Source organism: Mesocricetus auratus, unplaced genomic scaffold, assembly GCF_017639785.1.
Source record: "Mesocricetus auratus isolate SY011 unplaced genomic scaffold, BCM_Maur_2.0 Super-Scaffold_100015, whole genome shotgun sequence".
NCBI lineage: Eukaryota > Metazoa > Chordata > Mammalia > Rodentia > Cricetidae > Mesocricetus > Mesocricetus auratus.
In genome coordinates, this window is record NW_024429198.1 from 64,871,504 (window position 1) to 64,941,117 (window position 69,614).

General features: G+C 48.4%; 5 protein-coding genes and 2 non-coding genes across 10 annotated transcripts in view; 3 read left to right on the forward strand and 4 right to left on the reverse strand.

The window, feature by feature from the left end:
• The window catches only part of Dnajc18 (DnaJ heat shock protein family (Hsp40) member C18), a 36,708-nt gene extending 19,379 nt beyond the window's left edge, over positions 1–17,329 (reverse strand). For 2 of the 3 annotated variants that reach the window (XM_013124791.3, XM_040758101.1), the window contains exons 1-4: positions 17,181–17,329; positions 14,845–15,782; positions 12,550–12,736; positions 10,097–10,242 (exon numbers count right to left, since the gene is read on the reverse strand). In XM_013124791.3, coding sequence (XP_012980245.1) covers positions 10,097–10,242; positions 12,550–12,736; positions 14,845–14,884 — 373 coding nt within the window. In that variant the 5' untranslated portion in view covers positions 14,885–15,782; positions 17,181–17,329. The remainder of the gene's footprint in view (positions 1–10,096; positions 10,243–12,549; positions 12,737–14,844; positions 15,783–17,180) is intronic. The other variant, XM_005065272.4, reaches the window with a different exon arrangement.
• Positions 17,330–22,388: 5,059 nt separating this feature from the next.
• Ecscr (endothelial cell surface expressed chemotaxis and apoptosis regulator) lies at positions 22,389–31,894 on the reverse strand. The gene is given in 11 exon segments (XM_013123109.3): positions 22,389–22,778; positions 23,348–23,444; positions 24,720–24,756; positions 24,928–25,026; positions 25,612–25,725; positions 26,453–26,545; positions 26,906–27,052; positions 27,642–27,701; positions 28,343–28,381; positions 31,785–31,866; positions 31,868–31,894. Coding segments are annotated over 11 exon segments (804 nt in total). The 3' UTR covers positions 22,389–22,769.
• A 5,796-nt stretch (positions 31,895–37,690) lies between these two features.
• On the forward strand, positions 37,691–37,763 carry Trnak-cuu. The gene has a single exon. It is a non-coding gene; the product is annotated as a tRNA-Lys (tRNA).
• A 913-nt stretch (positions 37,764–38,676) lies between these two features.
• LOC121144435 lies at positions 38,677–38,738 on the forward strand. Its single transcript, XR_005881787.1, has one exon. It is a non-coding gene; the product is annotated as a U7 small nuclear RNA (small nuclear RNA).
• A 1,760-nt stretch (positions 38,739–40,498) lies between these two features.
• On the forward strand, positions 40,499–43,535 carry Smim33 (small integral membrane protein 33). Its single transcript, XM_040758102.1, has 2 exons — positions 40,499–40,835; positions 42,276–43,535. The coding sequence occupies exons 1-2, from the start codon at positions 40,827–40,829 to the stop codon at positions 42,663–42,665; spliced, it is 399 nt and encodes a 132-aa protein (XP_040614036.1). The 5' UTR covers positions 40,499–40,826; the 3' UTR covers positions 42,666–43,535.
• Positions 43,536–45,352: 1,817 nt separating this feature from the next.
• On the reverse strand, positions 45,353–51,287 carry Sting1 (stimulator of interferon response cGAMP interactor 1). Of its 2 annotated transcripts, XM_021234368.2 has the most exons (9): positions 51,084–51,287; positions 50,524–50,672; positions 50,193–50,288; positions 49,274–49,500; positions 48,983–49,166; positions 48,591–48,699; positions 47,661–47,899; positions 46,652–46,838; positions 45,353–46,267 (listed from the first exon to the last, which is right to left on the reverse strand). In XM_021234368.2, the coding sequence occupies exons 2-9, from the start codon at positions 50,656–50,658 to the stop codon at positions 46,074–46,076; spliced, it is 1,371 nt and encodes a 456-aa protein (XP_021090027.1). In that variant the 5' UTR covers positions 50,659–50,672; positions 51,084–51,287; the 3' UTR covers positions 45,353–46,073. The 2 variants fall into 2 exon arrangements, with proteins under 2 accessions (XP_021090027.1, XP_005065328.2); XM_005065271.4 differs by lacking the exon at positions 51,084–51,287 and having other exon boundaries at positions 50,524–50,761.
• A 6,124-nt stretch (positions 51,288–57,411) lies between these two features.
• LOC101825044 (mitochondrial import receptor subunit TOM6 homolog) lies at positions 57,412–57,697 on the reverse strand. Its single transcript, XM_040757721.1, has one exon. The coding sequence runs from the start codon at positions 57,695–57,697 to the stop codon at positions 57,473–57,475; it is 225 nt and encodes a 74-aa protein (XP_040613655.1). The 3' UTR covers positions 57,412–57,472.
• Between the last annotated feature and the right edge of the window lie 11,917 nt (positions 57,698–69,614).

Genomic DNA, 69,614 nt, shown 5'->3' on the forward strand with positions numbered 1-69,614 from the left:
TGCTGGGATTAAAGGTGTGCGCCACCAACGCCCGGCTTCACCTAAATAAACTTAAATTAAAAAAAAAAGTCTTGGACTGGAAGCTGTAGTGTGTCACAGCGAGTCACACGGTACACCCTTTAGTCCATACATCCTTACTTGCAAGTGTTCATTGCAAGGAGCCGTTGGCCTAGTTTGAGGTCTCTGGTGTCTGCTACGCTATCAATCCTGGGCCCTCACGGGGACTCCTCTTGGATGTCCTGTTGTTGGGTTGTGTCATGGAGATCCTGCAGCTTTGGATCCGCAGGGCCCGCCCCTTCACGTGCTGCAGCAGATCACAGACGGGGTGGATGCTGGGACGGGCCAACTCACAGTCTTGTTTCCGGGTCTGGGTGGTTGCTGGGTTGGTTGGTCAGCCTGCCTGCTGTCCCTCGTCCTCACCACCAGGGGGTGCTCTCTAGTACTGCCCTGCCTAGCCCACCCAATGCCACAGGCAAGCAAGGGGCAGGGCCGGCTCACCCATGTCTACCCACAGGGTCAGCCCCATTGTGCTGTCCAGGTGAGGTGCAAGGCATGCACTCCAGTGAGGGAGGGGCAGCGCCAACTCTATGCAGCCCTTGGATATCAACATGGTTCCAGACCAGGGACAGCAACAAGGCCTCTGTTGGTGGCATGGGCCTTGGCCATGGACACGAACCCCTGCTGCTGCATGGTCATGGACTCAGACATGGCCCTCAACAGCAGCATGGGCTGGGACTTCACCGTAGTCTCGGGTGGCTTCGCAAGGTGCTCACATCAGGCTGTTCCTCCCTACGTTTCAATCTTCAGATCTGTCTCTCTCTATAGCGCTCGAACAGTTCTTTCTCTCCCATCTCTTGCGCATCTTAGTGGCTCATGCTGCAGGTGGGCCACACGCTGGGTCTCTGGGTATCTTCTTCCCGCCCACTCTGCATTGCGGTGGGCGGGGCCTCTGGGCGTCTTCAAGGGTCTGTCCAACCCAAAGCTCCCAAAGCAAACAAATCTCTGGCCAAGGTTAGCACGGTAAAACTGCAGTTCAACATGGAGTCACCCAGTCTCAAGGCTGATGGGCCAATGATGAGAGGTAAGCCCAGCAGGACACGTCCCGTCAGTTGTGGGTCTCCATTCTGCAGATAACTGCTCTTCTTCCTGGGCTAGGATGAGGCTCCGGAAGTTGCTGGCTCAGTTGATGGGCAGCGTAATTCACCGTTCCCCACGAACGAGAAGGGGAGCTGCCCTCACCACTCCAGGTCCGCCTCACTTCACAGCATGCAGGCTGCTCGCCCTCCATTTCTCCACCACTTATTGGCTTGCTTCTTTCTCTCCCATCATGCCACAGTGCTGACGCTGTGCTTCCTGGAGCGCCTGCCCTCTGCCCACATGAATGGCAGCATGGTGGGCTTCCCGACTGATTAATTTCTTCGCATTACATTGTTACCCTCCACTAAGAGCTAGAGATTTTGGTCAGTGGCATCGCCACTGGCTTCAGTCCCTAGCACAGTAGCCCAAGCAGGTGACAAAAAGCTGATATTCAGCCGTCTCTATAAACGTTATCACGCTGATTTTCTTAAGATTGGACCAGTATTCTTTTTGTATGTTCGTTTGTTTTTTTTTGAGACAGGGTTTCTCTGTGTAGCCCTGGCTGTCCTGGAACTAACTCTCTGTAGACTGGGCTGGCCTCTAACTCAGAGATCTGCCTGCTTCTGCCTACCAAGTGCTAGGACTAAAGGCGTGCACCACCACCGATCAGCTTAGATCAGTATTCCTGTAGAATGTTCTGTATCTTGATAGCTTTCCTTATTATTGTATTCAGGTTAAAAGCATAGGCACAGCACCACCTGATGTCAGTTGTTCCAGACCTACGATTTGAACTTGGATCCCTGGGTGACATCCAGATTGCTCCATCATAAGGTTTTTCCCTTTCAAAATCAGTATTTGGGGGCTGGAGAGATGGCTCAGAGGTTAAGGGCATTAACTGTTCTTCCAGTGGTCCTGAGTTCAATTCCCAGCAACCACATGGTGGCTCACAACCCTCTGTAATGAGATCTGGTGCTCTATTATGACACACATGCATACATGTAGGCAGAATACTGTATGCATAATAAATAGATTTTTGGGGAATAAAGTTTTTTTAAAAATCAGTATTTTGTGAGATAATCCATGTAATAACAATCATGTACTGGGTGGTTTTAACATCCATTGACGATTTTTGCTTGAAACCATTACTTCGCTGTGGGTGCAGCCCTTAAGATTTTACTCATATGTACGGCTTAAAACATGATTTTGTTTTTTTTTTTTTTGGTTTTTACGAGACAGGGTTTCTCTGTATTGTTTTGGAGGCTGTCGGTCCAGCCCGGCCTGGAACTCACAGAGATCCGCCTGCCTCTGCCTCCCGAGTGCTGGGATTAAAGGCGTGCGCCACCACCGCCCGGCTCTTAAAACATGTTTTAAGAATATATTTCTTAAGCCGGGCGGTGGTGGCACACGCCTTTAATCCCAGCACTCGGGAGGCAGAGGCAGGCGGATCTCTGTGAGTTCCAGGCCGGGCTGGACCGACAGCCTCCAAAACAATACAGAGAAACCCTGTCTCGAAAAACCAAAAAAAAAAAAAAAAAAAAAAAAAGAATATATTTCTTCTGCTAAAAAGGTGGCTCAGCAATTAAGAGCACTTTCTATAACTCCAGATCCAAGGGTCCAAGGAAACCAGACATGCATGTGCTCCTATACCTACACACAGACACAATTTGAAATAAATTTTTTTGTTGCTTTTTTCATCACAAAGTTTCTCCCTGTAGTGTAGCCCTGTTCTGAAACTCACTCTGTAGAACCAGGCTGGCCTCGAACTCACAGAGATCCGCCTGCCTCTACCTCCACAGTGCTGGGATTAAAGGCGTACACCACTACCATCTGGCGACATGGTGTTTTCTTATAAGCATGTCAGTAACATGACAAGGAGTTCCCTGATCACAGACGTTTGGAAGTGCTGCCTAGGACCCATGTGAAAGTGGTTCCCAACCTCTAAGTCTCACAAAGAACATGCCAACTTCATTCATTCATTCTGATCTCTAGAAGGTCACCTTAAAATTTTTTTTCTTTAAATTTATGTGTGTGTATGTGTGAGCGCCTGCGAAGCCCAGAAGAGGACAAGGGATCTCTGGTGATGCCCAGCATCCTGAAGGCGCTACTTGACAAAGCCCCAATGCTTAAATAACTTGGACTGACCCTTCACTGCCCTTGGAGGAATTTGCTGCACAACTCTTGCCTGTGTCTTTGACGTGTTTAATGCTTGAATTCCTTGCTATTAAGGGCCCCTCCTCAAAGACTAGAACCAGGATAATGTAACAATTCTTATAGAAGCTGATGTCAACAAGAATAAAACTTATGGTGGTTCCCTGGGAGAATCAGCTATGTAAGATTGAGTCTTCTATAGAACTTATTGCTTAAATGGTGTTAGTAAGCATGAGACACAGGATCTGGGGGGAAAATCATTAAAGAAGAAAAACAGGGAAACCCTAGAAGCTGACAAACTATAACTGAATCATTAGCCTTTCATGTTTTTCCTCAGAAACACGGAACTAGCATGGACAAGGAAAAGATTTTGATTATAGAATTAATGACAAGCCTTGATACCCTCCTGAAGGCCAAGTAAGCAGTTTTAGGAATCTCAATGTCCTTTTACTCTTTGCAGGATTGGATTGTAATAATGATAGAGGCCATATTGAAACAAGAGCTTATGACAGACACACAAAAGGAAACGTTCTGGCTCAGGGAACTGCCTGGCTTCCTGAGCAGGCCTGTCAGAGCAGAGCTTCTCTGATTGTGGGAGGGATCAAGAAATGAGCTCGGTACTTCAGAGGTCAAGGGAAAGGGTGGTCTTATGTCAGCCATAACAGACAGAACTTAAACAAGGGATTGAGGAATTCGAATTCTGTAAAAAGATCAGATGCTCATTATAGTAGATTAATAGGATAATACAAGAGAAGCTTGATATAACAGGTAGTAGGGAATAACTTCTGACTATGAACTTAGTTAAACTTAAATAGAGATATCTATTTCTGTATTTCTGAAACCGCAGAATTGACAACACCAATTCTATGGAAAAAGACATTGAGTCAAAAGAATTGATTTTATCATGTTAGATTTCTGTTCTCATGACATTTGCCGTTTGCTTGTTTCTTCTACTTCGATAAGCTTATGTGATCAAGGAAGACTTTAGAAAAATTGTGCACCATGAAAAGACTTTATAACCAATGACTAAAGTCTATGAGGACGTGATTTTGTGTATAAATACAGCTTGTGGGAGATGCAGGTGGTCAGAATAGGTCAAGCCATACCGCGATAACGCTTCTTCTCTGTCCATCTCCTGTGAAACGAAACTAACAAGTGTCCTGTGTCTGATTTCTCTGCAGCCACTCTTGCATCTAACCCACTTCAGACCATGAAGCTGGACTCTGGCAACTAGTGTCTGCACACAGGATCTGAGGACAGGGTGGGTCTCTCCCTAACTGTTCCAGTGCAAGAAGGACCTCACCAAGGGTGCTGCAAGACTCCCATGTAACAAAAGGCTAGGTAAGAAGAGTGAGAAGTTAAGTATAAAAATGGGACCTTTGAGAGACAAATGTGTGTTGATATCCTTAAAAGCTCATAAAAAGCAAGGTGTTAGCCGGGCGTTAGTGGCGCACGCCTTTAATCCCAGCACTCGGGAGGCAGATGCAGGTGGATTTCTGTGAGTTCGAGGCCAGTCTGGTTTACCGAGTGAGTTCCAGGACAGCCTCCAAAACAATACAGAGAAACCCTGTCTCAAAAAACAAACAAACAAACAAACAAAATATGTTAAAGTCCAGGAATACATTTTGTCAGAATTTTTACAGTGTGTGCAAGAGACTAGTCCTTGATTTCCAGATCATGGAACTTTAGACTTAGAAGTTTGGGAAAAAGTTAGGAAAGTTAAAGATGTTGGTACACTAAACATGGCCCTGAAAAGGTGCCTATTCAAGCACCTTCCTTGTGGGGACTTACTAAACAAACCTTGTCTGCAGAAGAAGAGACATATCTCTCCCATATGTTTCTGAAAGAATTTCACTTGTTGAAGAGTAACTAAGATTGCTGTTACCATAAAAAATTTCCTTCTAAGCCTCCTTTATTAAAGCATGAAGACTGAATTGATCTGTTTAATAATGGTTCAGAGGAATCTGACCCTGAGGATGCGCCCAAGGAGCCTTTGGATCCTCATGATTTAGAAGAAGCTGTGAGCTATCATGATAAAGATTGGCCTCCCCCCTTATATTAAGCCAAATGCTCCTCCTCTTAGAAAAAGAAAAGTGAGGGAGACTTAAACATCACAGCTCAGGACTCTTGGCCATGTCTGGCACTGCCCGTGAGGCAGCCTGGTCTGGAGACCCTCTTTTCAGAGGCTCCGTTATTTATAGGGACACAGTGATGAGAATAACAAACCTTCATGGGGGCCACTGCCTGACAAGCTCATTAAAGAATCAAAGGCATCGGGTGCCAGTTATGGTACCACGTCACTGTTATATACCACTTTTGGAAAATTTCAGTACTTATTGGATAACTCCTATGGATTGGCATCAAGTGGCTAAGTGTGCCTACTCGGAGGACACTTCTTATTATGGAAGGCAAAATACAAGAAAGAAGAAAAAGAGGAAGCTGGCATCAGGAAGAAAGGAGAGGATACAGGTCTCTGTGCTATTGGGAGTAGCCCAAAGGATTGATCCTGGGCAGCAGCTAAAAACACCGAAAAAGATTTGCAGTTAATTCCTGATTGGGTTATTGCTGCTTGGAGAGATTTGCCTGCTTCAGATATTGCTTCCCAGGGGGTAGTTAATATAAAACAAAAAAGGGATGAGCCTTATAAGTCATTTATTTCTCGGTTCACTAATGTTGTAACCAAAATCATACCTCAGGAACAGGCTACAGAAATAATTAAACAACTGGCCTATGAGAACGCCAAAAATGCCTGCAAGACATTGTTAAAATCTGCTAGCATGCCGGACGGTGGTGGCGCACGCCTTTAATCCCAGCACTCGGGAGGCAGAGGCAGGCGGATCTCTGTGAGTTCGAGGCCAGGCTGGACTGACAGCCTCCAAAACAATACAGAGAAACCCTGTCTCGTAAAACAAAACAAAACAAAAAAATCTGCTAGCAGACTGTGGACTATTTCAGATTATCTGAAGGCTTGTGTTGATTTCACCCCCTTTGTTCCCTCAGGACGTAGCAATTGCCGCTGCCCTCCAAGGTAAAACAATTATGCAATTCCTCAGAGGTAGCCTCCCACCATCCAGACCAGGGGATATGGGGGCTTGTTTTTTCTGTGGTCAGAAAGGACATATAAGCCAACAGTGTCCTAATGAAGATCAAGAAGGACCTGTTTGGCCTTCCTCTGGCTTCCCTCTGGCTTCAGTGACAGAAAGGATTTCACTGGCAAAGAGATTCTGGCGCTAAACTTCATAGAAATGGGATTCCGACCACTGCCACCTCAAGGGCCTATAACTCAGGGAGGTAATTTAGCACAGCCTCCTGCTTCTCCCTTGGGAAACTTCCAGAGAGGCCAGTCCCAGACCCCACGCCCAGCAATGGGGGTAACAATGACCAATTCCTTCCTTCTTGCCCCAGGACACCAGACAATCCGAAGTTACTCCAGACAACCTCAGGGAATGGAAGACTGGATCTCAATTCCACCACTTCTGTCGTATTAACCCCAGACATCCCCAATGAAACTGTCCCTGCAGGGGTATACAGACCTTCACTCCCTGGTCAAGTGGGATTAGTTTTAGGTAGAAGTTCAACTTCTTTACAAGGGAACCATGTCATTTCTGGGGTCTCTGATTATACGGGGGAAATCAATTCAAGCACCAGTGAAAACCATACAAATTCATTCTGGTCAGAGAATTGCTCAGTTATTAATCTTACGCTACTTTTCTCAAGGCCATTCAGCTTCAAATATACCTTGAGGTAACCAAGGCTTTGTCTCACAGGATCATGTATTTTGGTTACAAGAAATAAAGAGTTCAGGCCTTTTAAAACCTTAAAAACACAAGGAAAAGAGATACAGGGGCTTATGGATACAGGAACTGATGATAGCAGGAAAGGGTTGGTCACAAAATTGGCCTGCTACCACTACCCCCTCCATTTTATGTAGAATTGGACCCCAAAAGGGATTAGGAAAAAATAGCCAAGAAAGATTATATATATCCAATAGAGCCAAAAAAATAAACAGGATATATATGGCCTAGGGTATCAGGATTTTTAACTGGGGACATTGAAAAACAATTTTTTGTTGTTGTTTTGTTTTGTTTTTCAAGACAGGGTCTCTCTGTGTAGCCCTGGCTATGCTGGAACTAACTTGCTCTGTAGACCAGGCTGACCTCGAACTCACAGAGATCTGCTTGCCTCTGCCACCTGAGTGCTGGGATTAAAGGTGTGAGCCCTAACCACCACCACCCAGCCGCAAAACAATTCTTAACTTGGAAATCTGATGATTCTGTCTAGGTAGAGCAATGGCCCCTAATACAAGAAAAGATTCAGGCACCCAAGGCTCTAGTTTTAGGAACAGCTGGACACAGGTCATATTAAGCCTACAAGTCCTTGGAATACTCCAATTTTTGTTACTAAAAAGACATGAGGAAAATGGAGACTATTACAGGATCTCATAAAAAAAATAATCAAACTATGGAAACCATGAGGGAGCCCTTCAGCCTGGTCTCCCTTCTCCTGCTGTGATTCCTCAATGGGTACAGATCTACAGGACTGTTTTTTTCTCTATCCCCCTTGCTCCTAAAGACAGAAAAAGATTTGACTTTAATCTTCCCTCTATAAATTTAAAGCAGCTTTATAGATGCTTTCATTGGAAAATTATTTCCCAAGGAATAAAGAATACTCCTACACTGTGCCAAAAAATTTGTTGATTTGGCCCTTACAAAAGTTAGGCTCACTTATCCAGATGTTTATCCGGTCCATTATGTGGATGATAATCTTTTAGCTCACCCAGATTGAGCTTTCTTATAAATGTCTTACAAACTATTTTTAGTCAAGTCACTGAACCAGATTTCTCTGTCACGGCTCTTGCATCTACCTACTTCAGACCCTGCCCTCATCCGGAGCTGGACTCCAGCAGATCTCCTGGAACTGGAGTTACAGGCTGTTATAAGCAGCCTGACATAGGTTATGGGAACCAAACTGCTGTTCTCTGCAAGAGTAACAAGTGCTATTAAACCACTGAACTCCAGCCCCTAGAGATAATTTAAGATTTATTTATTATTTCATGTGCATATGAGTTTTGCCTGCATGTTTGTAAATATACTATGTGCTCATCTGATTCCCTTTGAGGACAGAAGGGGGCATTGGATCTCCCGGGACTTGAGTTACATGTGGTTGTGGGCCACATTGTAGATGCTGGGGATGGAGCCCAGATCCTTTTTTTTTTTTTTTTTGGCAAAATATACTAACTTATTTATTAAAATGTTACACATTCTTCAAGGAAATCCAATTTTTATTAATGAAATATAAGCAAACTTTGAGTCATACTAAAATTCCAGAGTTTTGGGGGCTGGAGAGATGGCTCAGGGGTTAAGAGCACTGACTGCTCTTCCAGAGGTCCCGATGAGTTCGATTCCCAGCAACCACATGGCAGCTCACAACTGTCTGTAACTCCACTTTCAGGGGCTCGACACCCTTGGCAAAACACCAATGTACATAAAAAAGAAATAAATAAAATGAAAAAAATCTAGAGTTTCTCTTCTCTCCACGTTACAGCAAAGATATTTAAAGCACATCTGTAGATCAATTTTTGAAACCCAGTCTGGGAAAAAACAAAACAAAACAAAAATCAATGTGAATAGATGAGGGCAGGAAAGGACGGCATTAATAATCACTATCAAGGAGGTGTCAAGATGAGCATTGGTGGTGCACGCCTTTAATCCCAGCACTTGGGAGGCAGAGGCAGAGCAAGTCCAAGGACAGCCCAGCTTATGCAGTGAAGGTGAGCATCAAACACAGAGAGCTGGCCAAGACGTGTTGAACAAAGGGACCATACCCCAGCCCCAGCAAGCAGTAGGACTTGATAGCTTCAGCCACGTGGTTCTGACTTTAGGGTTAAGGTTAGAAGAAAGGAGTTACGGGATTTGCCTCTGAGACTAAAGGAAGCCGCTGAGTCCAGGCATGTGTCAGGGGTGGCCCTGGATGGAGGCCTAGAGAGGCCATTCTGGGAAGATGTGAAAGGGAAGCCGGGATTGCCCTGGTATGAGCCACCACTGGGCCGGCGAACTTCAGTCTTAAATAAGGTTGAGACTGTTATAAACTATGGGGACTTTTAAAGTAGGGCTGGATGCATTTTTCCATTATGATATGGCTATAAAGCCTTTGGGGGACAGGGGGAGTGGAATGTGGTGGTTTGAAAGGAAATGGTCCCCAAAGGAAGTGGCACCATTAGGAAGTGTAGCTTTGTTGGAGGAAGTGTGTCACTGTGGAGGTGGCTTTGAGGTCTCATATGTGCTCAAGATACCACCCAGTGTCTCACTTCACTTCCTGTTAACCTTTTGATCAAGATGCAGCCAGCCGTATGTCTGCCTGAATACTGCTGCCGCAACCCCTGCTACCATGGTAATGGACCAAAGCTCTGAAAATGTAAGCGAGCCACCCCAACTAAATGCTTCCCTTTATAAGAGTGGCCATGGTCATGGTGCCTCTTTACAGCAATAGAACCCCGACTAAGATGGGGGGTAAGAGGTGCTTGCTGCCAAGCTTGATGACCTGGGGCACGCAAAATGGAAAGAGAAAACTGATTCTCAAAAGTTGTTCTCTGATCTCCATGCATGTGCCCCCTACTAAAGATAAATACAGTAAGCCGGGCGGTGGTGGCGCACGCCTTTAATCCCAGCACTCGGAACTCACAGAGGCAGGCGGATCTCTGTGAGTTCGAGGCCAGGCTGGACCGACAGCCTCCAAAACAATACAGAGAAACCCTGTCTTGTAAAACCAAAATAAAAAAATAAAAAAGTAAAGATAAATACAGTATTTGAAAACAGACAAATTTGCTACCACCAACACTACGAGGGCAGACGGCATGGGTTCAAGGGCAAACCTTTGAAGGCGTCTGTTGCTCCAGGAGCGCAGTTCTTATCAGGGTGAAACTTCAGGGCGAGCTTCCTGTAAGCTCTCCTAAGCTCTTCGTCACTGGCCTCTCGAGAGACGCCCAGGATTTCATAGTAATCTTTGCACTTCTTGATTCTTAAAGGAAAAAAAAAATCGAAAACATGTGTATCTCCAGAGGCTCCATTTGCACAACCGACAGCCAAACAATACATCCCTCCAGCCTGTGAACCCCAAAACAAGCCTGAGAGAAACAGGGAAGCCATTTATGAAGCACGTGACTCTTTCTAACCCAACCCAGACCTCAGCGCTTGGCACTGCTCCTGCAGAAGAAGCGTGCTAGCCTTCGTGTCAAAGTTCAGGGTCAGATCCTGAACGTTCACCTCAGCACAGCAAAGCCGGAAGAATTAGCTAGCTATCCCATTTTGTTTCCTTTAGAGAGCATCTCAAGCAGCCCAGGCTAGCCTCCGAGCTCTCTACGTAGCTAAGGCTGGCCTTCAAGTCTTGGTCCTCCTGCCTCTATTCCCCACAGGTTGAGATTAGAGGTGTGTGCTCTCACATCCGCCCTTATGGGTATCTTTCAAAACGGTAGATGTGGTTTTCCCTTCGGGGAGATGGGGAGGGGCTTGTATGGCCTTGAGACAGAGTATCTCCATGTAGTCACCTGCCACCACATAATCCCAGTGCTTGGGAGGCAGAAGCAGGTAAATCTCTTGAGTTTGAGGCCAGCCTGGTCTATAGACCGAGTTCTAGGACATCCAGGGCTACACAGCAAAACCCTGTCTTAAAGAAAAAAAAAAACTATCCTAAGGCATTGCGGTATATGCCTTTAATCCCAGATCATTGAAAGACCCTGTCTCAAACAAACAACAAAGAGAGAGGATCTCTTCACTCTATAGCTCTTGCAGGTCTGGCTGGCCTCAAACTCACATTCCCAGCACCCACACATCAGGTGACTTACAGCTGCCTATAACTCCATCTCCAGGGTATCTGATGCCCTCTTCAGGTGTCTGTGGGTATCTGCACTCATGTGCACACACCCATACACAGACACCTAAAAACAAAGTGAAAAATTAAAAAGGGTAATGATCCTCTCTTTTCAGACCCGATTTTGTGTAAGTCTGTGCGTAGAGGAGCAGACAGTTCCCTGTGTAGCTCTGGCTGCCCTGGATGTTGCCTATTTTTCCTGTTCCAGAGTGCTAGGATTACTGGTTTGCAGAACCAGGCATGCCTCATTCCTGCTTTTAGTCATTTGAATATTGTTTGTCTCCCTGGGCATCAATTTTGTTGACATTTTATTGGTTTTTCTCTATTGTTTTTCTATTTTCTATTTCATTTATAGCTACTCTTGTATTATTTCCTTTATCCTTCTTAGGTAGGGTTTTTTGTTGTTGTTTTTTTTTGTTTTGTTTTGTTTTTTGGCCAAGGGTCTCAAACCCCAGATATTCTTGCTTCAGCTTAAGTCCTGTGACAATAGGCTTATGTCACCATGCTCATCCTCTAGTTTCCCTCTCTCTCTCTCTCTTAATGGTTCTGGAAGTATACCTCAGTCCTCTTTTCACTTTCTTGTTTTGAGACTGGTTGCCCAGTATGGCCTTGAACTCACTTTGTATCCAGACTGGCCTTAGCCTTGCAGACGCTCTGCTCTTAGTCTCCTGAGTAGTCAGGATCACAAACCTGGATCACACCTGCTTAAAGGACATCTTTCTAATTGTTTTAATGTACTGGAGATCAAACCTGGGGCCTCAGGCATGTGGGACAAAGCTCTTTACTGGTGAGTTACATCTCCAGCTGTTGCTATCTTACTTTGTATTCCCAGCTTCCCATAAAGCAGATCACACAACTCCCATTACATTCCAATAATCCATTCTTATCCAGTCTTTCATCTGACATCAAGAAAATAGTTGTCTTTCAGTAACACAAAAAACGGGGGCTGTAGAGATGAGTCAGTGGTTAAGAGCACTGACTGCTCTTCCCAAGGACCAGGGTTTGGTTCCTAGCATACACATGGAGGCTCAACTGCCTACCTATAACTCCAGTTCCAGTGTCCAAAGCCCTAAGCCTTCTAGGGCACTATACATGCATGGTGCACAGACATATGTGCAGGGAAAACATCTACACACACAAGATAAAAGAATAAATCTAAAGGAAAATGGTGATGTTATATAGCCCATCCTGAGACAAACACTCTTGCAAGCACTTTGTACAAATTCCCTTATTTAATCCTACAACAGCAGTTCTCAACCTGGGAGTCCTGACCACCTTTGGGGCTTTGAGAGATAGCCCGCCTGTCAGGTATTTACATTATGATTGATAACATTAGCAAAATTACAGTTACAAAGTAGCAACAAAGTAATTTTATGGTTGGGCTCGCCATAACATGAGGCACTGCATTCAAGGGTCACAGCACTAGGAAAGTTGAGAACGACTGTACTACAGGCTTACCTTTGTACCCCTAGTAGCTGTTCCTCTGTATAAGTGGAGCTCCCCTCTCCCGGCCGGGTCTGATTCCACTCATTCTCAGACTTTTTCTCCTTTTGTGCCTTCATGCAGTTACAGCAACCACAGGGGTCATGGCTGCCAGGTCCTCCGTCTTCTGGGTATTTGTTTCTTCTAATTGCATCAATGTAAGCTGCAAAACAACAGCCGAGCCGACCTCCAGTTCACGCCGACTTAGACCTTTGTTTACCCTTTCTGAGACGAGGTTTCACTATCACTGGCCTCGAATTCATGAACCTTCTGCCTCGGCTTCTCTAGAGTTAGAATTACAACTTGTGCATCGGTGTAGATAAGAGTAAAGAAGTGTAAAGAAGTGTCTTTTTTTTTTTTTTCGAGACAGGGTTTCTCTATGGCTTTGGAGGCTGTCCTGGAACTCGCTTGGTAGTCCAGGCTGGTCTCGAACTTACAGAGATCCGCCTGCCTCTGCCTCCCGAGTGCTGGGATTAAAGGCGTGCGCCACCAACGCCCGGCGAAGAAGTGTCTTTTAAATTGATCAAAGACATCAGAGACTTCAAAGTTTCCATTCAAAACTCCAACAAACATCCTCCCTGGAATACTATACAGAAAATGCAGGATGCACCCAAGGAAAAAAAAATTAAAGGCCAGAAATACAAAGCCCCAAAATCTTCACCATCCTTACAGTGCTCATTCAACAAATGCTCTTAACTTACAAGAGGGCTTGTGAGGCATCTCTACCCAAAACCTTGCCTGTGGTACAGCGTAGAGAGGTTTATCTCTTTGTGCTGCATGGTCAGAGGTGACATTGCTCATACAACAATACTTTGCTTGCAATGCCTCCTACCCTTAACATTTAAAGCATAGACAGACCCCTGTCTCAAAAACAAACAAAAAGCACACACACAAAAACAAACAAGACAGAATGGAATTGTTTAACTCTTTTAAATAAGCATTTGTAGGAGCTGGAGAGACGACTCAGCAGCTAGGAGCAAAGACTGCTCTTGCAGAGGATCTGAATTTGGTTTCCAGCATCCATATGGCAGCTCAAACCTCTTGTAACTCCAGGCCTCTGGCCTCTGAAGGCACATGAATTCCCAGGCACATATTCCTTCCCCCACATACACATAATTGAAGATAAAATAAATCTTTTTTTAAAAAAATTAAACGAACACTTCAGAACTAATATGAACCAATACACTGGGCTAGACATATCAGAGCCTGTATGGGTGAGACCAATTCCTACCCACAAAAAGATTATAGTTTAGTGCAAGAGGATTCAATAAGTCCTGGTGCCTACAAAATGTACAGAGCAAGCCAGCAAGGACTGGGCACTCCCATCTTGTCAGAAGACCTGAAAACATCTTTCTCTCCTGCTTATGACCATTCAGTTACAATTCCTCGGCACTCTTCCTTGAAGGCACCCTTCATATCTTTACATGTCTCGTTTTTCTCCACAAGCTTCTCTCCACACCCAGGCTGTGTTGGGTACCTTGTCAGTGTGCAACCCAAACCCCCAGCCTTGCTGTGGTAGTCCAGGGACTAACTGGCTGTGTTTTGCAAAAGGCTGTTAACCTGCCAAACTCTCTCAGTGGACTGACAGTTCTGTGAGCTCAGGGACCTACGTCAGTCAAATTCCCCCTGCAGAATCAGCATTACGCAGGACAGAGAGGATAGGTAATTGGAATCTAAAACTCTCTGCCCGACCGTAGCATGGAAAAGGACAGACAGCCTACCTGCCCTGATGAGACCCTTGAGGGACAAGATCAAACCAGGGAGCCGGGCGTTGGTGGCGCTCGCCTTTAATCCCAACACTCGGGAGGCAGTGGCAGGGGGATCTCTGTTGAGTTCGAGGTCAGCCTGGTCTACAAAGTGAGTGACAGGACAGGCTCCAAAGCTACAGAGCTCCCCCCCCCCAAAAAAAGGATCAAACCAAGGCTGAGAGTCAGGAGGCCTAATGTGGAGGTGTTATCCATAAAGGGCAGGTAAGTGCAGAATTCAGCATCCTAAGAGCCCTCGCATCACGGGAGGTCAAGACGGGCCGGGCAGCCCTGGATGGGGCATGGCCGGGGCGGGGCTGGGGGCACTGAGCCGAGCTCAGGACCACGACCTCAGTCAGAGCCAGCGTTCCGGGCCCCTTGCCCTGGGCCGTCCTCCACCGCAACCTCCCCGGGCTTAGCATCTCCATCTGGCCCAGGATCTCGACCTTAAGATCCGAGGAGCCGCACCCCTAGCCTCTCCCGGGAAGGCTACCTGGTCCCACCCTCCAGCCGGGGAACCTGGTACCTTGCGTCCAGCGCTCCCCGCTGCCCAGAGTGGCCGCCATATCGGCTTTCAGTCAGCTGGTCGGCGGAGCCTCGCAAGTTCGGGAGGCTGAAAAAGAGGGGGGCGCGGAGCGCGGGGCACGCCGGTCTTTGTAGTGTCGTCCGTGTGGGCAGCGTTGCAACGCGACTACAAGTCCCGGCGCCGCCCGCGCGGGGGGTGGGGGTGGGATGCAGAGATGCAGAGAGACTGGATCCCTGTAGGATTTGGTTGGCTGGCTTCTGCGTGGCTTACCGGCTCTGACTCAGACTCATCTGTCGCTGGGGATAGTGACCTCTGTCCTGCCTGGGGCTGGGAACCTACCACGGTCCTACGGTACAACGGCTGGGCACTCTGTAGGCCAACCGGTGCATTCACACCCTCAGGAACCCCGTGCCTACTCTGCAAAATCGGTGGAGGACAGAAAGATGGCTTGGGGGCAGGCTACACTCAACTGGGAAGCTTAATGCCCGCAAAAATAAAAATATATATAAAAATAAAAACAAAGGCGGCGACTTTAATGTCGTAGTAAGACAGTAGTTTGGGTTCCTCCCGCTTAGCTAAGCTCCTTAGGCATCATTATGGGGGGGGGGGTAAGTTTGGGAGCCGCCATCAGAGCCCTTGTCTTTACCATCCCCTGTTTTTACTACGTGCCCATTCTGCTCATGGCTCTTCTCCTCCTTCCCAGCCCTTTTTCTTTGACTGGTTTTCTTTTCAGAAGGGCCAGCTCTAAGAGGTTTGTAAGGGTTTGTTCCTTCTGTTCCTCACGCTGTTTTCCGTGGAATCTAGCAAAGAATCAAAGCACTTCTTTCGCGTGATTCACAGGGCAATCTGCTCTCCTCACTCCCTTAACGCATCCACCGAGGAAGATGATGAGGTCGGGATCACCTAACCTAGTCTAGTCACCAAACCGAACATCGGGTCTGCAAAAAAAGGACAGAATGATCAGAATTTCAGAAAATTGCCTACAAAAAAAAAAAGTACCTGGAATTAAATTATATCTTTTTTTTTAAAGAGTAAATAAGTTATGTTGCCAATCCAGCAGCTACTTAGGGGCTGTTGGGAAAGTGGGGTGGGCATGGGGGTGCATAGCCCTGAACCCAAACAGAAGGGTAAGAGGCCCCATATGACATGTGGCTCTCACTTCCCGGCTGTCATAGCTCTGGCATGCCGACTTCATGACCACTCGGAACTCCAGGAGAAAGAACAAGGCCTCTCTGTCGGAAAAGCACTGGCTCAGAAGTTAGATACACACGGAGCTTTGGTGGCACACGCCTTTAATCCCAGCACTCGGGAGGCAGAGGCAGACGGATCTCTGTGAGTTCGAGATCAGCCTGGTCTACCGAGCGAGTTCCAAGACAGGCTCCAAAACAATACAGAGAAACCCTGTCTCGAAAAAACGAAACAAAACAAAACAAAAAACCAAAATAAAGATAAAAGAGCTTCTTGGAGGGAAATAAGGGAAGAGAATCGGCATCTCCAAGCCAGCTTTCAGGCAGGAAATAGGTGCAAATGTTGCAGGAAAAAAAAGGAGAATAGTCACAAATCCAGGTGCCTGGCAATCAGGACCGCAAGGGTTTTTGTTGTTGTTGTTTTGTTTTTGTTTTTGTTTTTTGACAGATTTCCATAGAACTTAGTAGGACTAGCCTGGCTTTGGGAAATTACCTGCCAGAGTAAGGCCGAGGGAGCCTGCAGCCAGCTTTCTATCAATTTCACCCACCGCTTTCAAAACGTTTGTTTTTAGAGATACCGATATGAGGTTTGTCCCATCCAAGTCCCCCCCCCAAAAAAAAGTATTGGGTAAAATTTCCTTCTTTTATTTGGGGCTTCTGTACTTGAGATGGTGTGTTGCTTGCTTTCTTATAGGTTGGGCAAAGAAATGAGAAGACGTTCTAACACACACACACACACACAGAGAACTTCCTGCTTTAGAACTGTGTAGACTTGTATGAGAAAAGGGGAGGAAGTTGTCTTGTAAATGGTCATCATCCTGCTGTCTAGACATCAAGGAAGAGATGTAGGCTTAGGGAAGCTCCAGGAGCAGCAGAGGGCTGCACTCGGATTTCCTGTTAGAGACGGTCTCTTGTATTCACCTACAAAATTGGATCCTACCGAAGACCCCCTCTACAACGCAGTTAGCTGAGAGCACGATTTAGTGTTAAATGAGTTCATCTTAGTCCCCTCCCCCAGAGTATTGTTACTTAGCAACAGGAGCATCATTGTGGCTGGTGTAGTAATGAGGTGTCAGCAGCAGGGTAAGAGATTTGCAATCTCAAAGATATTTAATACCCGGTTATTCCTCCCCTCCCGTATATAAATACCTTATGACTAACAGCTCGCATGTGTAGTACATTGTCCAGAGTCGGGGGAAATTTGTGGCTTTGTAATAAAGAAGTCACATGAGTTAACCATCGTGAAATCCACCCGCGTCCTTGACCTGATTAGTCCAGTGTGATAAGCAGCTGAACCAAGTGTCCATGACAGAATGATAACAATTCTAACAGAACTCAAGACTTCGAGACATTGTTATGTCACCGGGAAAGTTCTATGACAACGATAGATTTTTGAACTGTAGCTGGGTAGTAAAGCATGCGCTTTTGGAAGTGCAATTGAAATAAAATATATCTTAAGTTCTAAAGAAAAGTTACTGTAGTATGGGGGCCACAGATGACTCAGTGGGTAAAATCACTTGCCACATGAGCTTGAGGGCTAGAGTTGGGGATCCCTGCACCCATGTAAAAGCTGGGTAGTCGTGGGGACCTGCAGTGATCCCGGTGTTGGTGACGTAAGAGATGGGTGTTTCCTATGGTGAGCTAGATAGCTAGACTAGCCAGACCAAGAAGCACTAGATTCAAATGAGAGACCCTGTCTAAATACATAGGGTGAGAGTTCCTGTCTGAATACATAGGATGAAAGTAAGTGAAGACATGGCCGGTCAACCTCTGGCATCCTCCTGCAAGTGCACACATATGCATTCCTACCCACAAACATATGTATGCCCACACATATCTAAGTACATATAACACACACACATGATAAAGAAAAAAAATGCTGTAGTATTAGGACTAGATATGTGATTCATTTGGTAGTGCGTTTAAGATGCTTGAATCCCTAAGTTTGATCCCCGGCAATACATAAAACCAGGCACGGTGGTGTCATGTCTGCACTTGAGAGTGCGGGCAAGGTTATCTTTGGCTACATTGTGAGTTCTGGGACAGCCTGGGATAGAGGAGAGCCTGTTTCAAAATTAAATTAGTGAATACTATACCACTGATATATAAAATGAGTACAAAGAAATGGACTCAGAGACACTTGAGGTATGTATACTAAAGGGGTTATTAATGAATGCTTCTGTAATAAGTCAGGGAACACAATTGTGTAGAGGAAAACCCGAGGGACTGGGGAGGTAGCTCATCGGTTAAGAACACAGGCTATCCTTCCAGAGTTCCTGAGTTCAATTCCCAGCAACCACATGGTGGCTCACAACCACCTATAATGCGATCTGATGCTCTCCTCCTCTGGCATGTAGGCTCTATGTGTAGATGTATAAAATAAATAAAAATTTTAAGAAGAAAAACTGAGGTCCTTCATGCCCACCAGCCAACCATCAGCCAGCCATGTGTTCTCAGCAGCCCATAGCTTGGGAACAAATGCCTTGGCTCTAAAGTGTGGTCTGGAAGGTGGTATCCCAGGCCGTCTGCTACAATTGTTGATTAGTCTTCATTCCCAATTTGCCCATTCTTCCTGCCCAGCAGAGCGTGAGGTGAACAAGGAAAAGTACAGCTCAGTCTCCTAATAACACAAAGAGAGGGAAGTCCACAGAATGCCGAAAACTTGCCTGGAGTCACCCGAGACTGTCTTTGGCTCCTACTCATCTTTTCCTTTTAGAATAGAATTATTTTTAGACAGTGTGTCACTGTGCAGCCATACTGGCTAGAACCCGTTGGCCTTGAATTCACAGAGGTCCTCCTGCCTCCGCCTCTGGAGCACTGCAGTTAAAGATGTGTGCTGTCTTTTAATTTTTAAAAATCATTTTAATTTTACGTGCATTGATGTTTTTGCCTGCCTGTATGTTCTGTGTGAAGGTGTTAGGTCCCCCCTGGAACTGGTGTTACAGATAGTTGTGAGCTGCCTTGTGGGGGCTAATAATTGAGCCTGGGGGTCCCCTGGAAGAGCAGTCAGTGCTCTTAACCACTGAGCCATCTCTCTAGCCCCCTGACTTTAATTTTTTTAAAAGATTAATTTCCATGTGTTGTGTGTTGTGTGTGTATCCATCCGAGTGTGCTTGCAGAGGCCAGAAGGTCGGATTGCTGGAGCTGGAGTTGCAGATGGTTGTGAGCTGCCTGACCCCTGTGCTGGAAATGTAACTCCAGTCCTTTGGAAGAGCAGCAAGCATTCTTTTTTTTTTTTTCTTTTGGTTTTTTGAGACAGGGTTTCTCTGTAGCTTTGGAGGCTGTCCTGGAACTCACTTTGTAGACCAGGCTGGCCTCGAACTCACAGAGATCCGCCTGCCTCTGCCTCCCGAGTGTTGGGATTAAAGACGTGCGCCACCAACGCCCAGCATGCAGCAAGCATTCTTAACTGATGAACCATCTATTCTGTCCCTTTTCTCTTAGACATGGTTTTTTACAGTGCAGCTTCAGGCTGGCCTCAAAGTTAATGTTCTCCTGCCCAAGCCCCCTAGAGTGCTAGGATTAGGAGTGTAAACACCATACCTGGATTTCTTCTTTCTCAGTATTATTGTTGTTTGTTTATTTGTTATTTGAGACAGGGTCTCTCTGTGAAGCCTTGGCTGTTCTGGAACTTGCTCTGTAGACCAGGCTGGCCTCAAACACAGAGATCCTCCTGCCTCTGCCTCCTGAGTGTTGGGATTAGTTTGCACCACCCTCCACCACCTGTCTTGTTCTTTCTTTCTTTCTTTCTTTCTTTCTTTCTTTCTTTCTTTCTTTCTTTCTTCCTTTCTCTTCCTTCCTTCCTTTCTTTTCTTTCTTTTTATTTTGAAATAAAGTTTCTTTATGTAGCCCTGGCTGGCCTGGAACTAGTTATGTAGAGCCAACTGGCCTTGAACTCATAGAGATCTGCCTGCCTCTGCTCCCAAATTCTGGGATTAATCTCTCCAAACAAACTCAGTCTCTCCAAAATTTACTTTAATAGTTTTGAGGGGGTTGGGGTGGAGAGATGGCTCAGTGGCTAGGAGCACTGGCTTCTCTTACAGAGGACCCCTCTCTGAGTCCCAGCACCCACATGGCGGCTCATAACGGGGCCTGACTTCTTCCTCTGGCCTCTGTGGGCACTGCACTGTGTGCAGACTTACATGCAGACATAACACTCATCTAAAAATAAAATTAAAAAAAAGAGAAAAAATAATTTTTTTACAGCTTTAATGAGATGTGGGGGGTGGGGAGAATGAAACTCTTTGTTCTCCCTCTCTCATATCACTCTGTGAAGTTTAAGCCAGAAGAAAATAGCATTTTTTGTTTCTGCAGACTAAGTATGTAATATTTGGGCTGGAGAGATGACTCAGAGGATAAGAGCGCTGGCTGTTCTTCCAGAGGTCCTGGGTTCAATTCCCAGCACACACATGTTGGCTCACAACCATCTGTAATGAGATCTGAGGCCCCCTTCTGGCCTGCTGGCATACATGCAGGCAGAACACTGTATACATAATAAATAAATCTTAAAAAAAATAAATTAAACAAGCCGGGTGGTGGTGGCACATGCCTTTAATCCCAGCACTTGGAAGGCAGAGAGGCAGGCAGATCTCTGTGAGTTCAAGACCAGCCTGGTTGGCATCAGCCTGGGAATCCAGCACGGGACTGATCAAGACCCCCTGAATGTGGGTGTCAGTGAGGAGGCCTAGGTAATCTATTGAGCCTTGGGCAGCAGATCAGTACCCATCCCGAGTATACACACGGACTTTGGACTCCCATCCAACCATGTGAGGTGCACTCTCACCCTGAACTCTTGGGGAAGGGTCTAGGCCCTGCCCTATATGAAATGACAGACTATGGACACCCCCATGGAGGGCCTCAACCTCTCTGGGGAAATGAGGGGATAACGGGGGGGGGGGGGGGAGGGCACGGGATGAGGGGAGGGAAAGGGAGAGGGACCTGTAACTGACTTGTGAAGCAACCTTGTTTCTTATCTAAATTTAAACTGAAAAAAAAAAAAAAGACCAGTCTGGTCTACAAGAGCTAGTTCTGGGACACCCTCCAAAGCCACCGAGAAACCCTGTCTTGAAAAACCAAAAAAAAAATAATAATAATAATTCCAAGAGGATTTCTTGCTTGTCTGTTTCATGTGCATGTTTATATGTGTGGGTTCTTGTAGAAGGGGGGGGTCAGCTCTCTCTTCCCACCTGTGGGTCCTGGAGTCTTACTAATTATGAAAGCTTGGCCTTTAGCTAGGCTTGTCTCGCCTCGCTCTTCTAACGTAAATTAATCACCCTTTTTATATTGATCTACGTTCTGCCACGCGGCATTGCCTCTCTCCCGTCTTCCACCATCCGTCATTCTTTCTGCCTGGCTGTTGGCTGTTCAGCCTTCTATTCCGCCAGTCGCAGAAATGCACCTTTGACACAGCGTGCAAACATCCAGACACGGGCACACACACACACACACACACACACACACACACATGCACGCACACACACGCACACACACACACGCATGCACGCACACACACACCCGGTCCATGGCCTGATTCCAGTGACTATTGGTGACCAATGGTCACTGGTGACAGCCTCTGTTTGCTCTGTTGAAGTGGCTACTCAGTGCTTCTGCCAGCTGGGGCCCGGTTGCTCAGGTCTGTAATCCCAGGTACTCAGTCAGCGAAGGCAGGGAGATTGTTAAACTCAAGGCCCACCTAACCTCGTAGTAAGTTCAAGGCTAGCCTGGACCACTCAGCGAAACTGCCTCAAAATATAAAGTGTATCCCAGAGCATATATCTCAGCAGTAGGATGATGCGCGCACACACACACCCACGAAAATAATTAAATTAGTAAATGAAAAGACAGGTAACAGGCAAGCCTAGCAAAAACCCTCCCCCTACCTCACAAGTTTCCGAGCTACCTAAAGAGGTAGAAGAGCACAGGCATAGTCTAGGAGAGAACACACCAAAGTTGCTAGAACGCTGCTAAGAAATGTACATGGGGGGGCGAGAGAGAGAGACACACAGACAGACAGACAGACAGACAGACAGAGGGGACAGAGGAGAGATGGTGTGCAGAAGTTAAGAGCATCCACTGCTCTCAAGAAGACCCAGGTTTGTTTCCCAGGACACACGGCAGCTCACAACCATCTATAACTCCGGTCTCAGGGGATCCATGCCTCCTAACCTTCGTGGGTTCCATCATGGGAATGGTGCATATACATACACTCAAGCACGTACTCATGCACAAGAAAGGAAGGAAGGAAGCAAGGAAAGAAAGAAAAAAAGAAAGAAAGAAGAAAAAAGAAAGGAAAGAAGGGAAGAAAGAAGAAAAGAAATAGATGGCTACATAGACCTTAAAAGAAATTGGATTCTAGGCCAGAAAAAAATAACTTTAATGTGAATAGAATGGATCCGTCTACCTCATTACTTCCTTGGCTCTTGCTCTATTGGCCCCGCATTCCTTGGTTTCTGAGGAGGAGGAGGAGGAGGAGGAGGAGGAGGAGGAGGAGGAGGAGGAGGAGGAGGAGGAGGAAGAAGCAGACCAAATGTCTAGAGTGGCTTCCACGTGGGACAGTCTCTGATGTGGTAAGCCGCTTCTGGATCTATAGGAATGTGATCCACATAGAGCTGGGAGCATCGTGAAACAAAATAACTTATATGTGGTCTGTTGGCTTCAACAATCTCATCTCTTCTTTTCTTCCTCGTGGTCCCTGGGCAGCTGCATCACACTTGAATCCATGGCGACTCAAGGCCACTTTTAAAGAATCTGAAAAATACGTATGATGAAGAATGGTGAACTTGGGAGGGATAAGGGGAAGAGCCTGGGTCATTGACCATGGTGTTAGCCTTCCTGGTTAAGGAGCTAACACCTGAGAATAGTGTTGCAGGGTGGGAAGGGAGGGGAGGGGTGGAGGTGGGTGAATTTGGGAAAGGAAGGAAAATTTAAGAGCCAACTTTTTTTTTAAAGATTTATTATGCCGGGCATTGGTGGTGCATGCCTTTAATCCCAGCACTCGAGAGACAGAGGCAGGAGGATCTCTGTGAGTCTGAGACCAGCCTGGTCTACAGAGCAAGTTCCAGGACAGCCTCCAAAGCAATACAGAAAAACCCTGTCTCGAAAAACCAAAAAAACAAAAAAACAAAAAGATTTATTATGTTTACACTGTTCTAGCATGTGTGCCTACACACCAAAAGAGGGCACCAAACCTCATTATAAATGGCTATGAGCCACCAGGTGGCTGCTGGGAATTGAACTGAGTGCCTCTGGGAGGGCAGCCTGTGTTCTTAACCTCTGAGCCATCTCTGCAGCCCCAGAAGGGAGACTTTAAAATGTACCTTTTCTGCTGAGGGGCAGCCTTTGCTGTTGTCCATGTTGATGCTCTTCATGGAGAGGAGGGTGATGCTGTCTTTCTCTCCACTGGCCGCGGAGCAGCTGAGGTGGGAAGGAGCCCAGTTTACAGAGAGGAGGGGACAGAGCAAGGGGAGCAGAGGGAACCTGGGGGCATCATACCCTCCATCTTCGTCTCAGAAAACTGTATTTGGGGGTGGACCGTGATAAAATGAGAATGTGTTCTGAAATCCAGGAGACTTGTATTTAAAGCTTGTCTGTTTTGTTCTTTTCCAAGTTGGGTTGGTGGGGTACAACTATAAACCCAGCACTTGGCAGGCAAGAAGGTCGGAAGATGAGGAGCTCAGTGCCACTTACAGCTACTTGGTGAGTTCAAAGCCAGCCTGGGTCCTGTGAGACTCTCTCATCAAAACCAGACAGTCACCGGGCGTTGGTGGCGCACGCCTTTAATCCCAGCACTCAGGAGGCAGAGGCAGGCGGATCTCTGTGAGTTTGAGGCCAGCCTGGTCTACCGAGCGAGTTCCAGGACAGCCTCCAAAACAATACAGAGAAACCATGTCTCGAAAAACCAACAAAACAAAAAACAAAAAACAAACAAACAAACAAACAAAAAAAACCAGACCGTCTTTACTGTCTATTAGTTGCTTGATCCTGACAAAGTTACAACCTGTCTTATGCTTCAGGGTTTTCTGGTTTGTTTGCTGGCTTTATATTGGTGGTATTTGTCTGTGTTTTAGGTTGGCCACAAACTTCATCTGTAGTCAGTGATGACCCTGAATTCCTAATCTTCCTGCCTCCCACTTCCTAAAGCTGGGGTTACAGCTGTGTGCCGTCACGTCTGGGTTATGCAGTAACTGAGCTAGAGCCCAGGGTTCTGTGTATAACAGACAAGCACTCCACCAGCTGGCCATGAACTCAGAGATCTGCCTGCATTTGCCTGCCAAATGCTGGGATTAAAGGTGTGTGTGTCCCCCCCAAAAAAAGGTGTGTGCCCCCCCAAAAAAAGATGTGTGCCCCCACAACTGGCTTTGGAGTAGGTTTTCTAAAAATTTCCTGAGAAGATGTTATCTTAAACTGGAATCTGCATTCCTGCACTTTTCATGAGGAGACAATGGAAGCTGAGCCCTGCTGTGGAAGAACCTCTCTTGTCTCTGCTCACCTGAGCCTGCTGGCCTGGCCCAGCTTCAGTGAAGACTGCAGGATTGAGGGGTGTATGCCTGCAAGTGGTGTGAATGGGCGGGGGACGTGGAGGGAAGCATGAGTGTGTGTGTGTCCCGAAGGCTGAGAGTGTGTTTTCTTCTTGGAGTAGGATTTCAGATTAGATAGAAGATGGCTTTCATAAGCTTCTAAAAATCTTACCTTTCAGATAGCCCCGAACTCCCTGGTTTCTGTGGATCTGTAAAATCCCAAGGGCACAGATTAGGGTCAAACGCTATAACCCAGATGCCCAGCCTTCCTCTCGAAGCCCACCTCCCCTCTCATCAAGTGTTGCTGACATCAGCCAGAGCCCCTTGCTCCGGCTCCCACAGCACAGGGGTCAAGGAGCCCAGCAGGTCAGGACAGTTACCTTCAGACTCCTTGTTCTTCCGACACTTAAACCTTAGGCTGACCACACTGACCAGGACGATCACCACAACCACCAGGATGACAATGAAGCTGATAACACCTGATCGGAGAGCAGGGGAGGAAGAGATGGGGCAATAGAAATAAGTCTAGGATTCCCTTCCCTGGTAGGTGCAGAGTGTGTGTGTGTGTGTGCGCGCGTGTATATATTCACTCAGAGTGATGTGGATTCTGCTTCTCTGGGAAAAATGAGTAGTATATTAGCTAGTACCCCTAGCCACGGTGGACCGCTTAGCCTAACACCATCACCCATAAGAGCATGAAGGCCAAAAGAGCCAAGAAGAGTTGCCCAGGGGGGCTGGAGAGATGGCTCAGAGGTTAAGAGCACTGACTGCTCTCCCAGAGGTCCTGAGTTCAATTCCCAGCAACCACATGGTGGCTCACAGCCATCTACAATTCAATCTGGTGCCCTCTTCTGGCATGTATGCAGAATACTATATATGAAATAAATAAATAAGAAGAGTTGGCCAGAAGACCAGTGAAGACTTCTTTCCACGAGGAACCTGCTCACCAGCAATTCCATCACAGAATGAATGGATAGGATTTGAACTTGCGTTCCTACCCAGAGTCTGAGTGAGTCCTGAGGTAGAGTCCCCTCTCAGGCCCCATCCTCCCTGCCGTTTCTTACCAAAGGCAGCCACAGTGAGCACTGACTCCGATGTGGGGCTGGGCAGGATGGTAACCTCTTCCCCTGTCCACAGGCTCGTGGTCACTGAACTGGGAGTAGCATTCAGGGACGCTTCTGAAACAGAGTAGGTGTTGGCGCATCAGCAAAGGGCGCTGGCAGGAACTGGCAAGGAGAGTCAGCCTCTCTCCTGATCCCTGAGGTGAGAGCCTGCAGAGAGGGCTACCAGCCCGTAGAAAAGACCTTCCTCCCTGCCACTGACTAACTAGAACCCCCTGAAGACAGAGGTTGGGGATCTCACATCTCTACAGGAACACCTCTGCGGGTTGTCTACATTACTGGTTTCAGAGGACTCCAGAAGGTTCAAGATGCTTCACATCACCACTTGGTGCCCAGAAGGAAGGATTTATGCTGCAGAAACAGGGAAACCCAAAGTAGAGCCAACTGTCTTCTGCAAACAGTTGAAGGTGTGGGGGGGAAAGAAGGCACTGACCCAAAGAGCCAGGGTGCCAGGTAAGGGGCAGAGGCTTCTGGTCCTCTTAAAATGACATTGGCTTGGCCTCATAGCTCAACAGGAAGGGTTGCCTGCTGCCAAGGCTGGAGGCCTGAGCTCAACCCCTGGGACCTACATGGTGGGAGGAGAGAACCAATATCACGTTTCTCTTCCCTTGCACAAGTCACATTCTGCAGACCTATTTGCTATCCTATTTCCCTATCTCTTCTCACCTCCTGAATAAGCCTAAAAGTGTAAGATATCCAAGGACTAAAAAAAAAAATGATTGGAAATAAAGAGTCATAGACATGTCTGACCGCCTCTCTTTGTTGGAACGCACACTGGACATACCTCCTCGTCTTGTGCTGTTGACAGTGCTGCTGCTGCTGCTACTGCTGCTGCTGCTGCTGCTGCCGCCGCCGCCTGGCACCCCTGTGCCTACACCTGAAGTAAATGGCCAAGTTGGAGGGCTGCCATCCCTCCCAGCACACCCTGAGAAGTGTCTAGTCCTTTTCCGACCCTGTATGTGCGAGTCCCCTTCTTATTTCCCTCTCCTGTCCGTTCTTTTCTCAGCCCCAAATTCGGGCTAGCTCATCCTTGACTACGAGCGGGACCAACTCCCTGCTTCTGCTTCTCTCCAATAGCTTCTTATAAAATTTCCCAAACCCAGGGCACCACTGGTGCAGCTTCAAGACTTAACCCCGACCCCAGCATTTAGGCCACTTGGCTAAAGGAAGAAGGAACCCATCCAGACATATCTAGTGTCCATCACCTCCAGCCTGCCCACCTGCCCTGGGTACTCACCAAGTTTCAATGCCTGCTTCTGTGATGTCAGGCCAGGCAAGGAAAGGGAGTGGTTATCCAAGGTGCCTGGCCTGGGCGTTACAGGCTGCCTGGGTGTTACAGGCTGCCTGGGTACCAAGGAGCCCTGGGAGACCTTCTGTAGAATTTCTGTGGATTGGGAAGCACACATGACCTGCTCAAAGCAACAGCCAGAATATGCACAGGGGAAAGGGTTCCTTAGTCCAAGGCATCCTCCCTCCCTCCTCTCTGTTTCTTTCCTTGTGTGCATGCTAATGGCGATTAAACCTAGGACTTCCTTTATGCTAGGCAAGCACTGTGTCCCCCTGAGCTACAGCACCCCCCCATTCCCATCACTGCCTTCAGTTCCTTAAGGAGCCATTCTCTGGCTGACCTCTGAGCCTTTGGTCCCTGCAGTTTGCTCTTCTTGAGCACTTCTCTCCCGCCTTCCCACAACCTCCACTTGTTCATCTTACTCCTTCCAGGGCCAGTTCTTGAGGCCACTGCCTGTGGGAAGGGACCCTGCCCCCTGCCCCCCCCCCCCCGGAGCTGACGTCTGAAGTGGATGACGTTTGTGTGGCTCCTGTGACCCCGTCCCTGCTGCCCCCCTTTGGGATCACCCCCGTCGGTCGGCCCCTGTCCCTTCTTCTACAAGTCTACATTCTCCCGCAGAGCTGACCCTGCCCCGGGCTCCTCCCGGACCCTCCCTGAGCACCAGCCTCAGAAGCTGAGTGAGTACCTGGGGTAGGGGTGCTAAGGGAAAGCCTTGAGCCGCCAGGCCCCGAGGAAGATCTGTCTCCTGCAAGAACAGAAGCAGAAGGAGTGGGACAGGCCTGTCTGGTGATGTCATACCCCTTTGCCAGTCTGAGAACCCCCAAGCTCCAAGGAGGTCTGGATGGCTGGGGGTGGCTTGGGAGGGTAGAGGGGGGCTTCTCAGCAGCTCCGCACTCATTCACTCACCGAAGAGCCCCCCACCCCCAAACACGTCATTTGACGGTTCTGTGCCCTTCTCTTCTTCTCTGAAGCTAGGTTTTTGTTTTGGTTTGGTTTTTGTCTCTTTTCCTCCCCTCCTCTATCTCTTAATATTCATCTCTTCCCTCTTTCAAGTCATGTTAGACTGGACCACTTGAATGAGCCCCAGGAACCTCTGGCTGGAGCTCCCATCACTTGCATTCAGGCAAAAAAAGGAGACCAAGCCAGGGTGGTCATGGTCCAAGCCTTTAATCCCAGTACTCAGGGTGGGGGTTGGGGATGTCTCTGAGTTCCAGGCCAGCCTGGTCTACAGAGAGAGAGAGTTCCAGGACAGCCAGGGCTACCCAAGAAACCCTGTGTTGAAAAACCAAAAGGAAAAGAAAAAATAAAAGCGGAGCCTGGAACTCCCCCTCTAATTCCTTTCTAGCTCTTAGGCACAAAGGCTGGAGTAGGCGCCGTGAGTCTTACCCTGAGAGGTCTGAGTTGTCGTAGGCTGAGAGCTGTAGCCTGTGAGAGAAAGCAAAAACGCTTTTGACTGTGACTGGGCAGTGGTGGCGCACGCTTTTGCTCCCAGCACTCAGGAGGCAGAGGCAGGAAGACATCTGTGAGTTCGAGGCCAGCCTGGTCTACACAGCGAGTTCCAGGACAGCCAGGGCTGCATAAAGAGACCCTGTCTCAAAAAAAAAAAAAAAAAAAAAAAAAAAACGAACCAAATATATAGACTGCCTCGGTAACTCTGACAAGCCAAGCTCATGAGGAAAGCCAGGTCTTTGGCGAAGATTAAAGGATAATTGTTCATCACCATCAATCACCTCAGCGTTCAGAGGCCTAGAGTCTTCGATCCTCCATGGGTATCCAAAGCTAGGGGATGGCTGTCTGAATTAATGACATGTCTGGACAAACACCCAGAACTCCAGGTCTCTGGGCCTATGCCACTACCAGCCCATTTGTTTCTCCCTGTGAGGACTGTCCTGTGTCATTCCCTCCAAAAAGGGGAGGGGCTGGGGGAGGTGCATGAAATGGGGTGGGGCTTAGGACTTTCACTGGGGCTCTCTCTCTCTCTCTGTCTCTCTCTCCCTCTCTGTCTCTGTCTCTCTCTCCCTCTCTCTCTCTGTCGCTCCCTGTCTCTGTCTCTCTGTCTCTCTCTTCCTCTCCCTCCCTTTCTCTGTCTCTCTCTCCCTCCCTCTTTCTGTCTCTCTGTCGTCTCTCTGTCTCTTTGTCTCTGTCTCTGTCTCTCTGTCTCTCTCTCTCTCTGTCCCTCCCTCTCTCTCCTCCCCCACCGGAGGCCGAGGCCTGAACAGGAAACAAGTTCTGAGGTTTGTCCAGGAGGAGAGGAAGTGCTGAGAGGTGTGGCTGGTTCACTCTCACGGGCAGGGGCAAGTTAAGAAACAGTTGTTCTGGCCAAACTTATTGAGGAGGTGGTTCCCAGCAGCTGCAGTGGGAGCCCTTGTTAGCTCTTCTGTTTGTATACCTGTGTGTCTGAGGGGCTCTTCGTAGACATGTGTATGCTTTTATGTGGGGGGGGGGGGGCGGGGCGGGCTTGTGTGTGCTCACTTTCCACAATGAAAACATTCTTGAAACCTACGAACAATGCGAAAGGAAAACAACATAGGGAAACGGAGCTGCTCCCTCCTCACCGTTTTTTTGGGGGGACTGGGAACCCACCCCCCCGCTGGGCTGGCTCTACTGCTTCTTAGCTTCTCATCTTTAGGGAAGCATCAGGCCCAGGCCCCAGATGGACTGAGGCAGCCGGATTCTAGGGGCCCACCCCACCCCAGGCTATGGGCAGCCTGCTGGCCTGTTTGTTTTCCCTAAGCCACCACCTTCCTCCATGAAGCTATTACTTGGATACCTGCGTGGAATCGCTTCCAAGCCAAAGCTTACCCAACCCTGAGATGCGTGTCTCCCCACCCCCACCCCAGGTCAAGATCTCCCACAACCCTGTTCCTTTGTGGGTAGAGGGGTTCCAGAAGAAAGTAAGCAGCGTTACAGGAACCCCAAGTTAGAGAGAATCCTTGCTAGCAAGGAATGAGCCTGGGCCAGCCCTTTCCTTCCAAAGTCTCTGAGCACAATCGCTCTGGTGCAAGCATGCCTTGCGAATCCTCTTAGCTCTGGGAGGTGTGGAAGTCAGAGTGCACCTGTCTTTCTGGACCTATCTGAAGATGATCTACAAGCTTCTGAGGCGTTCCCAAGGCACAAGCGAGCGAGCGTCAAGCCTTAAAGGTCTGGGCTCTCTTTGCCTCCTACCCCACTCTTCACAGCCTGTCACCTATAGAGACCAGGGACTTGAGCAATGTGTCTCTATAAGGCCAGTGCTTCTGACCAGGGTCCAGCAGACAGGCACAGAGCGACGGACACACTGAATTTGTATTTTCCTGACCTCCACTTCCTAAGCCCTACCTGCTTCATTTCCTTCCAGTCTAATCTCGCCCACACCCCTGTTTTCCTGAGCAGGATAGTTTCATGCTGAGAACACTCCAGGATGTAGCTCAGTGGTTGGGCACTTACCTAGCCTGTGTGAGACCCTGGTATCAATCCCCCGCACCACAAAGAAAAAAAAAAGCGGGAGGATGGGGGGATTTGAAGTTCTGTCTTTCTTTACTCACTTTCTGAGTTGGATATGAGAGGCTAGACATGTAATTCTGTGTAAGCCCTAAATTAATTGAATCCTCAGCATCACAACACACACACACACACACACACACACACACACACACACACACACAATTGCTGGGGTAGGGAAGAAAACACATATAAAACACACGGCTCCCAACAGCCTTTGCTCAACCAGTGCTAGACATTTTAAAATTTGCCGCATTCTCTCGATTCCTCCAAAGACTGGCCGACTCTCTCTGTAGCCAAGCCCCGCCATCAGCATGAATCTGTTCCAGACAATTCCTCAACGGAAAGGTGCCATGAGCTCCCAGATGGAGACCTTGGGCAACTTAGGATGGCATGACTAGAGAGAGTCCAGGCCTTTGGAAGGCCTGTGGTTCTCAGGATTAACCTCTGACTATCTGTAGGAGTTGATGGACGGGGAGTGGTGTCAGCATCGACGCCAGCCCATGGGCTTCTAAGTAAAATGATGTCTCCCTTGGGCAGGAGGCAGCATTTTCACCTAAGCCATAGTTCCCCTGCTTGGAGCACAGCCTCCTAAGTCTTCCACAAAGGACTGGGGTTGGGGGAGAGAGCTGTGTGAGTCAGAGTGTCCAGAACTTCTCAGGTTCCCAGCAATGACCCCTCATTAGAGGATCCTGCCTCCAGGCCCCCACTCACGACTGCCAGCCACGTCTGAGAGGTGTCCTTTCAGGCAGCCCGATGGAGGGGTCTCCTCCAGCACCCCACCCTGTGCTGTGTGTACCCTCCTCGGGTAAGCAGCCCTCTGGGTCTAACCGGAAGACCTCTCGCTGCTGTGCTTTGAGATTAAAGTCAGCAATTTGAAACTCCACAGGTTGCAGCTCTTCACAGGAGAAAGCAAAGAGAAGATCACCTGTAAAGTACATGGTGCAGACCATTTTGTGCTGGAGGCCTCTGTCGGATAGAGGGACTGCGGTGGCCTGACCGGTCAAGAGTACTGACAGAGCAGCCATAGGATTTTTCTGTCTGTGTACCCTTAGAAGGAATTTTCCAGATCCTGTCATGTATCAAGTCAGCCACTTCCCACCTTTCAGGGGGCCAGACTGTACAGGGGAACCCTAGGAAAACGTGGTATACTGAGCCTAACGGTATCTGTTTTACCAGGGTGGTAATTCCCATCCTCCAGGCCAGCTGAGCTGATCCCCTCTGTGGAAAAGTTCTGGAATTTCCCCTTTTCAGGCAGAGCCCTGATGGGCAATGGGGGGTGGGGTGGGGAGGGGGTTGGGGAGTGGGCGACAGGGGCTGTTGGAGAAAAGTGGCTAGTGCCTCTTACCTTGGAGCAGAAGTAAACCCAGGATGGCTGGACCCAGCCGCATGGCTCCGCTGGTCCCCATATCAGCTGGGCGTGTAGCCGGCAGGCTCCTCAGCGTACTCTCTGTCCATAGTGGAGAAGAGAGAGGGAGTGCTGGGGCGAGATGGGGGGGGGGAGGCCGGGGGTGGGGGGTGCTGGCTCTCCGGGAGCTTCCTGTTAAAGAATAGAAGGAAACAGATTGGGATTGGCTCCAGGGGCCCCAGTTGAGCACACAGCCCAGATGAGGATGTAAGTAAGCCTGAGCAGCAGAGGTTGTGAGGACTAGCCAGGGCCCCTTTGGCCTCTCTGGGTTCTGTGTACAATGACCGATGGTGGCTGTCTGTCCCCTTCCTCTCTGAGGGATCCCTCTGTCCCTCCCTGAAACACCTGCATTTCCCCCAAGCCTACTGCTGTTTCAGGCACATTCTCCTCCCCAAGGACTGAGACCTAAGCTCGACCCACCAGCTGCCCATGCTCTGAAGACTAGAAATTCTCCACATTCCTCTCCCCACTCAGGGCTACCAGTGCAGATGGGACTTCCAGCATCCTTTAGGGAGGCCTTACAAGAAATCTCATTATTCCTAATAGAATACAAGAGGTGGGCTGGGCAAAGAGGCCAGTGGGCAAAGAACTAGCCTTGCAAACATGAGAACCTAAGCTCCATCCTGACACCCCATAAAGAGCCAGGCAGGTGGCTGACCTGTAGTCCTGGGGTTCACTGGCCCTCCAGCCTACTTGGTGAGCCCTGGGTTCCTAGGAAAGACCCTGTCTCAAAAAACAAGTAGATGGCTCCTGAGGAACAACCTGAGGCTGGCTTTTGGTCTTTGTACAGACACTTGCACTGGTGTACACACGCACACACACACACACACACACACATACATGGGCACACACACATATACACAGTCATGCACACACATACACTCACCCCACACCACCCACAGACACACTCACACACATACACTTGCACACACACATATACACAGTGACACACATATATACACAGTCACATACATACTCACCCCACACCACCCACAGACAACCCCACACCCCCACACCACATGCACATAAACACATAAACACACACATATACACCACATACACACACTCACCACACACCATACACAAACACATAAACACATACATACACACCACACACACACACTCACCCCCCCACATACACACAAACATATAAATACATACATACACACCACATACACTCACCCTCCCCACACATGCACACAAACACACACACACCACAAGGATCACATGCCAGGCATCTGCCTCCCTAGTCCACTGTGTGCTTGGTTGGGCAATACCCTCTGCAGCACACCCCAGCCTCCCACTTTCTCCTGAAGAATGCAGACCAGCAGCATTCCCACACAAAATTTACCATACAGCAAGGCACACACACACACACACACACACACACACACACGTATTGATTTAAATCTAAAACATTTAAGAGTATGAGAAAAGATAATAGAACAGAGATACCTGACATCCAATACTACTTCCATTTGTTTATTTATTTAAGGCTTTCCCAGACAAGGTTTCTCTGTGTAGTCCCGACTGTCCTGGAACTCACTCTGTAAACCAGGCTGGCCTCAAACTCAGATCCTCCAGGCTCTGCCTCCCAAGTGCTGGGATTAAAGGCATTCGACATCATGCCCTCCCTGCCTGGTTGATTGAGTGATTGGTTTTTAGGCAGGACTTGGTATAATTCAGACTGGTCTGTAACTCACTTTGGAGGTCATGCCTCCCTTGAGTCCCTAACACACACACACACACACACACACACACACACACACACACACACTCTGCCACTTCAACCCAAATTCTGAGATTACGTATGTGGGTCACAATACCTTGCCTTTCTTATTTATTTATGTATTTATTTCATGATGTTGGGGCTCAGGACCACGTACAGAGATGCAAGCATACTTCCATGGAACTACATCCTGGTCCTTGTTTGAGGGGGATTTGTTTTTTCTTTTCCTTCCATCCTTCCTTTCTCTCCTTCTTTTCTTTTTGTGTTTTCATGACAGGGTTTCTCTGTGTAACAGCCCTGGCGGTCCCAGAACTCACTGTGTAGATCAGGCTGGCCTCAAACTCACAGAGATCAGCCTGCCTCTGCCTTCGAATGCTTTTCAGGACCTGGGAAAATTCTCTAGCAGAAGATCCAGGTTCGGTTCTCAGCACTCATATGGCAGCTCACAACCGTCTCTAACTCCAGTTCTGGGGAATCCAGTGCCCTCTTCTAGCTGAGCACTGGGATTGCACGCACAGGCTTATACAGACATAAATGCAGGCAGACACCCATCACATGATATTAGATTCAAATTCTAAAACTTAAAGATTTTATTTTTATTGATGTGTATTTGCATCTGTGTAGGTGTGTGTCACATATATACGAACATATGGGTGCCCATGGAGGCCAGGAAATGTGTCACTTAACTCTGTGTGCTCTTAACTGAGGAGCCTTCTCTCAAAACCCTGGTTTTTGTTTTTGTTTTGTTTGTTTGTTATCTTCTTTTTTTTCTTTTAAAGGTTTATTTATTTGCATTTTTAACATGTATGTCTTGCCTGTGTGTATAGTCTCTATGCCACATGTATGGAGTGCACTCTAAGGCCAGAAGAGGGCGTCAGATCTCCTGGAACTAGAGTTACAGGTGTTGGCTGCCATGTGGCTGCTGGGAATTGAACATAGATTCTTCAAGAAAGTGACAAGAACTTTAAACTGTTAAACCACCTCTCAAAACCCTGATCTTTTTCATTGTGCATATTTACAATCTTTTTTTTTTTTGTCTGTTTTTTGTTTTTTCGAGGCAGGGTTTCTCTGTGGCTTTGGAGGCTGTCCTGGAACTAGCTCTTGTAGACCAAGCTGGTCTCGAACTCACAGAGATCTGCCTGCCTCTGTCTCCCCAGTGCTGGGTTTAAAGGAGTGCGCCACCAACACCAGGCGTGTATTTACAATCTTTGGAGAATTTCATACACTGTGTGTTACATCATTTCCACCCCTTCCTCTCGGGCCCGCCTGCTCCTTCTCAAGTTGATGACCTCTTCTTCTCTAAATATTGTTGCTACTTTATATACACTTGCAGGCTTTGTTTATTTTACTTTGTTGCTGTTTTGAGACAGACTCTTACCCCAGAGCCCGGGATGGTCTCAAACTTCCTGTCTCAGACAAAGTTTGAAAATGTTAGAAACAGGTAGATTTGGAGACGGCTCAGTGGGGACCTGGGTTTGAACCCCCAGAACCTGTATGAAGCTGGGTGTGACAGTGTGGTTGCTGTAATCACAGTGTTCCGAGGTGAGATGAGAAGCAGAGTCCCCAGGAAACCAGAGATCCTGGCATATGCAGCAGCAAACAACAGTAACGTGGGATAACGCTCTTGCACATTGTAAAGATGTGTCACGCTTATTGGTTTAATAAAACACTGGCTGGCCAGTAGCCAGGCAGGAAGTATAGGTGGGGCTATCAGACAAGGAGAATGCTGGGAAGAGGAAAGGCAGAGAGAGACACCGTCATCAGCAGGGAGCGGAGGAAGCAAGATGAGAACGCCTTACTGAGAAAAGGCACAAAGCCACGTGGCTAAACATCATAGATAAGAATTATGGGTTAATTTAGGTTGTAAGAGCTTGTTAGTAATAAGCCTGAGTAACAGGCCAAATAGTTTATAATTGATGTCAGCCTCTGTGTGTTTATTTGGGAATGGACAGCTGCAGGACCGGGCAGGACAGAAACTCCTGTCTCCACGACATAGATGCCTCAAACAAAGTGGGAGATGAGGCTGACATCCAAGGCTTTCCTCTCTGCCCCTGTACGTGCTGGGGCACAAGCTTGCCCACACTCACACACGTAAACATGCACACGATGCTCCAAAGTATGCACACACACACACACACACACACACACACACACGGTACACGCAGAGACACACAAAGAAGAGCAAGTGTTAATAACAGGTAAGAAACACACTTGCTCGGAGTTTAAAGAAAGGAAAGGCTATTTGGCCCCAGGAACTGAAGTATGCTTCCAGGAGAGGATGCCCAAACTAACGAAGCCAGACAACTATAATTAAGGCTTAGACAGCAAGGGGGAAAAAAGGGCAGCTGTAACCATGCGCGTGGACATGGGAAAGTGTCGAAGAAAGCTGTGGACCAGAAAAGCCACACTCTTCCTCTCCCAAGCCCGGAAGTGAAAGACTTGACTTGGAACAGAGTCCGGATTCCCTCTGCCTAAGACCCAAGAGGACCAAGGTAGGAGGTAGAATGCCACCAGGGCCTTCAATTGCACGGGGAAATGATCAGTAGCAGATTTCATAACCTACCAGCAAGAGGCCTCAGGAATCTGAGGGTCAGCTCAATAGCCCTGGACTCAGTGGAGGTGACAGGAGGTGGGCAGCTTGGCTAAGAGACACGAAACCCTGATGGGGGAAGTCCTGTGTATATGTCAATAAAGCACTGTTGGCCAATAGGGAACCAAGATAGGTGGGACTAGGAATCCAGGAGGACTCTGGGTAGGAGAAACATAGGAGAAACACAGAAAGTCAACATGTAACGCCATGGGGTAGGAAGCCCGGAAACTTCTCCGGTAAGAGAAATACTTAGATTAACAATTATGGTGTAATTACTAAAGTCAGAGCTAGCCAGTAAGAAACAAGCAAGGCCAACAGCTTCATAATATTAATATAGCCTCCTGTGTGTTTATTTGGGACAGATACCGCTCTGGAACCAGGCTGGCGGGAAGGTTTCTCTTTACAAAACCCAGAGGCTGTTGGTACTTATTGCTTCAAGTCACATGGTGGGGAGGTCTTCTGGGAGTCCTCACATGAATAGAGGTCAGTTTGCGTCCAGGGGTAGGATGAGGAATGGCTGGTTGTGGGCAGCTAGTGAGGATCAAAAATTACCTTGGATCTGGGTGGTGGTGGTACACGCCTTTAATCCCAGCACTCGGGAGGCAGAGGCTGGCGGATCTCTGTGAGTTCGAGGCCAGGCTGAACCGACAGCCTCCAAAACAATACAGAGAAACCCTGTCTGGTAAAAACAAAAAACAAACAAACAAAAAAATACCTCGGAAAAACTAATCCAGGAGGGGTGGTACACACCTGTAATTCCAGTACTCAAGAGTCTGAGGCAGGAGGATGTTGAGTTTGAGGTCTGCCTGGGATATTTTTTTAATCTTTTAAAAAAATTTTATTATGTATGCATATAGTGTTCTATGCTTGAACACCAGAAGAGGGCACCAGATCTCATTATAGATGGCTGTGAGCCACCATGTGGTTGCTGGGAATTGAACTCAGGTCCTCTGGAAGAGCAGCCAGTGCTCTTAACCTCTGAGCCATCTCTAGCCTGGGATATTTAATGAGACCCTGTCTCAAACAAAACACAAACAGCTGGTCATGGTAGCATGTGCATTCAGGGCGGAGACAATCAGACTGCTAGTTTAAGGTCATTCTTAGCTACATAGTGAGTTTAAGACCAATCTAATCTACAAAACAAAAAACAAAAAAACCCCAACCTTATCTCAAAAACAACCAGAGAGGTGCCTGGCAGTGGTGCCGCACGCCTTTAATATCAACACTCGGGAGGCAGAGGCAGGTGGATCTCTATGAGTCTACAGAGCAAGTTCCAGGACAGTCAGGGCTGCACAGGAAGATCCTGTCTCAAAACAAAACAAAACAAAACAAACATAACCCGGAGAAAAGGGGCTGGAGAGATAGCTCAGAGGTTAAGAGCACTGGCTGTTCTTCCAGAGGTCCTGAGTTCAATTCCCAACAACCACACGGTGGTTCACACTGTCTATAGCGGGACCTGATGTCCTCTTTGCCATAAAGGCATATGTTGGGGGAAGTCCTGTGCATTTGTCAATAAAGTACTGTTGAGCCCGGCTAGCTCAGTCGGTAGAGCATGGGACTCTTAATCTCAGGGTCGTGGGTTCGAGTCCCACGTTGGGTGCCAGGACTGCTGATTAATGATAGTGACATCACTTCCGGTGTCCAATAAGCCGTGAATCACCCTATTATTTACCTTAACTGGTAGCTTGGGTCTATGATATTGTATAGAAGTTTGCCAAAATATATGTTTTGTATCTCCTCCTGATGTAATTGATTCATCCTCTGGAGCTAATGTATTATCCAGTGCTGTATTATTTACAATGGGCAAATGGGACCTTCATCTACATAAAATAAATAAATAGATCTTAAAAAAAGAAAAAAACAGAGAAAAGGATGTCTTGCAAAGGAATATAAATCAGATAGGTGTTTGGTTATCATGAGGTTTAAAGAGAAATGTGTGGTGAGGTAAGGAAGTGAGGGCTTCTAGTATATATTATTATATATTATAAAACTTATTTTGGGTGTGTATTGGGATGGGTGTGTGTAGGTCAGAGGACACTTGTATGAGTCAGGTCTCTCTTACCATGTGGATCCTGGTAACCAAATTACGTCATCAGTCTTGGTAGCTACCGCCTTTACCAGATGAGCTATCTCGTCAGAATGGGATTTCTGTTTTACTGGTAACATTTTAGGTCCTTGTTCTCTTGTAAACCAGGCTGGTCTTGAACTCACAGAGATCCGCCTGCCTCTGCCTCCCAAGAGCTGGGATTAAAGGTGTGAGCCACCACCGCCTGGCTAGGTCCTTGTTCTCAGCACAGAGAAAGGACAAAAAAAAAATTTAAGATTTATTTATTTATTACATATACAGTGTCCTGCCTGCATACCAGAAGAGAGGGCACCAGGCTGAATTATAGATGGTTGTGAGCCACCACGTGACTGCTGGGGATTGAACTCAGGATCTCCGGAAGAGCAGCAGCCAGTGCTCTTAACCTCCGAGCCGTCTCTCCAGCCCAAAAGGACAAATCTTTACAGTGAAAAGCTACAGCTCTTTCAGAATTTGTGTAACAGGTGTGTGGTTTATACCAGAAAGACCCCTACCTCCCCCACTATCCTGACCTCCCCACCCTTGCAAAAAAAAAAAAAGTCTTCAGTGATAGATGTACCACCTACCCTCAGCCGATGTTTATATATCTGTACACTTTATTAAAAGTGGCTGCACACAGTGGCCTAATCTTATAATCTGAGCTCTCTGGAGGCAGAGGCAGGAAGATCACTAGTACCAGGTGGGTCAGATCCACATAGTAAGACCCTGTCTCAAAGAGAGGGAGGAGAACAGCTACATTATATTCCATAAGTTTATACAATGACTGTGCCAGTTAAAAATAGGGGACAGAGAGATGAAGCAGTGGTTTAGGACATGTGTCCTTGCCCTTTATTTTTTTATTTTTAGTTTTGCAAGACAGGGCTTCTCTGTGTTACTGCTGTGGCTGTCCTGGCACTCACTCTGTAGACCAGGCTGGCCTCGAACTCACAGAGGTCTGCCTGCCTCTGCCTCCCGAGAGCTGGGATTGAAGGCCTGAGCCGCCACTGCCCGGCTAGAACACTTGTCCCTCTTGCTGAGAACTGGAGTTCCATTCAAAGCACCCGACGACCATCAGTAAGTCCAGTTTCAGGGGGATATGAGGCCCTTTTCTGATTTCCTCAGATACCAGATGTGCGTACAATACTGAAAGACCCCTAACCAGGACCCCCTAGGAAAAGAAAAACAAGGCCAGGCCGTTGCCTAATGTAAAAACCCAGACCAGGTGCCTCGCCCAGCTGGTAGGATGTCAAACAGGATCTGTGGTCACCAGAGCAGTCATGGGACCCGGATAATAATTGCTGAAGCGTGCTGGGGTCTTTCATGAGGTAATACTAGGAAACCTAGTCCGTGGGAACTACCCCCAAGATGAGCCAATGAAATGCCTGTTGCTATGCTGATACTTATGTAACCATTAAAACTCTATAAATATTGTGCTCCCTGCAAGCCCGGTATGCTCTGCACCCGAGTTGCAGTAGCATCCGCAGGCGCCTATGTACTCAATAAATCACCTCTTGCATTTGCATCCAGTGGTCTGGCCCCAGTTCTTGGGCAGAGGGTTCGGTTCAGTGCCCGGCGCTTTGATGCCGTGGTCTTTCAATACTTATATGCATAAAATAAAATGAATAAATCTAAATAAAACTCTGCTTGATGCACAATGTTAAAATTAATAAAATAAAAATAAAAATAGCTGGCATTGGAGCTCTATGAGTTCAAGACCAGCCTGGTCTATTAAGAAAAAAAAAAGATGGCTTTTCTGGGTGGTGGTCCACACACCTTTAATCCCAGCACTTGGGAGGCAGAGGCAGTCAGATCTCTGCGGGTTTGAGGCCAGCCTGGTCTACAAAGTGAGTTCCAGGACAGTCGGGGCTACACAGAGAGATCCTGTCTCAAAACAACATCAACAATAATAGATGACTTAGCAAATAAAAGTTTGATCCTCAGAATCAACATAAAGGTGAAAACAAACCAACTCTACAAAGTTGTCCCCTTGACCTCCACACACCTGCAAGACACAAGTGCCCCCGTAACGCCACGCATACACACACACACACTTGGTGACCACAATTAAAAAAAACAAAAAACAAATTGGTAAAGCAAAGACACGGGTGGGCTGAGCTGTCGGACTGCAGCGTTTTAGAGCCATCACGTGTCCAGTATATTACATAGGGTGTGTGATCAACTCTGCAGGGCTTGAGCTACTTTACATATAACAAGGAAAGAGCCAAAGGACCTCAGTTGGCTTCAGGAAACGGAGAGTAGGAGAGTGGGCAGGTCCTAGGGAGGGAGTAACCATCGACCAGGTGTCTGTAGTCTGTCAGAGGGGAAATGGGCAGGGCAGTTTAGGCCCCTGAGCAGCAGGAGGCATCAAAGGAAGTGCCTAAGAGAAAGATCAAGGTACTCCCAGAGTTGAAGACTGGCCCTGTGTCTGCAGCCTAGAGTACAGGCGCGGGAAAGAGCAGGGAGGGTGTGTGCAGAGGGTGTGTGCCCAAGCACACCACGGACGTGGCAGCTCCGGGTAGGGGCTGAACGTAGGGCCGTGAGCTCTCTTCCTTTGCCCAGCTGGTATCCAGTCCCAAGAGAACTCGACTCCAGCCCCGGACAATGCACCAGGTAGACTCTCTGCTCACCCCTTCCTGCCAGCCTGGCCTGACTCCTTCTGGGGCCCCATGCCTTTCCCAACCTAAGCTTCCTTCTCTCTTTGTATACCTGAAGTGGGTGTCTTGTGCTCCTGCCGGGAGGCCTGTGACGGCCCCCAGCACCCCCAGCTCAGCCCTTCACGGGTATTGAGATGGGATCCAGGGACAATGTGGCAGAGGGACTAAAGGAAATGGGTTTTGTCTGGTCGGCTTCCCATGGCTCCAAATGCCTTCCACAGAATGGGCTCAGAGTTAGAGAGGTACCCCCTCCAACTTTCCCAGTGTACTGTAGAATGATGGTTGGAGGGAGGGAGGCCACCTCACTGACTCTGGGCTTCCCTTCCTTTACTGAGATCCCCTCACTCCTACTCAACGTCCAGCAGGTAGGGCCACACTAGTGACATGGGGCTATGTCCTCAGCATAGAGGACATAACAGTAGAAAACAAAAACAAAAACCAGAGATCCTGGCGAGGGTAGACTGGTACAGAATCTCCTCAACCCATCCTGGGCATAGCCAGGAGTCTATACCAGATTCCAGCCCTATCTAGGCCTCTAGAACTTGGTCCCAAGCCCTGGGGGGGGGGATGGGGCATGGTTATGGGATGAAGTATGGGTATACATCCCAGCTCACACCAATTCCTGAGGTTCAGGTCCCCTCTTCCTGTCCCCTGCCAGGGTACCACCTTTGTGATTCCTAGGGACTTAGAATAGGGGAGCATCTGAGACTAGACAATGACTCCCCTTTTCCAGAGCAAACTTGAAGCAGCTGCTGCCCACTGCCCAGGGTGTGGGGCAGCAGCCCAAAGAGGACTCAGATTTCTCACAGGATCTGCGTGTGACTCTTGCTGGAGGCCTGGGAAGAGGGAGAAAGAAGAGGAGACTTGGGGGACAAGCTGTATTTATTGCGCCGGACGATAAGAAAGCCTCTCCCTTTGCCCTTTATGAGTGACTTAAACCCTGTCTTTCAGGGATTTCTGTTTGTTCTTCTGTCACTGTCTCCATCTTCATTTCTGTTTCTGTCTTTGTTTCCCTACTCCCCACCCCCACCCCCTGTATCTCTCACTGTCTTTGTCTTTCAGTTTATTGTTTTGTTTTGTTTTGTTTCCGAGAAGGGTTTCCCTGTGTAACAGCCCTGGCTGTCTTGGAGCTCACTCTGTAGACCAGGCTGGCCTCGAACTCACAGAGACCCACCTGCCTCTGCCTCCCGAGTGCTGGGACTAAAGGCTTGCACCACCACTTCCCGGGCAGTTAATTGTTCTTGTGGGTGTATTTAACCCTCCTCTCTTCCTCTCCCCTCTGTCTATCACCATCCCTGGGGTTTTCTGTTTCTCGGATCCCTTCCTGTCCTTCGGCCTTTTCCTGCGTGCTCACGCCCACGTCAGCTTCTCTCTGTCATCTCTCCTCCTCCTCCAGGATGCCCGCTATCCTCAGCCTTCTCCGTCTGTGAATGGTTCGCTGGAGCAGGAGCCTCAAAGGCGGCTCCCGGAGATGCTGGGTGAGGTCTGGGAGAGCCCCCGAGAGGACGGGCTGCCTCTGCTCATTGTCATCATCGCCGCCTTCGTTCTGCTAGCGCTCTGCATCGTGCTGGCTGTGCACTGTGGACCCACATTGCACAAGGGCCACGCCGCTCTCCTGACAGAGCCACCAGCACTAAAGCCGGAGAACGGCGTTTCCCTCATCCACTGGCGACTGCTGGACCAGCCGGAGAGTCACACACAAACCCAGCGGGGACTTCCTACCCCTCACTCTGGCTCTGCCGGAGGTGGGCACAGGCCCAGCGTTGATGAAGTCACGTATCTGTAGGAGGGTGATTTGGAGTCAGCCCCGACTGGTCTCAGAAACAAGAACCTGGACCGAAAAAGTGAATTGGGACCTGGGGTGTCTGGACTCAGCCAGAGCAACCCTCAGGCGTTTGACGAGAAAGCTGCCCGTGGTGACAAGAAACATAAAAGCCACCTAGGACCTTGCCCACAGACATGGTGCCAAGGACACCCTTGCAACGTTTCCCCTCGGGGACCTCCGGAACCTCCTCTGGGTTCCTGTTCCCTTCTTGTACCTCTGGTCTCCATCCCTGAGCAGGAATATCAGAGAAGGCCCTGCCTCCAAACATTGCTGATCCAGGGAGAGCTAAGGCAAGGGACTGTGGGATGCCTTCTCTGTGACACTGGGTACTTGGAAAGGCGGCAACCTCTGTTGCCTTCCGGGGGAGCCTTGGCTGTTAGCCTAGGCCTTGTCCTGACACCCAGAGCCCTTGGAATCCTTAATCTCCACTTAGAGTTCCAAGACTGGGCCTTGATTTGTCCCCCAACTCTGCCTCGACGTCCTAGGGTATGATGGGGGTAGTTTAGGGGCTCTTATTACCTCTTACTTTCTGGGTGAGGGTGGGCCTGTTGGAACAAGCCTGAATTTTGCTACAAATCTGTTCCAGCTCCAGAACTTTCCAGCGAGAGTGGGAAAACAGAAAAAAGCAAAGGAACTCTATGGAACTTGTTTGGGAAAGGAGGGAGCATGGAGGGGATCCATCCCTGCCGGGAAGGAGCACAGTTCATCCCGTGGTCAGGAAAACAAAGCTGGCCTAGGGTGCCTCTCTGGAAAGGTACCCCTTCCTCTGGTACCTCAGCACCTCACTCATGTGCAGTCAGACACATACAGACATAAACCACACAAACTGGGCATGGCGGTACTGTCTTTTAATCCTAGAGGTGGGGACAGGAGGATCAGAAGTTCAGAGTCACTCTCAAGGGCTCAGCAAAAGGGGAGGGGTTAGTTGTGGTGGCTCAGGCCTTCAATCCCAGTACTCAAGAGGCAGAGGCAGATGCATCTCTGAATTCAAGGTAGTGACACTACTTTTTCTTTCTTTTTTAATATTTTGTTTATTTATTATGTATACAGTGTTCTGCCTGCAGGCCGGAAGAGGGTTCCAGACCTCATTATAGATGGTTGTGAGCCACCATGTGGTTGCTGGGAATTGAACTCATGACCTCTGGGAGAGCAGTCAGTGCTCTTAACCTCTGAGCCATCTCTCCAGCCCGTGAGGCTCTTTCTTAACGAAACAAAAGACATTTATGAAGACACCTCTGGTGCTTGACCCTTGGGAAACCCCACGGAATGACAGAGGCTGGGAACCAGGAAAGGAGAGGCGCTTGCTTCAATCCCAGCACTCAGGAAGCCCAGGCATGAGGTTCTTGTGAGTTCAGGGCCAGCCTGGTCTACAGAGCGAGTTCTAGGCCAGCTAGGGCTGTTACACAGTGAAACCCTGTCTCAAACAAAAACAAAAACAAAAAAACAAGGGCAGCTGTGAGCTAGGCAGTGGTGGTGCACGTCTTTAACCCCAGCACTAGGGAGGCAGAGGCAGGCAGATCTCTGAGTTTGAGGCCAAGGACAATCAGGGCTACACAGAGAACCTCTGTCTGAAAAGAAAAAAAAAAGACACCATGATGGACACAGGTACCAAGCAATGAAGTTAGGATTTGAACTTGACCTTCACTGGCTCCCACAGCCTAGGAACCATCCTGGGGACTGGTGGGTCAATCATAGTCAAGCCGGGGACGTCCTTGATTCTGGGCTGGTTGCTGGAGAAGGGGTGTCAGGTGTGATAGAGCCTCCTCAGTGTTGGGGCAAAGATAGTTGTGGCAGTCAGAGAAGGGACTGCCCACCACTTGATTTCCCCTGGGTCTGCTATCCTTAAGCAACTGGCTTCCTCTGACGTGTGTGTGTGTGTGTGTGTGTGTGTGTGTGTGTGTGTGTGTGTGTGTAGTGTGTGAGTCCTCCAAAGTGACACTTCAGAAACGTAGAACGAAGGCTGAGGGCATATACCTCAGTGGTTGAGCGCTTGCCTGTGCGAACAAGCCCACACACAAACTTGATTGTCAGTACTAGAGAAAACACACACACACATAAAACAAACAAAAAAGAGATACATAATGGCACCCTGAGCCAAGAAAAAAAAGGCAGAGGGAGGCCACGTGTAAAGTCTGGGTGGGGCTGGCAGGAAGGACTACCTGCCCTCCCAGATGGGGGTGGCAGTGCCGCCATAATGTCATTACAATGGCATAAGGTAGGGTGAATGGCCATGCCGTCCTGTGTTCCCAGGGAATGTCCTGTTTCCTCACACACTCTTCGTCCCTGATCCCTTCACAACTCTCTTAGAGAGCATCTGTTTGGTGGCCTCTGCTTCTTTGACTGGCCCTTTCCCTGAGACACAGCAATGTGCCATTGGTGGCATCTATGTGCTGGCTCCACTCAGCCGGGGCTTCCGATCCTTCTGCCTGCCCCTAGAGGCAAGGACACTGAAAGCAAAGCTGGGGTGTGCCCTGAGTGTGCCCTGAAATGGTACCCATCTCCCACTGCCCTGTAGTACGATGAGGAGGAACACAGCAAGTGTGCGTGCTGCATACGACGCCACCGGTCGTGGATGCCAGGGGTGATGTGCTCCAGTGCCCCATAGCCAACACAGCCTAGCAGCAGAAAGACAGTGTGCTCAAACCAGGTAACATGAGGAATGCCTTTAAATAGGACCACATGCAGCCGGGCAGTGGTGGCACACACCCTTTAGTCCCGACACTCGGCAGGCAGAGCAAGCTGATCTCTGTGAGTTCCAGGCCGGCCTGGTCTACAGAGCTACACAGAGAAACCCTGTCTCAAAAAAGAACCACATTCAAGGGACAAGATATAAGAGGACCACAGAGAGTAAGTACTCCAGTGCTAGGGTCAGGGGGAAGAAGTCCTTCCGAAAACATGAGGATGGACATGCCTACTGAAAAGATGACTCGGTGACTGCGTGCAGGTAACAGAACAAATGCCCCTCACTTGCCCTCCCCGGATCTACTGAAGCTCCCATTGAGCACACATGACCAGAAGCTGGTCTGCTGGGACCATCCAGGCAGGTCAACTCATAGCAGAGGATGCTGGAGCATCCACGGGAAATACTTGGCCTCTCTCTGAGGTCTTAACCTGGCAACTGACACCAAACTTCTACATGGTTTTTTTCTTTCTCACAAAGAAAAACCCTACGAGGTGGGCAGGGCAATCATTATGATCACATTCCACAGGGGAGTAGGCTGAGGCTCAGAGGGGGTGAAACGGCTTGCCCAGGAGCCTGGGACTCATCGGGAAATATGAAACCTCTGTGTGGCCTCCAGCCCTCGAGGCAAGCCCCAGTCAGGAAGCTAAAGGATCGCCCCAGAGGCTCAGGCAAGGCTGTCCCGTGCCTCAGATGAGGTCAGTACGCAGTGGGAGGGGCTGCTCCATATCACTGATGAGGAGTCTGGGTTCCTGGGACAGCACAGAGGAGTGGGACGCCACTGAGGTCTGGGGGCCGCTCATGGTGACTTCCTCCCGTTCTTCCTGACGGATGTGCCGGAGAACCTCCTGAGACAGCGAGAAGCTGTTTCCCTCTTCTGGTTCTGGGACAGGGGTACGGAGTCGGGGTTAGGTGAGGACCACACACTCCCGACAAGAACGCATGGACCCTTAGGAAGCGCTGTGCGAGCCCCTCTACCCGTCTGCCCCACAGCCTCCGGGGTAGTCGTCAAGGTCACGGAAGCTCACCCTCCTGCTTTTAGAGATGATGTTCAGAGAGGGCAAAGACCCGCTTAGAGGCCACACAGCCAAGGAGTGACAGAATCAAGGCTGGCCACAATCAGGTGGCAAGAAGACATCTACCGGAGGGTAAGCACAGCATGTCCCATCTCACCACTTGGGAAAGCCCGGGGGAAACTCTGCTTCCTTGTCTCTGTCCTTCTGTGAGACCCTGGAATGCCTGCCCTCCAGCCCTACCAGTCTCTCACCTTGGTAGACAATGAGGCGGCAGTTGTTTCTAGACTCGGGGACATCGGCCAGGATGTCTTCAAGTATCCGGCAGAAGAGTTTGGCTTGCTCAAGCCGGTCCTCCCGGCTGAAGCCAGCTTTCCCATCCTGTGACATGGCGAACAGGGTCTGCAGGGGGGTGGCATACTCCAGGATACAGGCGCCTGCCTGGAGGAGGTGAGGACAAGGTTAGACTAGACTAGAGCCAGGCCCCTGAGAGATGAATTGTGGACCTGATGCCATCCATGGGCAGAACGAGAGTCCTGGGACATAGCTACCCAACTAGGGCCTCTGATGCCCCCTACTTAGCTAAGGCCTGGGCTGCCCTAAACACTCTTCACAGACCCTTCTTCCCCATGGATCCTAGAGCGTGGCATTCTGGCTGGAAACGGAATCTGGGGGGAATGCTCTGGGGTTTTGCTTTGCTCCGGCCTTTCCCAACCCTTCAAATGCTCTCACAGCTGCATTTTTTTGTGCGTCCCTGAGCCTTACTTTCCTCCATTATAGGAGGGATCACAACAGTCCCCCGCCCCACAGGTTGGTAGTAAGGTTTAATGAGGTGGCCATACGGTGCACACAGAGTAGTTTCTGATATACAATAAATACTCCATGAGTATTGCTCTTTTTTTTTAACGATTTATTTATTTATTATGTATACAGAATTCTGTATGCATGCATTCCTGAATGCCAGAAGAGGGCACCAAATCTCATTATGGATGGCTGTGAGCCACCGTGTGGTTGTGTGTGGTTGCTGGAATTGAACTCAGGACCTCTGGAAGAGCAGCCAGCACCCTTAACCTCTGAGCCGTCTCTCCAGCCCGAGTGTTACTCCTTTATATATGTTCATAACTGAATCTTGCCTTGCCCTGGGACCAGCTGTGCAACCAGGCTCAGCAAAGAGTTATGAGTTCTTATCACCAGCGTGTGGCAGGGACCCAGGCTTCTAGGGAGAATGGCCTTTTCCCCAAAGTCTCAGTTCTGTACACTTACCGGTTGCCCCTTCTCCAGAAGTTCATAGACACTGTTGGAATAAACCCGATTCTTGATGCCAGCACGGTTCATGTTTTGCTGGGGCAGCATGTCTCGGAAGCGAATGTTGGGGTCAGCCACACTCAGGTCATCAGGCACCCCACAGTCCAACGGGAAGAGAATATACAGCCGTCGGCTCCCTGCTCCCCGTAACATGTTGTTGTGTAGCTGATTGAACATTCGGATCCGGGCCTGGAGCCCTGCGGGGAAGTCCAAGAAACCATCTCCTTAGCTTTGTCTCCCACCCAATCTGGAACTGAGACACAGGTTAGACCCAGACAGTGGTTAGGAGCACTTGACTGCTCTTCCAGAGGGCCTGGGTTTGATTTTCAACACCCATATGGTGGCCACTCATCTATAGTTCCAGTTACAAGGAATCTGATACCCTCTAGGCCATCCATGGGCATTAGGCACATACATTGTACACAGACAAACACGCATTAAAAACATCCATATTCATAAAAATATAATTTGATAAAAGAAAAATAAAATTAAATATATAACTCTAAGACAATGTGATTAAAATGAAACAGGAATGATGATGGTCCCATATAGCATATGAGTTCAAAGAGAAAAGGAACATTAGGGGATCCAGCATGATACAAATATTTTTCTAAATCATTCGTGGGGACTGAAGAGTTGGCTCAGCAGTTAAGAGTACTTGCTGTTAGCTGGGTGTTGGTGGTGAACACCTTTAATTCCAGCACTCGGGAGGCAGAGGCAGGTGGATCTCTGTGAGTTCGAGGCCAGCCTGGTCTACAAGAGCGAATTCCAGGACAGCTTCCAAAACAATACAGAGAAACCCTGCCTCGAAAACAAAAACAACAAAACAACCAACAACAACCAAGCCACAGGTCTCATCTAAAGCTGGAGAGGGAAAAAGTAGCCTACCTGGCAAGATCAGCCGCAGGTACCCAATGTAGTATGACCAGGCCAACCCATGTGCAACATTGAAGTTCTTTTTTTCACAGACAGCAGAGATTTCCGCCGGGGCCAGGCTCTGTAGACATCAGGAAGGGCCTGAGAGACTTCCAAGAGGCACAGGACAGCCAGAGCCCTTCCTTCTCCTGCAGGAAGCTTTTCCAATCTGCTGCCCCCTTGCTGTCCCTGCTGCGGCTCAACCCACCGTCCATCCCAAGCCTCGCAAGCTCTACACCCAGCTCCCGAACCTTTAAGCCAGCCTCAGTGCCAGCACTGAACTCAGGTCAATACTAGTCAGGGTCCCACCAACCCAACCACCCTCCCCACTGACCCAACCACCCACCTCTCCCCACATGTCCTACCTGGAGGCCCAGAAGGATGCCGACAGACTGTGAGAGGCCCAGGAGGCCAAGCATCCAAATGAGAGGCAGACCAGTGTTGCTTGGGAGGAAGCCATAGAAATAACAGGACAGCAGCAGCAGCGCCACACGGCGGATAGGGCAGCCCAGGCAAGCATAGGCAGCCTTCCAGTAGTTGCTCTGATACCTGCAGGAGACAGGCCCAGCCTAACTCAGCCAATGAGGTTCACAGAAGGCCAAGGTTAGGAGTCAAGGGTTTGGTACCCAGTCACCATGGGCACTACATAGGGTCACCTGGAGTGGACATGGCACAGCTCTTCAGCCAGACAGCAGAGCTCTTTCAGCAGCAATCCAAGTTGCAGGGAGGCTAGGTGGAGTACCAGGTACTGGAGTGTGTGGTTTGGTGGATCCCCTGACCACCAAAGGATCATTAGGCTGGCCACCAGCAAGACCAAGGCTGCATGTTTGGACCGATTACCTCTGGGACGTGGGATGGATGGATGCAGGCTGGAATATGGCATCTGTGGGCATTAAAAAAGACCACAGCTGTGTTTCTGATCCTCTCTTGCCCTTGGCCGACTGAGATCTTGACTAGCCACCTCCCTAGGTCTCCCATCCCTTGTTGCCCAGCTATTCCTACAGAGGTATATTATAAACAGAACCCATGCAGGCCTCATTGATCCCACTGGTGTGATAAGAAAGAAGAAAGTGGGGCTGGAGAGATGGCTCAGAGGTTAAGAGCACTGACTGCTCTTCCAGAGGTCCTGAGTTCAATTCCCAGCAACCACATGGTGGCTCACAACCGTCTACAATTCAATCTGGTGCATGCCCTCTTCTGGCATGTAGACAAACTGTATCTGTAATAAATAAATAAATCTTTAAAAAAAGAGTAAAAAAAAGAAGGCACTCTTTCAAAAAAAGAAAAGAAAGAGAGAAAAAAGAAAGTGACAACCCAAGACCTAGTCTCAAAGTGTTCTGTGTTGCCCTGGGTGGTGGCACACACCTTTAATCCCAGCACTTGGGAGGCAGAAGCAGAGGGATCTCTGTGAATTGGAGGCCAGCCTGGTCTACAAAGGGAGTTCCAGGACAACCTCCAAAGCTACACAGAGAAACCCTGCCCTTAAAAAAAAAAAGTGTCCTGTGTCAACCTGCCCACCCGGGATTGTTTCAGCCATGGAGTACCAGGACAGTACAGCCCCATTTCTAATCCTACCTTCAGCCTCCTAGACTGAGGTGTTCCTGGAGCAGGAGAGACAGGGAGGAGCCGTACAGTAGCTACTGACAAGCAGCCTCTTGAAGGAAGGGTAGACTAGAAATGAAATGTTAAAAACAACTGCAGCTTCCTCAGTAAAACCGCAACACCGGCCCCCTCACAGTTTTGGGTTCTCTAGGGAGAAGTGTGTTTCCTGCCAAAGCACCCCCACACCACCCCCCGGCAGCCTTGATAAACCGGGTCTGAGTAGAGGAGAGGGAATCAGGCTGGAGACATCCCCTCCATTGCCCTTTGCAAACCCCCAAAACCTAGGGTGTTCAGAGTCACTTACCAGCAGCCACAGCCCTGCACTCTGGGTTCCTCCCAATCTCCCAGGGTGTAACACACTCCAGTGGACACCCTGCAGGATCCCACACAAGGGCCAAATGTGATGTGACAGGGCACCTCGGGATTCCCAGATGTTCATAAATCTGCTAATGCCTGGGATACCGGGAGGGGAGGGTTGGGGCAGGAGAGGTTGAGAGGGAGGGTCAACGGCACATGTTACTTCCTGAAACCAACCCGCTCTGAGCAGAGTTTGGTGGAAGAAGCCTAGAAGAGGAGGGGTGCTGGGTTCTGGGAAAGGACCACGCCTAAAACTTAGAAAGTTCAGGCAGAGTGCGCGGGTACTGGCACTCTGAGTCCTGAATCCTGTTTCGCTCATCCACCCCCCCCTCCAGACTTCCCAGCTGCTGGCTCTAATTCTCTCCTGGTTTTTTGTTTGTTTTTACAATTACAGCCTTTTATTTGTTGTTGGGGGAACTAAAATAAACTATTATTTATTCTCTCCTTTAACCATGTGGGTCCCAGGGATCCAACACATTCTTAAGCTTAGCAGTAAGCACCTCTTACCTGGTAACCATCAGGCCAGCATTTTGTCTTTCTTTTTACGTGAGGGTGATCCGAGCTCAGAGAGGTACAATAACTTTACCCACGTGAGCGAGGCTTTGAAGCCCCTGAGTTGCTCGGAAGCCGTTGGCTCTGTGCCTTGTTTTAGAAGCAGATGGAAAATGCCAGGACCATGGCTCATGTAGTTCCCCTGGCACAGGGAGAACCCAGCTGCCGCAGCCCTGGGCTGAAGTTGTTTATTCTCCCATAGGCAAGAAAGTCCTCTCCTGAACCCCTCCCCACATCACCAGCAGACACAGGAAAAGACAGACATTTCAAAGATGCCCCTTGCCTCCCAATAACACTTTGGCTTCCTGGAAAGTCCTTGAATTTTTTAAAACAAGTTCCTTGAACTGCAGGGAATCCCCTACAATTTCCCTTCCCTACAGTTGACTCGCATAAAGGGCTAAAGGGGTAGGTGACCAACAGGAGAATTATGACTCCTTGCAGTAGGAAGCTAGGTGATTTTATGGTTTTCATTCCCTACATGGAACAGAAAGTATGTGTATGATGTATACGGCATGATGTGTACTATGTACAGTAGCACAGAAGGGTGGGTGTGTTGGTGTATGTCTGTAATCCCAGCACCAGGGAGACTGAGGTAGGAATGCTGCGCTGGGTTTCTGGAAAGCCTGGTCTACACAGGGAGCAACAAGGAAGCATCTATCCAGGAGAGGCTGGAGAGGTGGCTCAGAGACTGAGAGTCCTGACTGCAGTTGCTGCTTCTGCCACTGCTGGTGGCGGTGGCACACGCCTTTAGTCCCAGCGCTTGGGAGGCAGAGGCAGGTAGATCTGTGAGTTCAAGGCCAGCCTGGTCTGCAGAGTGAGTTCCAGGACAGCCAAGGCTGTTACACAGAGAAACCCTGTCTCACAGAACAAAACAAAAAGAGTCCCTGCTGTTCTTCCAGAGGACCCGAATATAGATTCCCTATACCTATATGATGGTTCACAGCCATGTCTAACTTCATTTTCAGGGGATTTGATGCCTCTTCTGGTACCAGTTATGAAAGTGGTACATGCAGGCAAAATACGATACACACTAAATAAGTAAATAAATAAACAGATATTCTTGTTATTTGGTTAGAAGAAACCTTCTTGACATTGCCTCCATGTGGGCACTGATTCCTTCCTTCCTTCTCTTTTAATTTTGCAAAAAAGTGTTTCTCCCAGTCTCTCCTGTTTCAATTGTTACTTTTCATGCTGTGTTGTATATTTTGATTGTAGGAACTGTTTATATAATTGATCAGCCTTCTTCCGTGTCATCCCACTCCCTAGAAAGACAGCTACCTATGTCGTTTATTATTACCATTAGTGTTTTATAGTTATGAAATACACAGACATCAATAAATGACATAAAGGAGAGATGGCTCAGAGGTTAAGAGCACCGACTGCTCTTCCAGAGGTCCTGAGTTCAATTCCCAGCAACCACATTTTGGCTCACAACCATCCGTAATGAGATCTGGTGCCCTCTTCTGGCCTGCAGACATACATGGAGGCAGGATGTTGCTTTCATAATAAATAAATAAATCCTTAAAAAATTAAATAAAAGATATATATGTAAAAAAAAAAAGCAGGGTTTCTCTGTGTAACAGCCCTGGCTGTCCTGGAACTCTCTCTGGAGACCAGGCTGGCCTCGAACTCACAGAGATCCACCTGCCTCTGCCTCCCGAGTGCTGGGATTAAAGGCGTGCGCCACCAACGCCTGTTTGGGCACTGTTTTCTGCTTGCTCCATCCCCTTTACTCGTCCACTATTCTGGGCAATGGAGTGCATGCATGCCACAGAAGGTACTGAGTTAGGTTCTTTAGGAACAGATATGCTTGGAAGTCAGGAGCAAGGAATGATGGAGACCAAGGGTCTCAGTTAGGATCTCTATTGCTGTGATGGAACACCATGACCGAAAAGAAAACGGGGAGGAAAGGGTTTATTAGGCTTAAACTTCAGCATTGCTGTTCATCACTTGAAGGAAGTCAGGACAGGAACTCAAACAGGGCAGGATCCTGGAGGCAGGAGCTGAAGCAGAGGCCATGGAGGGGAGCTGCTTACTGGCTTGCCTCCCCACGGCTTATTCAACCTACCTTCTTAGAACCCGGGACCAGCAGCCCTAGGAGGGCACCGCCCACCACGGGCGGGGCTCTCCCCCACTGATCACTAAATCAGAAAATGCCTTACAGCTGGGTCTCAGGAAGGAGGCATTTCCCCAGCTGAGTCTCCTTTCTCTGTGGACTCAAGCTAATTCACAAAACTGCCTTGTCAACTCGACACACAAACACATTACTATTAAACCGCAATCCTTCCTTTCTTACTCATCCCCATGATCTTAGATAATTTTAAATGTCCCACACTCTTTTTTTTTTTTTATGTGGGAAGTTTTTTTGGGGAAGGGAAGGGAGTGGAAGAAGGGAAGGGAGAGAGGGGAGAGAGAAAGAGAGAGACCTGCCTGCCTCTTCTCAGGAAGACTTTTTGTTTGGTTGGTTTGGTTTGGTTTTCGTATTTTGTTTGTTTGATTGATTTTTTTTTTTCAAGACAGGGTTTCCTCTGTAACAGTTCTGGCTGTCCTGGAACTCACTCTGCAGACCTGGCTGGCCTTGAACTCAGAGATCCGCCTGCCTCTGCCTCCTGAGTGCTGGGATTACAGGCGTGCACCACCATCACCCAAAAAGTTCCACAGCCTTAACAAATACAAGCATATTAAAATTTCAATTCCTTTAAAATAGTCAATTTTATTTGCCGGGCACTGCTTCTCTGTGCTCTCAGGAAACGCTTCCCAGAAGATAGTGATTTTAGTCTATTTCTTTCTTTCTTTCTTCCCTTTTTTTTTTTTTTTTTTTTTGAGACAGGGTTTCTCTTTGGCTTTGGAGCCTGTCCTGGGGGAACTAGCTCTTGTAGACCAGGCTGGCCTCGAACTCACAGAGATCCACCCGCCTCTGACTCTGGAATGCTGGGATTAAGAGCATATGCCGGGGCTGGAGAGATGGCTCAGAGGTTAAGAGCACTGGCTGCTCTTCCAGAGGTCCTGAGTTCAATTCCCAGCAACCATATGGTGGCTCACAACCATCTGTAATGAGATCTGGTACCCTCTTCTGGCGTGCAGGCAGAACATTGTATACATATTATTAATAAATAAATAAAATCTTTAAAAAAAAAAGAGCATATGCCGCCACCACCCCCACCACCTCCAGCCCCCATATCTCCTACTCCCCCAACCTCCACCTCCCCCACCTCCAGCAACCTGTATTATTTTAACAGGGTTTCCTTTCCAGGGTTGGAATTTCATCCCCATTGTAAGGTACGAAGTGGGTGGTGACTTAGTCGAACCAGGATGTGTAAAGATGAGGCATTTCGATTAGGGTTTAGAGGAGGTCATGAGGGTGGGGCATCTATTACCTAATACTCGAGGATTTATAAGAAGAAAAGACCAGTGGGAATGCACACGTTGTCTCTTGTCTCAGCCAAGCGTCCTGTGGAAGCGGGAAGTTCAAGGTCATCCTTAGCTATCCACTGAGTTTTAGAACAGCCTGGACTGAATAATAACCTTTCTCATAAATCCAAAATAAATAAATAAACACTCGGGCCAGGCGTTGGTGGCGCACGCCTTTAATCCCAGCACTTGGGAGGCAGAGGCAGGCGGATCTCTGTGAGTTCGAGGCCAGCCTGGTCTACCGAGTGAGTTCCAGGACAGTCTCCAAAACAATACAGAGAAACCCTGTCTTGAAAAACCAAATAAATAAATAAATAAATAAATAAACACTCCAGTCTTCATGCCTTGGTATTCTGCCAGCAAGAAAGTTAATATTGAGTGAGGTCCTTTGGCCTTGGACCAGAACTACAAATTGAAAATAAACCTGTTTTCTTTGTAACTTGCCCAGTTTGTATTGCGCCCTTAGCAGCCTAAAACAGACACAGACATACATACTGGAGCTCATCTCCTTGGGAATACAATCAAATCCCTAACCTGGTCTGGTCTGTAAGAAGTCTGGAGACTTGACGAGGACCCTGAGGCCAGGCCTGGGAGATATCGTGTGACGAGGCTTGCATGTGACTGTCCTCAACTTTGCAGACAGGCTAGGAGTCTGTAGTTGTCCGTGACTGACTATCCCATCAACAAGGAGAAGGCCACGGAGCAAAGTTAGCTTCTTCACATTGCTGTCTGGCGTATAGGCAGTTTTTGTAGTTGCCTCTTCTGTCCACACACCCTGAAATGCTAGTCTGGACAGGCTCTTCTTTCTTTCTTTTTAAAAATAATTCGTATTTTATTTACTTCGATGTTTTGCCGGCATGTATATCTGTGTAAGGTGTCAGACCACCCGGAACTGGAGTTTTGTTTTTTTTGTTTTTTTTTTCGGTTTTTCGAGACAGGGTTTCTCTGTGGCTTTGGAGGCTGTCCTGAAACTCGCTCTGTAGACCAGGCTGGCCTCGAACTCACAGAGATCCGCCTGCCTCTGCCTCCCGAGCGCTGGATTAAAGGCGTGCGCCACCAACGCCCGGCGGAACTGGAGTTTTAGACAGCTGTGAGCTGCCATGTGGGCACTGGGAACGGAACCTGGGTCCTCTGGAAGAGAAGTCAGTGCTCCTAACCACTGAGTCTCATTTCTCCAGTCCCCGGGTTCTTATTCCTATCTCCAGGCCAGTTCTTATGTCTTCTCTGACACTCGTTGATATTCTTGGAAGAAAAATAACCTCATTTACCCATTCAGGGGAAGCTTCGTCCTAACAATGTGTGAATGTGTCCAGTGGCCTCTGGCCAACACAATGTCAGCATCACTTAATCCTAGTAGGATATCGACATTGGAGAAGTTTTATTATTGGGAACCCTATTGGACCTGTGAACAAGTCTGAGTTCCACGTCTCTTAACTGTGTGACCTGCACCAAGTGTGATTATGTTATCTCATAATTCCAACATTTATGAGGCCGAGGATGCAATACAGTGAGACTTGTCTACAAAGCATAAATAGAGTAAGTTATACTTGATCTTACCCAATATGCCAAGAAGTAATAGTAGCATAAAATACATTTATGGAGCTGGGTGGTGGCGCCTTTAATCCCAGCACTGGGGAGGCAGAGGCAGGTGGATCTCTGTGAGTTCCAGGACAGCCTGATCTGCAAAGTGAGTTCCATGACAGAGAAATACTGTCTTGGAAAAAAAAATTACATTTGTGGTATAAGTGAGTCATCACCACTGTAATTCTTTTTCATCACCCCAGACGGAAACACGATACCCGATGAATCACAATTTTCTATTCCTCTCTTCCTTCAGCTCCTGCTAATCTCTAAGTTATCCTCTAACCTCTAACTTCTGCCCTTTCTAGATGCTCTTTTCAGACCATGTGGTGTTTGCTTGTTTTTAGTTTTAATTTTTTTGAGTTATCATTAAATAAATAAATTATATATATCCCAATGGCTGGATTTTGTAACAGGATCCCAGACTTTAGCACAACTGACTCCATGATGGAAATACCATTGGGGCTGTAAAAACCTCAGCGCATAGTTCCACCAGTCAAAATGAAAAAAATACCTCACTCATCAAAGTCCTTGGTTCTAGAAAAGTCTCTCAATGTACTAACCTTGCTCTTTGGCTTTGGTAGTTCTACTTCTGGCCCACAGTGCCTGTTTAACTGAAGTGTGTCAACTTAGAATGTGTGTGTGTGTGTGTGTGTGTGTGTGTGTGTGTGTGTGTGTGTGTGTGTGTGCTTAAAAGGTCACCCTGGAAAAGCTCGGGGGCTGCACTGGGATCCTTAACACCCAGCACAGTCGCCAGTCAGCTAATAAAGACTCTTCTCTGCTGGCTTAAACCCCGAGTCTGGGTGATATAACCCACACCGGGTTTCATCACAGCGTTGTCAGACCTAGTGTGTGTTTTAGCAGATTTTCTGTATTTTCATCTCCCCCCCCCCCGCCTCCTCCTACTCTTTCCTGTAAACGCCCTCCGTCTCCTTTCTGCTTTCATTTCCCATGACTGGGTCTTTGCCCTTCTTTCTGCATCCTCAGCAACTCTACCCCCTCTTGGTCTCCTTTCCAGTTGTGTGGAATTCTTTTTGTCTGGTTTGTGTGTGTGTGTGTGTGTGTGTGTGTGTGTGTGTGTGTGTGTGTGTGTGCAGGTTTTATTTGAAATATGTTCCAAAAACCATTACTAGACTTCAGGACCTGGGCAAAGATCACCCTTTGCAGAAACTTGGGAACTGCACACAGAACTGTGCAGAGGTAACATTTAAGCCAGGGCTAGGGACTGGCCAGGGGTGGAGGTTCAGGCCAGGAGAGGAAATCCACTTCAGCTGCCACGGGGCAGTATCTTGTGGTCACAGACAGTAAGCTGTCTTTGGGAAGTTTGAGTACACAGGATTTCCATTATTTGGCTACACCCCTGGCTGAGGTGCCATCAAATCAATGTCACTCAAGTTCCTGGCCAGCCAAACTCCCGCAGCAAACAGTCCCAAATTGAGGACCAAGTTCCTCCGGAAGTCGTTCCTATCCGTGGCGAAGCGGTACACACCGTGGAGCCAGTCACCCACGTTGTCTGGAACCTCGGGGGCCTCGCTGGCCGAGCGGGGAGCGCTCACCGTCACCCTGCTAGAAGTCATAGCAGTACCGAGCACCTCCTCCGCACTGGCTGCGTACGGCGCATAGAGTCCCTAAACAGTTTCAACCCCATATGTACATTAATGTATTTAATACATGTATGTATACATCACAAGCTGGGATCAGAATTCAAGGTCATCTTTGGCTACTTGTTTTTTTAACTTATTTTATTTATTTAACTTATTTATGGGCATTGGTGTGAGGGTGTCAGATGCCCTGGAAATCAAATTACAGACTGTTGTAAACTGCCAGGTGGGTGCTGGGAATTGAACCATTGAACCCCGTTCCTCTGGAAGAGCAGCCAAGGTTCTTAACCATCGAGCCATTTCTCCAGCCCCATCCTTGGTTGCTTGTAAATTCCAGAAGAAGCTGGACTTCCTGAGCACCTGTCTTAGTGTAGGAGAGGGTATAAAGATGTCTCATTATGCCGGGCGTTGGTGGCGCACACCTTTAACCCCAGCACTCGGGAGGCAGAGGCAGGCGGATCTCTGTGAGTTGGAGGCCAGCCTGGTCTACAGAGCGAGTTCCAGGACAGCCTCCAAAAAAATACAGAGAAACCCTGTCTCGAAAATAAAAATAATAAAAAAAGATGTCTCCGTATATAAAGGAGCTTACTACTAAGCCTGACAATCAGAGTCCTGAGTTTGATTCTCAGATCCTACATATTGGAAGGAGAGAACTGATTCCTGAAAGTTGTCTTCTGACCTCCACACCTGTACACACACACACACACACATACAAATAAGTAAATGTAATTACTAAATTTAAGTTTAAAAATCTCTAGAAGGTAGAAAAAACTCTGTGTATTTATATATGTATATATTTATATGTACACACACACACACACACACACACATACACACACGTCATTCCATACCTGGAGGTGCAGACCTATAACCCCAGCTACTTAGAAGGCTAAAGCAGGAGAAGCTCAGGTTCCAGGTCGGTCAGAACCACACAGTGAGTTCAAGGCCAGCTCGGGCAACCTGGGGAGACAAATCTCAAAATCGAAAGTGAAAAATGACTGGGTATGGAACTCAGTGTTGGTATTGGGTAATAGACAGCCTTAGGTCATGAGGAACTGAGTCAGGCTATGTTGGGAAATAGTTTCTAGCCATAAAGAATGAATTACCTCAGCCTGACCCGGCTGCACCTGTACAAAAAATATACCCAGGTACGGAAAAGAACCCACCCTGCTCCTAGTCAAATCACAAAAAAAAAAAAAAATAACTGTAACTTCCTGGTAGTTACTCATGTATGTGAGTATGTATACACACCTGCCCCTCAGCCCTTCTGAATGCGCTCAACCTTCATCCTGCAGGAAGGTTGAGAACCCTCGCTGTTCCAATAAAGCAGACTCAGCCTGTTCAGATCCAGTCTGTCTGCCTCATTTTTTTTATATACAACACGGAGAGACCTCCCACAAGAAGCCCCTCTAAGCCTCTTACCTCTACCTCCCAAATGCTGGGGTAACAGGCATGTGCCACCACACCCACCTTGTTTTTATGGTGTGGTGTGTGATATATGCACATGTGGACATACCTGTGTACAAACGAGGGCATCTGGCATCCTCTGTCACTCTGCCTTAGTCCTTCCAAGAAAGGCCTCCCTGAATTCGTAGCTTGTATTTTCAGCTAGTCTGGCATCCAGAAAGTCCCATAGACCTCCTTTCTCTATCCCCCAAACACTGGTGTTGCAGGCATATGAGAGACAGTGCCTAGTTCGTCATAGGGATGCTAAGATCTGAACTCGGGTCCTGTGGTTGTGCAGCAACACTGTTAAACACTGAGTCATTTCTCCAGCTCTCCACATCTGTTTTGATGTGGCTTTTGTTTTTGTTTTGAGAAGGGCCACTATATCGTCTAGGCTGCCCTGGAACTTACAAAGACCCCTCTGTGTTTGCCTCTACAGAGCTAGGATTAATGGAGTGTAACGAGAAGCCTTTTCTTTGCTAGCCGCTTTGGTTTATCCCCCGCCAGCCGCCTGGGCTCTGCCGAGATGTAGTCCCCAAATAAACACACAAGACGCTGTATTAATTATGAAGCTTTTGGCCTTGCTTGTTTCTTACTGGCTAGCTCTGACTTAAGTAATTACCCCATAATTGTTAATCTAAGTATGTTTCTTATCAGAGAATAGTTCCAGGCTTCCTACCCCCATGGCGTTACATGTTGACTCCTGTGTTTCTCCTTCCCAGAATCCTCCTGGACTCCTAGCCCCACCTATCTAGATTCCTATTGGCCAGCAGTAATTTATTAACATATACACAGGACTTCCCCAACAATGGAGTACACCACCATCCTGGCTTTTGGGTTTTTTTGTTTGTTCGTTCGTTTATTCTCGTGAGTTTTCCTGGAGCCCAAGCTGGACTCAAATTCAATAAATAGCCCAGGCTAGTTTTGAATTCCTTATTCATTCTCCTCTCATGCTCTGGGATTAAAGGTATGAGCTGTCACACCAGACTTTGTTTCTTGTTTTTGCTTGCTTGTTTGTTTTTTGTTTTGTTTTTGAGACAGGGTTTCTGTCTGTAGACCCAGGATGACCTCAAACTCAGAACTGCTTACCTTTGCCTCCCAAATGCTGGGATTAAAGGTATGTGGCACCACTACCCAGATTTTTTTTAAAGCTTTATTTTTATTGTTTTTTTAAAATATTTTATTTATTTATTATGAATACAACATCCTGCCTCTATGTATGTCTGCAAGCCAGGAGAGGGCACCAAATCTCATTACGGATGGTTGTGAGCCACCATGTGGTTGCTGGGAATTGGACTCAGGACCTCTGGAAGAGCAGCCAGTGCTCTTAACCTCTGAGCCGTCTCTCCAGCCCTATTTTTATTGTTTTTGATTATGTGTAGGTGTACATATCTGCACGTGGGTATGTTGACATGAGTACAGGTGCCTGGGGAACTCAAAGTCAATGAGTCCCCTGCACCTGGGGTTACAGAAGGTTGTGGGGTTCCTGGCTTGGGTACTGGTAACAGACCCGAAATGCTCAACCACTGAGTCATCTCTTCACCCCCTGCTTGCTTTTAGGCAGGGTCTCACTATGTAGCCCGGGATGCGCCTCAAATTTATTCTTCCAGCTTCAGCCTCCTAAATGCTGTTATAAGTACGGCTCACCACATCCATCGGTTTTTTTTTTTCTGGACAGACTGTAAGCCATAGGAGGACAGAATTTAGCCTTTTTCACTCACCGATGTGGTCCCAACACACGGTAAGTGTCTTTAGTCACAAACTGGTCACAGGTAAACTACTCAGGGGAATCCAGCAAGCTCTCTAAAGAAGGTTGGAAGAGTAAAACAGCCTTCCCTTTTTTTTTTTTTTTTTTTTTGGTTTGGAGACATTGTTTCTCCGTATTGCTTTGGAGACTGTCCTCGAAGTCGACCAGGTTAGCCTTGAACTCACATGGATCTGCTTCCCGAGTGCCGGGATTAAAGGCGTGTGCCACCAGCGCCTGGCCAGCCTTCCCCTTTTGACCACAGACAGCAAACATAAGAGAAGCTGAAGTCAGTGTCAAACTTGGGCTGGGAATCAGGAAATGCTTTCTAATGTAACACGACCACCTTGGGTGAGAGTCTGAGGCAGTTACGGATGGGTTTGCAGGAATCCTGGGCGAGCTCTGTGAGGGGGAAAAAGCTGCAGAAGGGTTCCAAAACGACCTAAGGTTCTACATCCCTGAGGTCCTAGGCCAGCTGGGCTGTTAAGGAAGTCACAAGGGTGTCTGGGTCGTGGGAGGAGGGGGAAGGGTGTTTTTTTTTCCCCCACTCTAGTAACTTGCTTCTGACTCAGGCCAGTGGAACAAAGCTGGTCTAGTTCAGTTCACATTTCTCAGGCTTGTGGGATGCCGTGTGACTGGCACTAGTGACACCTTGTGGCCAGTTAAACTCAAAGACAGCTGTTTATTGGGTTCAGGTTTGTGCCATGTACAATGAATGTCTGGCATTGAGAAGACCCTTTCTTTTGAGGGGTGTTAAAAAAAAGACAGCACACTGTAGAGAGGAAGGGGGTTGCTGTGTCCACACGCTGGAGGCCCCCAGGGGATCAGTCAGGATCCCCCCAAAAAGGGCCAGACGTGTGCACAGAGGGGAACCTCTGGTGGTTCTCTCCTGTCCCTCTTCTGTGCCTGTCCTGTGTTCCAGGGACACCTGTGAGGCAGGGCAAAGAGCTATTTGAGGAAAGGACGAGTTAATTAAAGCTGCACCTGCCTCTGGGCTCAGTTGTGCTCAGGAGCTATGAATAGAGCCCAGTGGGTTGGGATGGGAATGCCTGCCTGAGCAGTGCTCCCTGCAGAAAGAGGACTCAAGGGGTGTGGTTCTGCAGTAGGGTATGTGCTCAGCGTCCGTGCATGCGCTCACCAAAGAGCAGAAGGGAGGCAGGAGAAAGGGAAGGAGAGAGGGAGGCAGAAGAGGGGGCTCTGAAGCCCAGAGAAGGCATAAACTTATGATGGGGAAGTTCTGTGTATATGTCAATAAAGCACTGTTGGCCAATAGGGAAGCAAGATAGGTGGGACTAGGAGTCCAGGAGGACTCTGGGAAGGAGAGACACAGGGAGTCAAGATGTAACCACCATAGGGGTAAGAAGCCCAGACCCTTATCTCTGGTAAGAGAAATACTTAGATTAACAATTATGGGGTAAATACTTAAGTCAGAGCTAGCCAGTAAGAAACAAGCAAGGCCAACAGCTTCATAATTAATACAGCGTCTTGTGTGTTATTTGGGGACTACCACATGGCAGAGCCCAGGCGACTTGTGGGGAAAAACCAAATCGGCTGGCAAGGAAAAGGCTTCTCTCTACAAATGTAGCTTTCCACAGGACTGCCTCAGAGCCAGGAATCCCAGTCCTAATCCCTTGAGCCGTAGCATTTGACTCCCTAAGACAGAAACACAGATGAAAAGGAGCCCAGAGGAACAAGCAAGGCCACGCAAGAAGTGTGACATCTACCATGGACTCTGAAGCATTCCCCTGCCCTCCAACCAAAGAGCTATATTGTCTGCCCTTAAACTGAGTGTGACTCCCCGAGGGCTCAGGCCGCCCCATGTCCCTTCTCCGAGTACTCCGCTTTATACTCATCCCTCCAAGGGTGTGGGCTGGCATGCTGTCTCGGAACCTTCTCCTTGGCCACAAAAGATTGCTGGAAATGTGAGAGACACTAAACACCAAGTGCTCAGAGGGGGCGTTTGGTACACGATAATCACCCAGAATGACCTGTGACTACCCAGGACTTGAAAAGCTGAAGAGAATTGTTGCCACAAGCTCAAGGCCAGCCTGGGCTATGCAGTGAGTTCCAGGATGGCTCAGGCTGGGTTATGGTGTGAGATCGTCTCTCAAAATATTAAAATGGGAGTAGGGGAGGCTGGGGAGTTAGTTCAGCTGGTAGAGTGATCTGCTAGCAAGCATGAAGCCCCCCCACCCCTCTTCAACCATCAGGGTGTGGCCGTGCTGCGCTGTAATCCCAGTACTTGAGAGGTAGAGAGATCAGAAATTCAAGGTCATCCTTGCCTGCACAGTAAATTCAAGGCTAGCCTAGGCTACACGCGGCCTTGGGTCCAAAAAGCAAAAATAACCAAAAGCACCGCTACAGGCATTGCTTTCCTTCCTCCTTAAGGCCCAATTCAAATGTTGCCCACAACCCTCAACTAAACGGCAACGCCCTCAAAGACACAGGGGAAGGAATGCTTGGGACCTAGCAGCAGTCCGTGTTACCTTCCTACTGACTGGTCGGGCATCAGCCTTGTGCCTGAGCTTGGCTTTTGGCTTTCTGTTCCTCCAGGCTATACTGAGTTATTTATCTGGACAAGGCTTGGTTTTTCTGATAGGTCAGGAATCAGAGCAAGGTGCTGCTGCAGTACAAAGACACTGCCTCCAGTTGCTCTAGATGATTTAAGGATGAAACTCAAAACCCCTAGCACCGGAGAAACCGTTGATGCCGGGAAGAACAGAGTGGAGTAGTGGACCGAAGCTGTCCTGGGCATCCTTGGAAGGAAGTGCGACCCCCAAACTAGACCCTTGTGAGCGATAGTTGAGGGAAACTCCATTACCCCCAAATCACTTCCTGGGTTTCTGTTCCACTCACCCCTGATGCCAGGTCCTCGTGTGTTATTGCCTTAAGCTTAGAATACGCCCAGTCATTCATTCATTCCATCCTCAACAAGTATTTTTTTTTGAGTCCTTTCTCTGTGCAGGCACCTCAGTCTGTACACAAGACAATCACAGTGCCGACATTAGGGGGTGTGCACTCTAGTTGGGCAGAGAAAGACTGACAGGTGAAACTCCACCCACCGAGCATTGCTCTAGGAGCAAGCCCCGTGACTTCCACAGAGCAGGATCGGGTTGACCTTTCAGCTCTATTTAAAAGAGCACCTGTGATTTGGAAAAGTTGCCTTTGGAGAAGGCAACCTGCACATGGGCAGGAGAGAGCCGGAATGTGCTTTAGCACACACCGCCCCCCCCCCTTACAGCAGGATCTGCACAATGGCAACCTGATTGCAAACATGTGTGGTGGGGCTCGGGTAAGGACCCAGACACTTAACAAACCCCTATAGTGAGTTTGGTGCAGGTGAAAACTGTGGGTACACACTGAGGGAAAGACTGGGATGTGGGTTCCTGGGGTCTGAGAGTGAAAAGGTCTGATGCGGGAGTCTGATCTTTGTATCACAGAAAAGTCCTAGGGCGTTGTTCCCAAGAGCAACAGAATCTTTACAAAGATCTCTCCTCCAGGCGCATGGGCTAGAAATAGAGATGCGAACACGATTGCTGGCTGAACAACGCCCATCACGGTGTCCAGGCAATTGCCACAGGACACTGCTGATGAGGATGGAAATGCAAGGTTCTTGGTGACAGCCTATCGGGCGTCCAAGACTCCCAACTCTGGTGTGGTCAGAGTTCCCCCAAAGGACATTACCCAGAGAGGCGGAGTACCAAAGGTGTTTATCTCTCTCTCTCTGCCCTTTGGCAAACTGTGCCCATGGCTCGCCTTCCCGGCATGCCTCCCGGGAGTGACCTCATCGGCTCGGTGCTGAGTCCCTGGGCTTCGCTAGATGGCGCAGCTCTCAGCCGAGAGCTTCGCCCGCTGTAGCTCTCGGCTGGTGCCAGGGCGGTCCCCCACCCTCACCCCCACCATCTAGGTTGGATCACTGCTGGCTGCTCCCGTCTCGGCTTTTCCAGGCTTTCCTCTGGCGGCCAAATCAGGAGCCTGGGCTTCACACCGCATCCTTGGTAGCAGCTATCCTCAAATGGACAAGCAGGCAGACGCCGACGTGGAGTCTGCTGTCCTGTTTCGGAATAGTCTTGAAGCTCTTTCCTGAGGACACCCAGTTAACCCTGGCAGACAGTCTCCAGCTGTGACTCGAGGATACTGCCTTCCAGTGTCTTGGTTTACCTTAAAATGAGATGGAAATAAAACTATCTTATAGTATCGTTAATGGTGGTAGATGGGACTGCCCCATGCAAGCAATCTGAGTTGTGGTCATGCACGCGCGCGCGTGTATGCAATGCTTATCTGTGCACTTACAGAAGCCAGAGGTCGACTTCGGGTGTCGTCTAGCACCCTTAATCTTATTGAGTATGTGCACATGAGTGCAGATGCCTGCTGAGGCCAGAGACATTGGGTCTCTCTGATGTTACAGTTACAACAAGGTGTGAGTCACCCACTTGGGGACTAGTAGGAAGTGAACTCTGACTCTTCCCAATAGCTTGTGTGTTCTTAACCACTGAGCAACCTCTCCAACTTCTCATCTTAACTGAGACGGGGATGTCTCATTTTACCCTGAACTTGCCATTTCAGCTGGACAAGGGGGGCATCAAGCCCCACTGACATCCGCCTTTCTCTGTCCTCAGCAATGGGGTTGTCCCAACTCTAATGGGTGCTGAGGATCTGCAGCCAGGTCCCCATGCTGGCTCTGCAAACTTTTTAACATGAACCATCTCTTCTGCTGGTGAGTTCAGAAACCTCACACTAATATTTTATTTTTTTTAAACAAAGTCTCACTATGTAACTCTGGCTGGTCTGCTAATCACAGAGGCCTGCCTGATTCTGCCTTCCAAGTGTTAGAATCAAAGGCATGCTGGCCACCACGCCTGGCAGAAGGTGGGATTCTCCTCTCTTCTCCCTCCCTCCCTCCCTCCTTTCCTCCCTCCCTCCCTTCCTCCCTCCCTCTGGCTCTTGCTCTCCTCTCTCTCTCTCTCTCTCTCTCTCTCTCTCTCTCTCTCTCTCTCTCTCTCTCTCTGTGTGTGTGTGTGTGTGTGTATGTGTTTGTTGAGCATGTTCCTAAGACTATCTGAAGAAGGCATTGAATACTCTGAAGTTGGATCTACAGGCTTCGTGAGCTGCCTGATGGGACTGCTCAGAACAAAACTTCAGTCCTCTTGGAGAGCAGTAGTTACAACCTCTCCAGCCCCAGAAGCCAGGATTCTGTCAGAAAGAATTTCAGAATGAGTTGCTATGAAGCAGAGGTGGAATTCATTAAGAAGAGGGTTTTATTTTGTTGTTTTTTTCAAGACAGGGTTTCTCTGTGTAACAGCCCAGGCTGGCCTCGAACTCACAGAGAGATCCTCCTGCCTCTGCTCCCATGTCCTAGGATTAAAGGTGTACACCATCACCGCCTGGCAAGAAGAGGTTTTTAAAATATAGATGTTGGCATGTGTTTAGTAGAAAGGTTTCCCGGGGAAAGGCTAAGACACAACATGGGTATGGGCTTCTCAGGGGAGAATCTTGCTTAGCTGGCTTGTAGCGACCATATGCACAATTTAAGGGTTGCTAAAAGAAACTTTATTTTATAGCTTCTGCTTTTTCAACAGATGAGATTATAGGGCAACGAGGGCTGATGGAGCGCATCTAGGAGCACAGACCCCACAAGGACTGAGTCTAGACCCCAGTGATACCTAACCTGAAAGTAATCTGCTATGCAGGTGCCATTGCAGATCATCCAAGCCTCCACTGCACTGGGCACACTTTCAGATTCTCATAGTGGAGAAATGGTACACCAGGGCTTTCTGCCAGCATGCTGCAGTGTTTATTGCTTACATCTGATATTAGCTTAGCCAATTCATACCCAAACACACCGATCCCCCAAACACGGGGTACATTGCCTTATATACCTGTTTGCAACTTTTCCTTTTACATTTCAGTCCTCTTTTTCTCCCTTACATGGTAACATGCGTTCCGATTGAATTGGGTGGTGTGCATTACATGGTCATGACAGTTACACACGCACACACAGATACTGATTATGCTATGTCGCCTTCCCTTTTTCCTAGGAGGGCTCTTATCACAGGCTAAGTTCATAGAGGCGAGGGAGACACTAAATGTGGAAGTCCTTCTCAACTATCTCAGCCCTTGCTCAGTAATCAAGCAGCATGTGAACCAGACAGCCAGACTTGGGCAGAGCAATGCCCTCAGATGGCCAGATAGAAACAATATCTTTTCCTTCCTTGCGGTCTAGCGGAGGAGATAAGTGAACCCTGAGAACAAGATGTGACATTGTAACCATCCCGGCAGGACTAAAGATATTCTAAAGAGACACTTAGGTTTCTTTGACTATCAGACTATTGAAACAATAGTCCCCAAGATGAATGGAATTTCCCCTGGAATCTAATGCTGGGAGAAGGGAAATACAGATGGGCCTCTTGAGAGTCTGTGCTAGGGAGGAGATAAAACCAGTGGGGGTTCGAGAGGGTTGAGCAAGAAGTAAGCCAGCCTGGACACTATTCCTAGGGAGCCTGGGAATGAAAAAACTAGAATAACCATGTGATCCATCAGCCGTCTAAGCAGGTTTCCCTGAATGCTGACTTAAACTGGCACTCAAGGCTTCCCAGAGGATTCATTAGCAGGACAGAGAGATGTTTATGATCAGGAGTGGGGTGTTAAGATTGTCTCTAAACTGATGCTGTCTCTCCCAGCACTGATTTTTAGGTATATATGTCCTTATCTAATTTCATTCTCACCAAAGGCTACAGGGAAGGGACTACCAATTTATGGATAAGGAGACTGAGGCAGAAAAGAGCTTAAGTGATTTTGCCATAGTCAAATAGCTTGCAGATGGTGGGGTCAGGCTCTGTTTGCTCCCAACCCCCCAGTGGTGAAGTTGTCCTGTTCGCTCTCACCCCCCAGCTCTGCTAGGATGGGATCGGGTCCAGACCTGGACACCTTGGAAGGGCAAACCTGACAAAAAGACTTGAAACTTTAGAACAGGCCAGTTCTGCGGTCCGGGCTAAGGAAGCGTTGCTATCGGGTCTCTGTGAGTTCCAGGCTGGGCTGGACCGACAGCCTCCAAAACGATACAGAGAAACCCTGTCTCGTAAAAACCAAAAAAAAAGATAGAAAGCGTTGCTAGAGCCCTTTCACAGCAGCGGTGGCCTTTGACCTCGAGGGTCAAAGTTGGCGAACAGAGGCACCAGAAAAGATGGAGAGCTGGCTGAATTGAGAGGGAGTAAGAAAACAATCCTCAGCTGGGTGGTGGGTAGTGGTACACACCTTCAATCGCAGCGTTTGGGAGGCAGAGGCAGGAGGATCTCCGTGAGTTCGTGGCCAGCCTGGTCTGCAGAGGGAGTTCCGGGACAGCCAGGGCTGTTACAGAGAGAACTCCTGTCTCAGAAAAGAGGGAGGGAAAAAAGAAAAGAAAGGACACTGTCTTCCGTGGGACCTCAGAGATGTTCATGAAAAAATAATGGGAGAGACAATGGTTTATGATGAAGGGTACTGAGCTGGTAACTAGAGACCAGATAAAGGAGAAACTGAAAATACTGACCCTGAAAGGCTGGGGAGACTAGAAGACCAGCTGGGTGGGAGGAAGGGCAACTGGAGCCTGCAGTATCTTCCTCCTAAAATGCTGGTGTTAACTGTTGTTGTCACAGAATGAGGTAAAGGCTAAAACAGAGGACTGCTGTTAGGCAATACCTAGCTACTTCCTGGAGGCCCAGCCCTCAGGGTGAACTGAGATCAAAGGAGGCCTGAAGATCCTAGAGGAGGTAGCCCTGAACAGGCCTCCAGGGGTCCTGGGACCCTAGTCAAGAAGGCCTTTGGGATGATTATTAAGCTCCAAGTAGGTCCCCTACAATCCTCATGTCTCCCTCCTGCCTCCAGAAGTGGGGAGGAGGGCAAAGTTTGGTGGTTGAGGGTGGACAGTTTTACGAGAAGCTTCACACCAAATTCAGGCCCCGATGAGAAAGAATGTAATCCCGCCCCTTTCCCCTACCCCTACTGCCAGCAGATAACACCTGGGTATTCCAAGACTTCAAAGCCCAGCCCCTTTCTTAGGCTTCAGTGCTGCCCCACAAACTCTGACAGAGGTTTTGGGATCTAGGGGAAAAAGAAACAATTAAGGGTACCCTTGAAACAAAATGAAACGAACAATGACCCCTGAGGCAGGTGGTGGTGGCGCAAGCCTTTAGTTCCAACACTCCAAAGCTACGGCAGAAACTCTGGAAAAATCAAAAAAGAAGAAGAAGAAGAAGAAGAAGAAGAAGAAGAAGAAGAAGAAGAAGAAGAAGAAGAAGAAGAAGAAGAAGAAGAAGAAGAAGAAGAAGAAGAAGAAGAAGAAGAAGAAGAAGAAGAAGAAGAAGAAGAAGAAGAAGAAGAAGAAGAAGAAGAAGAAGAAGAAGAAGAAGAAGAAGAAGAAGAAGCCAAATGTACAAATGTATTCAGGCAGTGGTGGGTGCACACTTTTACTCCCAGCACTTGAGAGGCGGAAATGTGTGGATCTCTGTGAGTTCGAGGTCAGCCTGGTCTACAGAGTGAGTTCCAGGATAGCCAGGGCTGTTACATAGCAAAACCCCTGAAGACTGACACAGATCATGACTTGGAGGACCCGCCTGGACTACTCAAGGGGGACCCTGTCTTCAGGGAATGGTGTGTGGGGGTGAACGACAGTTTCCTGTACTTTTGAGAGGCGTGTCAAGCATTTGAAGCAAGTCTGGGGCCACA

Excerpts from the sequence above, each read along its gene's own strand:
- LOC101825044 (XM_040757721.1), bottom strand. The coding sequence starts at position 57,697 with ATGACTTCTAGCAGGGTGACGGTGAGCGCTCCCCGCTCGGCCAGCGAG.
- Sting1 (XM_021234368.2), bottom strand. The coding sequence starts at position 50,658 with ATGAACATCTGGGAATCCCGAGGTGCCCTGTCACATCACATTTGGCCC. Across the intron at positions 50,289-50,523 it reads GTGCAGGGCTGTGGCTGCTG|TCTACCCTTCCTTCAAGAGG; the intron begins GTAAGTGACTCT and ends TTTCATTTCTAG. Across the intron at positions 47,900-48,590 it reads CCTGCGGCTGATCTTGCCAG|GGCTCCAGGCCCGGATCCGA; the intron begins GTAGGCTACTTT and ends ACTTCCCCGCAG.